The sequence below is a fragment of the Hemicordylus capensis genome, chromosome 2 (genome assembly GCF_027244095.1).
Source record: "Hemicordylus capensis ecotype Gifberg chromosome 2, rHemCap1.1.pri, whole genome shotgun sequence".
Classification (NCBI taxonomy): Eukaryota; Metazoa; Chordata; class Lepidosauria; order Squamata; family Cordylidae; genus Hemicordylus; species Hemicordylus capensis.
The window spans coordinates 213,529,507-213,587,470 of NC_069658.1; the positions used below are offsets into that span (position 1 = coordinate 213,529,507).

Genomic DNA, 57,964 nt, shown 5'->3' on the forward strand with positions numbered 1-57,964 from the left:
ACACCTACCATCCAATGTGGCCGAACTTGAACAGTTCTGTATGGAGGAGTGGGCAAATATTGCTCCGTCTAGATGTGCAAGGTTGATAGAGAAGTATCCCAACAGACTCAAGGCTGTTATTAAAGCAAAAGGTGGTTCAACAAAATATCGACATTGTGATTGACAAGTGATCCTTTTTCAATCTCAGTAATTCTTGTTTTTTATTTCTGACACTTTTTCTGGACTGTAATTGTGATGTTTTTCAGTTGGATGTTATAGGTTGCATTGGATAAGTACAGCTGGTGAAGGGAATTTTCTTTGTGTTTTCATTTCAGGATGTAAGGGAACCAGAATTTAAGGTCTATCAAAGGGGGTGATTCTTTCCTATACCCACTGTAATGATAGTGACATTTTTTTGAACTATTGAAGCTATCTTCATTGCTTTTCTCTCGCTCAACACTGTGCTAGGAAAAACTCAGAAACGCTGTACCTATGTCTGTAGTCGGAGTCCGAAACCAGGTGGAGTTCAAGGACAGAAGCAGTGAAGCCAGTCAACAATCACTTTGAGGAGATACTTCAAGTTCTTCAGGACATGATAGACAATGAAGACGAGACCCTTGAAACAAGTAGTAATGCAAGGCAGCTGTGCAACTGTTTGTTGAGTTATGATGTTCTAACTCTATTAGGATTTTGGAACAAAATCCTCACTCGAAATTTATTCATTTATTCAATTTCTATACTGCCCTTCCAAAAATGGCTCAGGGTGGTTTACACAGAGAAATAATAAATAAAAAAGATGGATCCTTGTTCCCAAAGGGCTCACAAACTAAAAAGAAACATAAGATATAACAGTCATCTGGAGGTACTGTGCTGGAGGTGGATAGAGCCAGTTACTCTCCCCCTGCTAAATAAAAGAGAATCACCACGTTAAAGGGTGCCTCTTTGCTAAGTTTTAGAAATCCAAAATGGGCGCCATGGGTATGAACCAGCAAGGAAAGATAGGGGCACAAACAACCCACTAACACAGTGACCAGAAACTTTAGTAGAAACTTTATGCATTTATATCATATTTTCTAAATCCAATATATTCATTTGATGAATTAAGATTAATTAAGACTCAATAGTCATAGAAAATACAATAATATGCAATATCCACAATGTATAACACAAAGCATTTACAAAAAATAACAGTCTCCATCTGAATGATGAAATGTCCTTCCCCATGAACAGCTCTATGTCAGCAATCTGACCACCCGGAAGGGAAATCTAGGAAGATAGTTCACAAAAACAAACTGGGTTGCAGAAGCGAAACACGGCTCGGAAATATTTCTCTCTCTCTGGCTCAGGCTGAAAGCTGTCGACATGAGGGATGACATACATTGTCTTCCAGCAGCTAACTGAAAGCTGTAGACATGCTTTATAGTCCAAGCTGATAACCCTCAGCTGGCAGGGATTCAAGGCTTATCACCCCTCTGCAAGAGGCACTTACTTCTCCTGATAGTTTCCAGATGTGCTCTTCGCCTTGTTACACACCTTTGCTGTGGAGTCAGTGGGGGTTGCCTGCACAACTCATCTTCTAGTCTGTCCGTCGCTGTCTCTGCTGCCTGAGACTACTGTGCCTGCTCTGACTGCTGTGCCTGCTCTGAAACATCAGCCGGACCTGCCTCAGCCGTCTCTTGGGAACCAACAGCTGGGCTCTGCCCCTCAGGCATCCCTGCATCAGCTGAAGGGCTGTCAGCTTCCCCTTCCTCCTCGCTATCTGAGAGCGAGGGCGTGACACTCTAGCTGAGGAAAAACAGCTGGAAAGATAAAACATAATCTTCAACTGTGGAGGAGTAGTTGAACCAGCATGAGTCTATGTTAATTGTTTGATATCACTGGATGGAGAAGTAGATGAAAAATGGAAACTTAGTTCTTTAATTGTTGGTTGTAACAAAACCTCTGGATGAAAGTGATGTTTCGTTGGAACTTCTTCAGACAAACCATGAGTCTTTTTAAATGTTTCTAAACAACAATACATATTATAGTCATAATACAGAATCTCCACAAAACACCATATAATAATTAGGAAAATTGGTAAACCAACCTGATAATGATTCTAGAGTACACACTGGCAGCTTCTCATTTTTGTTGTGAGAAACTCTGGCTTTCTTATGTATTTAAATGTTATCTTATCAAAGTACCCACAGCTGTCTAACAGAGTAATAGCTTCAATTAACTCACAGTAGCCTGTGGTATAAGTATCTCAACACTTCAGAGCTGACTATCTCTATCACATAATTAAATAATTGCTAAAAAGTTTCAACAGTGTTCTTTTTATGCTTTTCTAACTAGTTCCATACATTCTAATCCTGAAAAATGGGGAATCTTATAGACAGTGGGAAAACTCAATCTAACTGGAATTCCAAAAGGAATTTAATCAATTATGTATGGATATTTCACTTTAAACACCAAATTGGAGTTCATTATGGTTTTATTCAATCCTATCTATAAAAAGGTACCTCAAGAGCGAATATGCTGAGCGATTATCTAAAGACGTCCAAAACATTATAGAATCATCCTTAAAGAAGATGTTATTCACAAAAAGCGGGAGTATTCCAGATGGGAATTTAAGCCTTTTGGATGAAGTGTATGAAACAAATGAATAAAAAATGCTTCTTTCTGTAGTAAAACTTTTTTTGTACCAGAAACCATGTATTTATTATATTGCATTTTATAAATGATGAAAAATCTAATCTCCTCTGGCTTATGATGCATGTCAAGAAAGTGAGAAACCAGGAGGGCTCGAAGGATCTGATTAGCAATGCGAGAGTGGTGTTCTCTCACATCTTTCTGCCATACCTATATACTACTTATTGCAAGGGCAAATGATGACATAAACAACTCCTTTAGTTTTACAATTAGCAAAAAAATTGAGATCCCTGGTTTGCTTATTGTAAGGATTAGTAACAGATCTAGTGCTGACTGCCAAAGGGCAGATGGAGCATGTGCCACATGGAAAGAAACCTTTCACTCCCGCTTGTAAAATTGGTTTAGGCATAATATCAGAGTGGACAACCAAGTCTTTAATAGTGGTCTCTCTCAAGGATGGGATGTCAAATCTGAAAGACATCAGAGATGGAAGAAATGAATGGCTGGTGAGAAATCAAGAGGCACTGGGTTAACAGCTAAGGAGGAAATGGAAAGAGTCATGAAGGAAACACTTGACCGTCTTCACAGAGAACTGGACGAAAGGTTCACTCGTCTGCATGACACTGATTCCAGGTTTGGGTTCCTTCTCGATATCAAGGGACAGTGTTACGGTGCCGACAGAGAGAACGTAAAGAAGAATTGTGAAATTTTTGCAAATTGTACAGCTCTGATGTTGATGTGGAGCTATAAGAAGAAATTTTGGACTGCAGAATGTTGCTATCAATGTGGATCAATATGAGAGTATCAAGACTGGAAGAGCTCCTTGAATGTATAGTTCAGTATGGCGATGAGAGCATCTTCCCCAACCTCCGCATTGCTATTCAGATCATGCTGACCATTGCAGTTTCCATTGACAGCTGTGAGAGATCATTCAGCAAGTTAAAACGGATACTTTCATATCTGAGAACCTCCATGGGTCAAGGCAGATTCTGTGATGTTGCTCTGCTGAGCGTAGAGCGAGAGGAAACTGACTAAACTGACTTTGATAACATCATAGACCAATTTATTATTATGTATTATTATTATTTATTACATTTATAAACCGCCCCATCCAGAGGCTCTGGGCGGTGTACAACAATTTTTTTTAAAAGACATAAAACCGACAATTAGCACAATGCTAAAAACAATATAAAAACAATTTTTAAATGATTATTTAAAACCAATTAAAAAACTTTTTAAAACAACAACACTTTACAAGCCTTAGAAGGCCAGGCCAAATAAATAGGTTTTTAGGGCTCTCTTAAAGGCCAACAGCGAGCTTAAACTGCGGATATCTGCCGGGAGTGCATTCCACAGAGCAGGAGCAGCTACAGAAAAGGCCTGGTTCTGAGTTGCCACCAGACGTACTGGTGGCAACTGGAGACGGACCTCTCCAGATGACCTCAGTGAGCAATGGGGATCATACCAAAGAAGGCGGTCTGTAAGGTAACCCGGACCCAAGCCGTTCAGAGCTTTAAAGGTAATAGCCGGCACTTTGTATTTCGCCCCGAAACATATCGGCAGCCAGTGCAGCTGTTTTAATACAGGCATAATATGGTCTCTCCGGGTTACCCCAGAGACCAATATGGCTGCTGCATTTTGAACTAACGGAAGTTTCCAAACGACGTACAAAGGCAGCCCCACGTGGAGCGCATTGCAGTCGTCGAGCCTGGAGGTTACCAGCTGATGCACCACTGTTTTGAGATCGTTCTCATCAAGGAATGGACGCAGCTGTCAAATCAGCCAAAGCTGATCAAAAGCGCTCCTGGCCATAGCCAATTTGCGTCAGTGAAAGCAAGGAAGGTCTAGTTTAATTTTCAGGCATGCCATAATTTGTTAATTAAAGGATTAACGAGCTTGACTTTTATCTTTTGTAATTGTTGGTAATTTTGGTATTGTATTGTAATTTTGGTATTTTTGAAGTAATATGGTAAAATACAAGTTTTCTGAAAAATGCGTGTCAGATGTTTGGGTGGGGGGTGTGGGGGGCAAGCAAATTCAGTGCTTGCCCCAGGCGCCATTTTCCCTACTTGTGCCCCTGGCTACCACTCCAGTTTCAGAGTACAGAATTTAGTTGTTGCAGCGCATGGAACACGCATGGAAATCACTGAAGAGTCTAAACTTAATAGGTTTATTAGTGAAATACATTTGGGATAGGAAAGGCCTAGTTTTGTCTAACCCCAAACCCCAATTGGTTTGAGACGTGCTTTAGGTCTCCTTTCAAAATTTTGCTCCCAAGAGTCCATTGAGATAAATTATGGAAAAACTAAAGTCCTAGTCTTTGCAAAACGACCTAGGCAATATTGTTGGTCCATCAATGGTCATAGGATTGCACAGGTCAACTCCTTCAAATATCTAGGAGTGGTTTTTCATTCATCAGGCTCACTCAATGCCCACCTCAAATCCACATTGTTGATGGCACAGTTAACTGCTTCTTATATTCCCGCTGCAGTCAAACTATTTGTATCTAAAGTCCACTCTCAAGTGCTGTACAGAGCCCAAATAGGACCTGTCAGCAACTTTACGACTTAAGAAGCCCTGCAGTCTAAATTTCTGAGATCTATATTGTTAGTCCCCCGATGCGTGCCCAATGTTGCGCTAAGACGAGAGGTGGGTATGATTAGATTGGAAACTTGTTATTGGAGGAATATCATATTATTCTGGTTAAAATTTGTCTTCTCTTGTGTAGGATTGGCCTCCCTTATTAAGATTGATTGTTTCCGATTTAAGTGGAAGACCCAAATTGTTGACAAATTGGCTCACCATGGTTTCTCTCAGGACGAGATTATAAAATTGGGATATGATCAAGCCAGGATTGGGATCAAACAACGTATTATGGACATGGAACTGCAGGAAGAAGTCGCTTCCTTGCCTAAGAATATCTTTCTGGGGGATCAAATGTTTAACACTAAAGCAGCTAGCTATTTAAGTCTAATTACCGTTCCCAAATTTAGACGTGCTTTGACGCTCGCCCGTTTTAATGCGCTTCCATCTGCTGTTATGGAGGGAAGATTTAAAGGTACCCCTTTTTCTGCTCGACTTTGCCCTTGCGGGTCTGGTCAAGTGGAGACAACTGTGCATGCCATTTTATACTGTAACTTCTATAGGGACACCCGCTAAAGATTAGTGTCCCCTTTGTTGCAACGTTTTCCTGGGCATTTGGATGACTTCTATTTGAAGTATTTACTGTCCAGTCTCGATGACAACCTAATCAGCAAAATGGCAAGGTACTGTTCTATCATTTGCACCATCCGCTTAGGTTTTTAATAATGTTCTGCTTTCTTTTCTCTGTGATTCCTGTTTTATGATTGTAATGGAGGGTGCTCTGCTCAGTAAGGTTTTCAGTAAGATCTATCTGGAGATCACCACAACTGCCTTAATTTTAACCTGTCAGTATTGTGTTATAATCTGTCTGTTTTATTATGTTGAGTTTTTTTGTAAGTATGTATGTTTTAACTATGTACTGGTCTATGACCGCAATAAAGGACTGACTGACTGACTGAGTCTGTCTAACAGCTACATTATGGATAGGTAAACTAATTAGGTTTATTAGTGAAATATATTTGGGATAGTCTTATCCATGAATCGGGAACATTTACCTGGCGCGTGAGACACTCAATTACTCACACACCAAGGGAGATCGGAATAAACCTCTATTTGCCTCTATAGAGATAAATGAAGTGCAACTCTCAGGAATAGATTCCCAAAAAGGAGAGCAGCCGCAAAATGGAGGCTGACAAAGCATTTATACAAAAAAGCTACAAGTTTCACACCATCAACGAATCAAAGGCAAGGAAGCAGTCTGGTGATACATCACACTAACCAGCATTCCAGTCAGGAGTTCCTAGAAGCCAAATTTAGGCTGATAGGTAGTGTATTGAAGTCGAGGACCCCCAAGGTCGCATTCTCTGAAATGCTACCTGTTCCACACGCAGGTACAGTGAGACAGGCAGAGCTGAGGGCTTTCAATGTGTGGATGAGATGTTGGTGCCGGGAGGAGGGGTTTAGATTTGTTAGGCACTGGGATACATTGTGGGGCAAGCAAGGCCTGTACAAAAGGGACAGGCTGCACTTGAACCAAGATGGAACCAGACCGCTGGCGCTTAAAATCAAAATGTTTGTAGAGCAGCTTTTAAAATGATGCCTAGGGAAAGCCAATAGGAGCTGGGCAGTACCCGGTGAGGCAAAAGCCACCCTTTAAAGTGTGAGGGTGCAAAGGATTCAGATAAAACTGAATGCGACAGAGCAGAACCACATAAAGAGCAGACAGGAGCCTGTGCCAGCTGGTCAAAGAGTCAAAAGAAAGATAGCATACATCAGGTGAGAGATTCAGCATATAGGTGCTGATATACCAATACCAGAAGCCTCCGAGCCAAGATGGGTGAGCTGGAGTTCTTGGTTGCTAACGCAGAAATAGATATAGTGGGCATAACAGAAACATGGTGGAACAGTGAGAACCAGTGGGACACAGTCATCCCTGGGTATAAACTCTATAGAAAGGACAGGGAGGGGCACCTTGGAGGAGGAATAGCACTGTATGTTAAAGAAGGGATAGAATCTAGAAAACCTAGGTGGACTGGAGTCCTCCACAGCAACCCTGTGGGTGACTATACAAGGCCTGAAAGGGAACAGGTTGCTGGGGATGTGCTATCGCCCTCCAGATCAAAATGCTGACAGTGACTGGGACTTGCAGCAGGGAATCAGGGAGGCGTCAAGGAGAGGCAGGGCTGTAATAATGGGTGACATCAATTACCCACACATGGACTGGGTAAATTCACAGTCAAGTCATGACAAAGAGGTCAAATTTCTAGATACACTAAATGACTGTGCCCTAGAACAGTTGGTCATGGAACCGACCAGAGAGAAGGCGACCTTGGACCTAATTCTGAGTGACACCCAGGACCTGGTGCGTGACGTCAGTGTCATCAACCCTTTAGGGAACAGTGACCACAGTGCCATCACATTCACCATACATGCAGGGAGAGAATCACCAAGGATGTCTAACACGGACATTTTGAATTTCGGAACAGGAAACTTCTCCAAAATGAGGAGTACAGTGAAAAGAAAGCTGAAAGGGAAATCCAGGAGAGTCACTTTGCTCCAGAGTGCATGGAGTTTACTCAAAACCACAATACTAGAAGCCCAGTTAGATTGTATACCCAAAAGGAGGAAAGGTAGCACTAAGTCCAGGAGGATGCCAGCATGGCTAACGGGTACCGCCAAGGAAGCCATAAAAGGAAAGAAGACTTCCTTCCGAAATTGGAGGGCCTGTCCAAATGAAGAGAATGGAAAAGAACTCTTGCAAAAGAAATGCAAGGTGACAAAGAGGTAAAAAGAGAGTTTGAGGAACATTTAGCCAAAAGTATCAAGGGGAATAACAAAAACTTCTTTAAATACATCAGAAGCAGGAAACCTGCCAGGGAGGCGGTTGGACCCTTAGACAATGGGGGAGTGAAAGGGATTATTAAGGAGGATATGGAGGTTGCAGAGAAGCTAAATGAGTTATTTGTGTCTGTCTTCATGGCAGAGGATACTGAGCATACGGGGATGGAGGCTAAAGAACTGTCAGATAGAAGTGACAAGAGATGATGTTCTAAACTGTCTGGAAAAACTGAAAACTAACAAATCACCAGGGCCAGATGGCGTCCATCCAAGAGTCCTCAAAGAACTCAAATGTGAAATTGCCGACCTCCATGCAAAAATATATAACTTATCCCTGCAATCAGGCTCTGTACCGGAGGACTGGAGAATAGCAAATGTAACACCAATTTTCAAAAAGGGGATCCAGGGGCGATCCAGGAAATTACAGGCCGGTTAGCTTAATGTCCATTCCAGGCAAATTGATGGAAAGCATCCTCAAAGATAAAATTGTAAAGCACACAGAACAGGCCCTGCTGGAAGTGAACCAGCATGGCTTCCGCAAAGGTAAATCTTGCCTCATGAACCTTTTGGAGTTCTTTGAGAGTGTCAACAAGTATGTGGATCAAGGTGATCCAGTTGACATAGTATAACTGGACTTCCAAAAAGTTTTTGACAAAGTTCCTCATCAAAGACTGCTGAGAAAATTTAGCAGTCATGGGATAAGGGGACAAGTACATGTGTGGATTGCAAACTGGTTGAAAGACAGCAAACAGAGGGTAGGTATAAATGGAGAGTTTTCAGAATGAAGGGAAGTAAGAAATGGGGTCCCCCAGGGATCTGTACTGGGACCGGTGCTTTTTAATTTATTCATAAATGATCTTGAAGCAGGGGTAAGCAGCGATGTGGCCAAATTTGCAGATGATACCAAACTCTTTCGGGTAGTGAAATCCAAAACGGATGGTGAGAAGCTCCAAAAGGATCTCTCCAAACTGGGTGAAGGGGAATCAATTCCCATGAAACTGGTTGCCAGGAAACCTAGGACCAACAAACAGAAGTACTTTTTCACACAACACATAATCCACTTGTGGAATTCTCTGCCACAAGATGTGGTGACAGCCAACAACCTGGATGGCTTTAAGAGGGATTTGGATAACTTCATGGAGGAGAGGTCTATCAACGGCTACTTGTTGGAGGACTATAGGCCATCTCCTGCCTCCAAGGCAGGATGCCTCTGAGTACCAGTTGCAGGAGAGTCACAGCAGGAGAGAGGGCACGCCCTCAACTCCTGCCTGTGGCTTCCAGCAGCATCTGGTGGGCCACTGTGCGAAACAGGATGCTGGACTAGATGGGCCTTGGGCCTGATCCAGCAGGGCTGTTCTTATGTTCTTACACATGCATACACACACACACACACACACACACACACACAACACCACACATGTGGCACATATGTGCCAGTCGCCTTCCCAAGGAAATGCAGCACATCCATGTGCTGGGCATGCCTCCATAGAGCTAAGCAGTGAAAGCTCTCTTTAGCAAATGCTCTGCCACCTCAGCACACCTCACTACAGGTTGCTGCCTCCCAAGAAATTCAGGGATGGGTTGTTGTTGTTGTTGTCCAAACAGCTTTTGCCTTAAAGGGAGATGGTTGTAATGGGAAATCCTAGGGGCCCCAAACAATCTGAAATTATCCAGCAGCTTACAATAGGCTTGGATCCAGCATCCTGATCAGAAAGAAGGTGGAAGTTGCAACTAGCCACAGAACAGCAAAACAGTGTGATATTCAGGGTTGTTGTTTTGTGGGTGTTTTTTTCAAAGCACCATATGTTAAAGGCAGGCACTTTCCAAGTTTGAAATTTCACAAACCTTATAATCAGATCACTTGACAAATATGCAGATAAAGATGGAGATCTGTACAGAGAATTAAACAGCATGTGAGTGAATATTTCCATTTTATTCCTTGCCTCTCCCACACACCCTTCAGTTTAGCCAGCTTACAAGGCATTAAATTAACATTGTCTTTTTAAGGGATGTTTTGTCCACTTGCTTTTGTGCCATTTATATCTGTTTTTTAAATGCATGGGTCCCTTGCCAAAAACTTTGCATTCTTCTGACTCCCTAGATCAAGGAAAAATCTTGACTTGGGTCTTGCAGATGCCATTTGAGAATGTGCAGTGAACATTTTTGTTTTCAGCATTTACTCTGCATGGGACTCAAGCAAAGCTTTCATGAGGGGAATTTTTATTTCTGAGTCTTCAAAGAGGAAAAAAGAATCACAAAAACAAAAGGATCTGATTTTTAAAGAATTAAACAGTCTTGAGGCTGCGCATAAAGAGGATCCTTTGAAAGATGTTTTGGCAAAATATAAGGGAACTTCGCAAGCAGATGGACCTTATAGAATCTAAAGAAATATATAGGAATATGATTTATAAAAAACAAAGATATTTTGAGAAAGGTAATAAACTGGACAAGTTATTAGCCTACCAGCTTAGAAAGGAACAGGAAAAGAGAACTATAACTTTGATATGGAATGGTGAAGAGTTTGTTTCCACTACCAATGAAATGATTGATCAATTTGTTGAATATTATTCTAAATTGTACAAAGAAGCGGGGGAGATCCTGAAAAAATTACACATTTTGGGGGGGTGGGGGGATATTCATACATTTTTATTTTCGGATGAGCAGAAGGATTGCTTGAACAAACCAATCTCTGAGGGAGAAATTAAATCTGCAATTAAAAGTCTTAAGAATAACACTCCAGGCTCAGATGGGCTGACTGCGATGTATTATAAGCAACTTCAAGAAATATTATCTGGTCCATTAAAGGAAGTAATGAATACGATACTAACTCAATATGTTTTACTGTCCACTTGGCATGAAGCATTCATTTCTTTAATTCATAAAGAAGGTAAAGACCCTACACAGCCGGAATCATACCGGCCTATATCTCTGCTGAACATGGATTACAATTACAACTACAATTTTGGCAGCAAGACTAAGAGATTTTCTCTCTGAAATAATTCATTCAGACCAGACGGGATTTATCCCCAAGTGATTTATGAAAGACAATGTTAGATTTGTGTTTAATGCAATAGACAATATAACTAGTACACAGACAAAAGCGGCAATGATCTTCTTAGATGCTGGAAAAGCCTTTGACAATTTGGATTGGCCTTTCCTGTTTTCTTAGAAAAAATGAACTGTGGCTCTAACTTTCTGTCTTGGATTCGAGCTATTTATCAGCAACAAGCGGCCAGGATAATAATAAATGGGTCTCTTTCTCAGAAATGTATTATCAAAAAAGGCACCAGGCTAGGATGTCCCCTTTCTCCATTGATTTTTATATTGGCTTTAGAACCCTTGGCAGCAAAAATTCAACAGGAACAAAAATCCATTTCTATGGAAAATCAAGAACATAAATTAAAACTTTATGCAGATGATGTGCTTTTCACTATTACACAGTTAGAAGATTCTTTTGACATATTGTTGATACATATTTCACAGTATGGATTAACAGTAACAAAACTCAGGTTATTACCTGGAACCTCCCTGATATGGAATTGGACTATTTTCATGCTCTTTCTGGATTCCATATTACTAAGAAACCAACTAAATACTTGGGAATTAATCTAACTAAGAATAATAAGGACTTATTTAAAAACAATTATTCCCAAACTTGGAAGCTTATTTGGGCAGATTTGGACAGATGGGAAAAGTTAAATCTGTCTTGGCTTGGAAAAATATCTTTGATAAAAATGAATATATTACTGAGGATGAGTTTTCTCTTTCAGATGAGTCTGATAAAGATTGAAGATAAGACAGTGAAATTGTGGCAGAGTCAGATAAATGTGTTTATTTGGAACCATAAAAAGTCTAGAATTAAATTTAAGGTTATGCAAGATTTAAAAGAGAGAGGTGGCTCAGCTGTTCCTAACCTGAAGCTTTATTATTATGCCAGCTGTCTGACTTGGATCTCTAATTGGATTAAATTCCCTTATGGTTGTTTTAGCGGTATGGAAAGTCTTGGTCTCTCCGTAGTTTTACATAATCTTTTATGGACTACTTGAAAAAGAAAGGATCCGGAGATACACTGTATCTTTTTCCCCCAAATTCGATTTTTATTGATTTTAACAACAATAATATTGTCATTCATTACAATATACACAAAAGTGGACTTCCCACACACCTCTCTTCGTGAATCATTGGCTATAGAGTTTACCCTTGCTATAATAATAATTCAAAACATAAATTTAAACCCTTACAAACACAGTTAATCTACCCAACCTGCAGTTTTTTACTAAATTTCAAACCCTCTTGTAAAGTCCATAGTAGGGAAATTATCCTTTAGATACAACAAGAATGGTTTCCAATCTTCTTTGAAGCCTTCCAAATTTTGATCTCTTATCAGTGTTGTAAGTTTTGCCATCTCCGCATATTCCAAAATTTTTATCAGCCAATCCTCTTTTGAAAGCAGTTCATTACTCTTCCATTTCTGTGCATATATAATTCTGGCCGCCGTAGAAGCGTACATAAAAAATGTTAAGTTAGTTGTAGAAATTACACCTTGTGTTATCCCCAGCAGGAAGGATTCTGGCTTCTTAGGAAATGTCATTTTAAATATTTTCTTTAACTCATTATATATCATATCCCAGTAGGTTTTAGCCTTCCCACAGGTCCACCACATATGAAAAAAAGTACCTTCAGAGTGTCCACACTTCCAACATTTGTTTGAAACATTTTTATACATTAATGCCAATTTTTTTGGTGTCAGATACCATCTATACATCATTTTATAATAATTTTCTTTTAAAGCATAACATGCAGTAAATTTTAAATCAGTTTTCCATAATTTTTCCCAGGTTGCCATTTCTATATTATGACCCACATCTTGAGCCCACTTTATCATGGTCATTTTAACCACTTCCTCTCTTGTCTCTTCCAAAAGTAGAAGTTTATACATTTTAGAAACTAATTTTTCATCATTTTCACATAATTCCTTCTCAAAGCTAGAAATCTGATCCTCAAATCCAACTTTAAAATCCTTCTTATATACAGTATTTCATTTAACTGATGATACTGAAACCAATCTCTAACCAAATTTTATATTTCAGTTAAACTTTTTAACTTACAGTCCTTTTCCTGGAAATATAACAAATCCCTATAAGTACCCCAATGCGTTTGCATATTTACTTCTTTACGTGATAAGGCTTCAATCGGAGATATCCATAATGGAGTTTTAGGTTCCAACCAATTTTTATATTTTAGCCACACCCTCATTAGACTCCTTCTTACATAATGGTTCAAATAGTCTTTATGTATTTTGGTTCTTTTCATACCACAGATATGAGTGCCATCCAAACCTTCTATCAAATCCTTCCAAGTCAAGTATTCTCGGGTTTCTTAATGTTATCCATTCTTTTAGCCACATCAAACAAACAGCCTCAAAATACAACCTTAAGTCCGGCAAGGCAAGACCACCTCTTTCCTTTGCATCTATTAAATTCTTAAAATTAATTCTTGGTCTTTTCCCTTGCCAAACAAACTTAGTTATATCCTTCTGCCATTGCTTAAAACAAGTTAAAGTGTTGATTATAGGGATAGTCTGAAAGAGAAATAACATTTTAGGCAAAACATTCATTTTCACCACTGAAATTCTTCCCATTAAAGACAAATTCAATTTAGACCATCTTTGTAAATCAATTTTCACTGTATTCCATATTTTAACATAATTATTTGTAAACAACAAAGAATTATTGTTAGTTAACCAGACCCTCAAGTATTTGATTTTCTTCTCCACTTTCAACTCACTTATTTCAGAGAATCTGTCCTTAGATTTCTGATCCATATTTTTAGTCAGAACCTTGGTTTTGGCCTTATTTATATAAAATCCAGCCAATTGGCCAAATTGTTGTATTTTATCCAAGAGTCTTCCAATCTTATCCATTGGATTTTCTAAAAAAAACACAACATCATCCGCGAAGACTCTCAACTTGTAATCTTGTTTCCCAATTTTGGGACCATGTAGTTTATCATCTTCTCTAATACTTCTACAAAGCACTTCTAGAACCAGAATAAAAAGCAGTGGGGAAAGTAGACATCCTTGTCTAGTCCCTTTTTGTATTTAACAGTTGTCTGATAATTCCCCATTTAAAATAATCTTAGCATATTGCTCCAAATAAATTGTCTTAATTGCCCTAATAAAGTTGTTGCCAACACCCATTACATCTAATAATCTCCACATAAATTGCCACGAAACATTATCAAAAGCTTTCTCTGCATCCAGAAAAATCATCGCCATCTGTTTATCATTATGTTTTTCATAATACTCCAATACATTCAGGACTGTTCTCACATTATCTCTCAATTGTCTCTTTGGCAAGAAGCCAGCTTGATCTTCATGAATAAAATGTCTTAATATAACTTTCATTCTTCTTGCCAGAATGGTAGCAAAAAGTTTGTAGTCATTATTTACAAGTGAGATTGGTCTATAATTTTTGACTAACGTTAAGTCTTGATCTGGTTTTGGGATTACTGCAATATTTGCATACTTCCACGAATCTGGCATAATCCCTTTTTGTAAAATATCATTCATAGTCCATTGAAAAGGCTGTAAAAATTTATCTTTAAATGACTTGTAGTACAAAGCTGACAATCCATCAGGTCCTGGGGCCTTGTTGGACTTACTTTGATTTATTGCTTCTGTTATTTCCATGATTGTTATCGGAGCATTCATAATTTCTATTTGTTCCTTAGAGAGTTTTGGAATATTTTTGGTCCTAAGAAACTGCTCAATTTTTGGTCTTCAACTATTTTACCTTTGTATAATTCTGAATAATATTTATAAAATTCAACTTTTATTTCTTTTCCATAATAAGAGAGCCCATTTTTTGTAAGTATTTTAGATATGTAATTCCCCCCCCCCTCAGATCTAATTTTCCAGGCTAACAACTTGCCTGGATTGTTTGCGAACTCAAATGTCCTTTGCTTAACATATTTCAAGTTCCGTTCAAGTTCGTTTGCTACTAACATAGAAAGTTGTTGTTGTAACATTTTGATAGCTTGAGTAACCATCTTCTTATCTTTGGTCCATAATAGTTCCCTTTCCTTTTTGGACATCTGCATCAATAATGTCTCTTTTTTCAATCCTCTTTGCTTTTTAAAGTATGCATTTTGCTGTATGAAAAAACCTCTCATAACCACTTTACTTGCGTCCCAGATTATTTTATTATCCATTCCTTGATTTAAATTCAATTCAAAATAATCCTTTAACTTCTTTTTGGCTTTCTCCACATCATCTGTTTTTTCCAGGAGGTATTCATTCAATCTCCAGCGAAATGAAGTCGTTCCTTTCTTCTTCCATGTAAAGCAAATTGGATTGTGATCTGAAAAAGTCCTAGGTAAAATGTCCATTCTTTTCATACATGGTGTAATAGCTTTAGATGTCCAAACCATATCTATCCTTGAATGTGATTGATATCTTTCAGAGAAATAAGTATATTCTTTTGCATTTGAATTTTTAATTCTCCACAAATCATAAAGATCCATGTGTTCTACTAAATCAAAGAATGCTTTAGGAAGTTTACCTTGTAAATTCCTATCTGATATATCAGATTTTCTGTCCAAAGATGTAGAAACAACACCATTGAAATCTCCCAATATAATCAAATTAACATTCGACAACTCAGCCATCTTTTGATCCAAATAATTATAGAATTCAACTTTCTTTTCATTAGGGGCATAAATTCCAATTATCACCATTTTAATTCCAGAAATTAAAATTTCCAATGCTAGTAACCTACCTTCTTCATCTTTAAAAATCAATTTGGGTTCAAATTGTTGTTTAACATAAAATACTACCCCTCTTTTTTTTTTTTTCTTATCTGAGGAAACAAATTCTTGTCCTAGATCCTTGTTGACCAGAAATTTTCTATCTTGCTTTCTAATATGTGTCTCCTGTAAGCACACAATGTCCAAATTTTGTTTCTTAAGGAAATGAAAGACTATTTCTTTTAACTTTTGAGTTTAACCCATTAATGTTCCAAGAAAGAATCCTGTGGTCTCGTAGTTTGTAATCCATCTGGTCTAGTTTGAGTTATGTGTTGAGGGAACTGGATGCTCAGGAGATAAGTCTTTTTTATATTTCCGCCAGAATTCTTGCACTTTAAGGAGCTCAGTGAATCTATTCTTCTTACCCTTATAGAAAAAAGAAACTCCCTCCGGCATTTCCCACCTGAAACGTATTCCATTAGCATTCAATGCATCCGTCAAAAATTTGTAATCCTTACGTTTTCTTAGAATTCTGGTTGGAATTTCTTTCAAAAATTTTATCTGCTGGATTTCAATCGTAAGAGCTGTAGCAAAATGAGCCTGAACAATTCGCTCAGTAATTGATTTTGAACTGAATTGCACCAAGCAGTCTTTAATTAATTTATTTCTTGTCGCAAAATCCGAATTTAAACAAAAAGCTATCTCAATCTGTGCCTCCATCTCTCCAGCTGTAATTCCCAAAAGTGATGCGAGCTCCTCCCCAAGTAATTTTTTGATGTCTTGGCCAGCTTTCTCTGGAATGCCTCTAAACCTTAAAAATCTATTTTTGTCTTAATTCCAACAATGCCATTTGATCTAATATTTTTTCTTTGTCATCTTTCAGTGATCCCACTTCCTTCTCCAACGTGTCAACCCTTGTTTTAAATTCTTTGTTGTCTTGTGCTAATTTCTTAACTGTTTCTTCAATCTTTAATGTTCTATCATTTAATGTCTGTGTATCTTGTTGAATTTGTTGTATATTTTGTTTCACTTGGAACATATCAGAGCTAACTTGTTGAATAGTAGTAGCATTTGTTTGGAGTATCTGCTTCATTTCTGACAGTACAAAAAAAGAGGAAACACGGATCAAAAGGACAAAACCAAATACTGAATAGTAAGGTAACCATGTAAGAATCTATTTACAAACATAGCATACATGAAATGAAGATAATCTACATCCATATAATGAAGCAACAAAGAATTGGACAAAATACACTGGAAATACACTGGACCCTTCCAGATGAAATATGTGAAACTGGATGAGAGTAATAATGTCCATAATGCTCATGAAAAAAGACAGAAGTCCTGTCAAACAAATAATACTGGTAGAATGTTCAAGCTGTAATTCCCAATGTGGCTTACAATTCTTCCAAAACTTGGATCCTAACCAGCTCCTTATGTAGATGTAGCTCCTGAATGGATATTCCTTGTCCAGAAGGTATATATCCTGGATATTCCTTGCCCAACAGGTATCCCAGGGTAATATGGACCTGTTTCCTCCTGCAAAAGCAGGACTTCCTCAGGAGAAAAGAGCTAAATATATAATAACACATATATCAATATAAAGTACTTCCAACAGGTTATATTAACTTAAGAGGTTAGATAAGTTATATAATGGTACTCACATTTGTTTTCTTCCAATAGTGATATTTCACCACCCAGTGGTTTCTGAATTCAGAAATCCTACTGGATACTAACTAGTACTGACTTTATAATGCTAGCAAAGCCATTATATATCTTACAGCGTCTACCAGGTGTTTTCCTTCCCCTTTAATCAGAAAGAAGATTGTGCTTCATTATCTAATTACAGCCAAGTAGCCAATTATTTTTAATGCATGTGTAAGAAGTGACTGATATATTGATATTTTTGAAATAAGCTATGAAACATTTAGTACCATTTGATTACTCTATTGTACAAATGTAACATGGAACCAAAGTACAATTCATTAAAAATGTATCAAAACTATAACAGTGTGATGAAATACATTCTGTTAACAAAGAGAGACCTAACTTATTTTTAAAGGAGAAATCCATCAGTCAAGTATGTAATTAAATCGAATCCCAGTAATCTCCAATCCACATATAAATCTCTAAAGAGGGGGAGAGTAGACAAAGATAAACGGTATGTTAATACCTATAAATAACTGGAAAAATCATTCATTTGATTAAGGCCCAAAGGTTCTAAGGTCTGAAGCTGATATATAAAAAATGCCTCCTTCTGTAAGAGGACAGTTTTAATATTGACATGGGAAAATTCTTTTGGTATATATTTATAGATAACAAAAAATTGAAGATCTTTAAAGGAATGTCCTGCCTACATAAAATGATCCACCATGGGGCATTCCAAATTTTTTTTCTAATGCGAGAGCGATGTTCTAAGATCTGAGATCGGACTGTTCTAGTTGACATACCTACATATCTCAAGGAACATGGTCACTGTATTATATATATAATATTCTTAGTAGAACAATTAGCAAAAAAGTTCAATTTATATATTTTTTCCATTATCATCCATATATTCAGTGGTTGGCAATGCCATGGGGCATGCCACACAGTGACCACATTTAAAAAAACCTTTTTGTTCCACGCCCTCCCTCCGAGTAGGATTATCTGCTCTGACCAAAAGATCTTTAAAGCTAGAACTCTTTCGAAAGGCTATTAATGGAAAATTGGTACAGCCTGGTAGGTCTGATAACAATCTCCAGTGTCGCCTAATGATATTCTTAATTTTATAGCTTAAAGAGGAATATTGTATCGACCATGTGATTTGAGATGGCTTCTTATCAATATGTGAAACTGTCCTTAATAAAGATGATCTATCACAGGTCTATGTCCTACATCTGGCCTTATGTATAACTTGAATGGGGTAACCCCTTTCCCTTAATTGAGAACTCAATTTCTCAGCTGCTGATTCAAAATCTCTAGAATATGAGGAATTTCTCTTGAGCCGCAAAAATTGGCTGTATGGTAAAGAATTTTTTAATTGGAAAGGATGAAACGAAGAATAATGGAGAAAAACGTTTCTATCTGTAGGTTTAGTGTATAATGTGAAAAAAACTCTATTAGATTCACTAATGTTCACCCTGGTATCAAGAAAGGGAATAGTTCTATGATGTACTTGACTAGAGAATTTAATAGTAGGGTGTATGGTATTTAGCCATTCATCAAATTTCTGAAAATTATCCACATTTCTGAAAATTAAAAAAAAATCATCCAAATATCTTTTTAAAAAGAAAATTTCCTCAAAAAATGGATTAAGAAGTGGATTTAATATGATGTTGTCCTCCAATTTAGACATGAACAAATTAGCTAGATTGGGGGCAATTTTATTTCCCATGGCTATACCCTTTATTTGTAAATAAAATTGGGATTTAAAACGAAAATAGCTATGTTCAAAAATAATATCCACAAATTCCATTAGAAAATAGGAAGGGGGATCCCGATCTAACCTATTATCCAGAACTTCTTGAATGACCAGACGTGCATCCTCTAAAGGTATGTTAGTATATAATGAATTCACATCCAAGGTGACAAGTACAGAGTTCTTAGGAATCAACATACCTTCTACTTTAGTGATAAAATCTCGAGTATCCTTAATATATGTTTGTATTTGGAGAACCGAAGGTTTCAAAAAGTATTCAATATATGACGATATGGGTTCAAAAACAGAGTTGTAGCCAGAAACTATAGGTCGGCCTGGTGGATCAAATAAATTTTTATGGCTCTTGGGGAGGGTATAAAAAATCGGAACTCTGGGATATTTATTGACCAAAAATTCTGCTAGTCTCTCAGAGATCACACCCATCATTAGGGCTTCCTGGACCACAATTTTAATAAGTTTTTGAACTTTTAAAGTGGGATCATAACCTATAGGGATATATGTATTCCGATCCGCTAATTGAGTATTTATTTCTAGATCATATTTTTCCCGATCCTGAATAACCAAAGCCCCACCTTTATCCGCAGATTTTATGACTATATTGTCATCATTAGACAAGACCCTGATAGTCTCCCATTCTTCCCTTGTTAAATTACCATGTTTAAATTTTGTGCATTTATATTTTTTTCCAATTTATGTAGATTTTTTTAACTTCATTCATAAAAACCGTGACAGCAGGGTGTTCAAGATAAGGAACAAAATGGGATTTGGGTCTGAATTTATCTAAATCAGATTCCTGGGTATCTCCATACATAACCCGTAATTTGATAAGTCTCTCCAGTTTAAATAAATCTACTTCTAATTTAAATTCGTCATGAAAAGACCATGGAACAAAAGATAGTCCTAAATTTAGGACCTTATTCTCCATTGGAGAAATTGCTCGACTACTAATGTTAACCACTATGTTTTCCTTCTGGTTTGTGGGCATGATCGTGGTTGAAAAAAGTTTTTTTCTCTAAATGAACGTTTGGAAGCCCGTTCCAAACGTGGTCTATTACCAACAGGGACCTCATTCTCAAAAAGAGCACTGGATGAGCCATCAGATTCTGAAAAACTTAAGGGTTCACTCCATCTAACAGATTTCCTAATAGGAGTCTTCCGATCAGCCCCAAAATAAACTTGATTGGACTCATAGTCTTTCCGGTCTCTTTCCCATTTACGTTCCTTAAACTCATTCAATTTATCCTGATATCTATGTAAGGAACGTTCTATATCCTGTATTTTTAAATCAAAATCACCACTAGGAATAGAGTCCTGTAACTTGGTCTCCAATTCAGTAATTGTATTTTGTGTTTCCTCATGCTCCTGAAAAGATTTTTTAATTATAAGGAGCATGAGATCAAAAGAACATTTATTTAATATAGAAGACCAGAAAACTTGCATCCGAGGAGAACATAGCAGGAGCCTTATTCATCCTTAAACCCCCTGGGATTCTAAAAGCTTCACAATATTCTTTTAATGTCGTGGCATGATGTTGTAACTTAACTTGTTTGCGTTTAAGGTTACTTAATTGGTTCCATTCATTATGCACAGAATTATGTGCTGTATGTACCGTGGTCCCAAAAGACTTGTTCAAAATACTAATCCTCTCCTCATCTGAAAACATGAAAGTATCTGCCTTAAAAGCATATCAGAGCTAACTTGTTGAATAGTAGTAGCGTTTGTTTGGAGTATCTGCTTCATTTCTGACAGTGTCTGATCCAAATCTGCAGGCATTTTGGTTTCCCCCACACCTGGACTTGGAAGGGAAAATTTCCTGGACTGTGAATATGTCTGACTCTGCTGTGGCTTTTTTTGCATTATCTCTCTTTTGGTTCCCCCCCCCTTTTTCCCCCTTCTCCTCCTCCCCCTTTCATAGTATAGAGGAAGGGTTAAAAAAAAATGAAACGCTTTCACAGCAGGGTTTAATGTCCTTGATCTTAAGAGAGAAAATGAAAGCCTGTGTGTTTCCCAAATATAAACAGTTCTGCACCACAGCTCTGGCAGTTAAATTTTCTCATGGTAGTGTGAAACGCCTCTTAATATAATTGGTTGACAAAGTGATAGACAACTTCAACAGCGAACAGCAAAACCCTCTTCCATAAGCTTTGCCCAACAGCAATGAAAAGAAAGAAAAAATAGTAATTCCCACTAAAAAGATCTTTTTCCTGGTATTAAAAATTTTTTAATCATCAGTTCAACTCTTGAGTTCCGATATTTAGCAAGAAGATTGAGTTCCCCTCCTTAATTGTAGTCAAAGAAAACTTACAACTGCGTCTTGACTTCTGTAGTATATTTCCCAGAAACGCAGGAAGAATTCCAGCAAGTTGTCATCAATCACTTGAAAGGTGAGCTTCTTGAACTTTAGATAATTAATTAAATCCAAACCGTAGAAATTGGCTGCCAACTAGCATCGGTCAGAAAGATTTCCGAGAGAGAAGTAAGCTTGATTGGACCCAGCCCCCACCGCCCGGTCTAAAACAGAAATTGCGTTCTCCAACGCAACTCTAAATTAGAGAGCTGGCTCTGAGGGAACAGTGGGTTATCATCAGAAACAGTCTTTTACACGTTTGGGATAAATATAAAAAAGGATAAGTCCAAGTTTATCTCCTTTGGCATCTATTTTGAACGTTTATTTTTATAAGGAAGAAATGTCCTACAGATATAAATTATGGAGAGAGAACTCATATACTTTACAGAGTTTAATTCGGGACAAGTCTAAGGTGAAGTCTTTCCACACAATATCAGAACAGGTTCCATGGTTCCAATATCTTCAGATTAGTTCGGTTGTGCAGAAAGAGCTACAAAGATAAGGGGGGAAACTCAGAGAATTAATTGATGTTGAAGATTTAATACATCAAAATATAGACCATATGCTAGGTAGGATATACAAGTTGTTATTGAAATATGAGACAGAAACTGAGCAGATTAAAGAATGTATGATAAAATGGATGCAGAATATTAACAGGACGGTAGATATCTCTGATTGGGAACATCAATGGAAGAAGAATGTTAAATTTACTTCAAGTAATTGAAAATTGGTATAAGATGTTCTTTAGGTAGTACATAACCCCACTGACTATTAACAAAATTGACAACCGTTTCCCAAAGGAATGTTGGAAATGTGACCAACAAGTGGGGACATTTTATCATTTGTGGTGGACTAGCAATAAAGCCCAGTTGTTTTGGATGCAAATTCATTCAAAAATGGAGCAAATTTTGGAAATTAAATTCCCCTTTCTGCCAGAACTTTTTCATATATATATATATATATATATATATATATATATATATCCCAAACTTTCATCTCTGGGCAGTTAACAATAGCATAATATGACTAGGCCCTATATTCCTACCAAGTTTAATGAGTTATCTCTATATATGATTACTGCCGCTAGGATTCTCTATGCTACTAACTGGCATATTTCGATTATCCCATCTTTAGATGATTGGTTTCTTAAACTATGGGACTATGCCTGTATTTTGAAATTGAATTAATAATAATAATAATAATAATAATAATAATAATAATAATAATAATAATTTCTAAAGTCACTGCTTATGTGAATAATACCTTTATAGAGTCATTTATGCTGGTTTGGGAACCTTTTATTAACTTTAATACTCGACAAGGTCATCATTTATCTTTGAGGTCAGGGTTTTATTTGTAGTTTGTTTGGTACATCTACTGTAATTATTCTTGAACTTCAGCCAGCGGAAAGAGTAAATTTATTTATTTCTTCTTTCTTTCTAATCTCTGATTTACTTTATAGTTTTTATTTTGTCTTATGTTTCAAGAGATGTAAGTATGTTTTGCTCTGCTTTTTATTAATGCAATAAACTTATTTTTTAAAAAATATTATTTTTAAAAATGGATTTTAAGCATCTCACCCAGATTGCTTAGCCCACCCGGATTCACCTGGATTTTGGCTTTCTTTTTTTTCTTTCTTTTTTTAAGGCTAAGGTCTAACCCTTGTAGAAGTGGAGTTATGGAGCAAGACATGCAGTCACTATTCTGCTCAACCACTGGACTTGGATTAAGAGAGGAAGAGCACAGGGGACTAGCTGGGAGGCTTTCACTTTCATAAGCACAGTAATCCCCTGAGGAATGTTGCCTTGTTTGTTATCAGCAGGGGATCACTATCAGGCAGTTGAGAGGATAGCTTGCTTTTGATGTGAATCACTACCTGCCTACCAGGCTGTGTATTGTAATGTTTAAGGGCTTTCTTGGCTTTGCATTCAATGTATGCCTACTTAGAAGTACGCTTCCAATCAAATCTTCTATTCAAATAAGTATGTACAGAATTGCAGCCTTAATTAAAAATCTGTGCTTTTTTGTTGTTGTTGTTGTTGTTGTTGTTCAATTGCTGCTGTTAATATGTCAAGGAAAATGGTCAGACAAGGATATTTTCCCCAACTATTGTTGGTAGACATCCAAAGCCAAATACAAGTCAACTGGAAGGTTGATTGCTAATTTGCATTTGCAAATTATTTGCAAACCAAGTTACATATCATGCAAATTAGGCACCCAGATTTGAAGAGTCAGAATATGGCAACCCTCGGTGGGAGGTCTATGGCTACTGTTGCTCAGGCAAATCCCAGGCTTTTTCCTACACACTGGTCCTCCCAGAAGCTCCTCCACACACAACCCCACACACAACCTTCCCCACTGACAGTGAGGTTTGATTTGAAACATCTCCTTCACTGAAGACAATGCACTGCCAACATACACAACAGACTTGCACCCGCATCAAAATGCCCGTACACACTGAGGAAAACGCATAGCCCCTGGTGGCGCAGTGGTAAAACTGCCGCCCTGTAACCAGAAGGTTGCAAGTTCGATCCTGACCAGGGGCTCAAGGTTGACTCAGCCTTCCATCCTTCCGAGGTCGGTAAAATGAGTACCCAGAATGTTGGGGGCAATATGCTAAAATCATTGTAAACCACTTAGAGAGCTCCGGCTATAGAGCGGTATATAAATGTAAGTGCTATTGCTATAGCGACATTGAGGGATAGTTCTCAAAACCTGTCTCACTAGCAAAGGTGGTCCCTTGACTAAGCTGAAATAGAGCCCGTACACCCCAATGGAAATGAAGAGTGATAAGGAAAATACAGAAGCAAAAGTAGGATACGGAAACAAAATACACAGGCAAGATTGAGTGAAAACAAACAGTCACTTTCACCAGTGGCACATTTGCAAAATACAAGAACAAAAGAAAATAGGCTTGCTTCAGTGAAACATGGGGAAACCAAAAAAATCACTTGCTTCAATGTTTCAGTAAAGACTGTTCATTAATAAAGACTTCATTAACAAAAATAAATAAGCAAAGCAGCAAAACAAAAATGGACAGTAATAAGCCTCTAATTTTTCCTCTAATTTTTTTTCCATCTCTGTGCGGAATGAGTTTTGTTCGGGGCGGCAGTATCAAGGCAGTGTGTGCGCACCATGTGCATTCAGAGTGAGGCCTTCCTAATTCAACCGGAGCAGGATCCAAAATTAACTGAGCAGACATCAGAAAACTTGTGAGCGTGCGCACATGCGCATGCCTTAGAGGGAACAGTCGTAATAAGGCAAAAAGGGAAGACCTGGGCACTTTCCAGATTAGATCTTGCAACGGGGTCACATTGGATCTCGAAAGTGTGCTTCCACACTTCCTGTGTTGTGACACCGCAGTCCCTACACAGACATCAGGGTGCAATTCACATTTCCAATGGCCTGTTTCGAATTTAATCACTGTGATATAGAGCTAGCACATCGTATATCCAGCGTAAGAAAGTTGCTCTTTTTTCAGTTTCCGCGAGACTGCTCCCCCGGCTGTTTGCGTTTTCAGTGCAACTTGCCTGAACGGAGGCATTTTGCTACTGTTGAGCAGCTAGTCTGGAAAGCACCTGCAAAAGAACTGTTCTTCTCAGAAAAAAGGCACCCACCAGTGGTCCAGAACTGACCTGCATTTAAAGTGCCCTTTCTACAAATTTGTGCCCCATCAGTCAAGAGACACTCACTCAATCATGTTGCTGTGCTTACCTAGTATGCATGCCTTTCCAAAGCTCACTTGTTTACACAAAAGACCATAGGCCAGAATACAGAGGATAAATTCCTTATCGCATGTTGTGAAATTTACAGAGCATGCAAAATACACAATATACACTGTTTAGAACTCACAGCACACCAAGCATAGCACATGAAATGCTGTTAACTTGCTCATATTTAGAAAACGGATTTGCAATTACTGTTTCCTTCTTGTTTTCCTCACTCACTTTTCAACTTTTTCACACAACGCATAACCTCTGGAATTCTCTGCCACAAGGTGGCTTTAAGAGGGGTTTAGATAGATTCATGGAGAATAGGTCTACTAATTTAAATTCATGGAGGACTAGCTACTAGTCTTGTGGCTATAGGCCACCTCCAGCCTTGGAGGCAAGATGCCTCTCAATCCCAGTTGCAGGGGAGCAACAGCAGGAGAAAGGACATGCACGCACCTCTTGCCTGTGGGCTCCCCAGAGGCATCTGGTGGGCCACTGTGTGAAACAGGATTCTGGACTAGATAGGCCTTCCTGGGCCTGATCCAGCAGGGCTGTTCTTATGTTCTTTACTCCAGTTGTAATGACATTGTTGATCTTCCCACATCAGTACGTATGTTTACAAATGGCCATCACCGATGGCACAGTTGCGCGGCTTTCACATATTTCACAGGATTGCAAAAATACCAAATTACAGCACACCAATTTCATCAGCCGCCCTTGTTTAGCCCGTCCTCTCTGCAGGTATCTCGCCATGCGCCCACTCTTCACTGAGAGGTCAAGTGATAGAGGTTAGTTGGGCTGCAACGGACTCCCCTGGGGGGCAGGCCAATAAACTGGACCGTGCTGCGGAGTTGCTGATGCGGGGTTGCTGGCTGCCGCGGTTTTGTGGGGGCTGCTTCTGGCCGCGGAACTGTGGACCAGAATGGCAGATGTGTGGGGTGGGGTTTGGGAGTGATTGTGGGGAGGGGCTCGGAGCTTTGGGACTCCTTGTTCTGGAGAGAGCACTATCCAAGAGTTCAGTTTCCATGCCCGCAGGGGCGCATGGCTCAGGCTCCGGAAGAGCCCCAAACGAACTCCCCACGCCCATGCCCGGGTTTCGGAGAGCCCCAAGCAAGCTCTCAGTTGGTGCAAAAGGTCGATGCACTGGAAGTCCATCTCCAACAGGACCAGTGCATTCATGCCCTTGACCCATCCACCTAAAGACCCAGAGGTGCATCTAGGTAATTTTGGAGCCTGGACCTAAAGGCCTTTGGAGCCCCCCTGCTGCTGCAACTTAAGCATCGTTTTTAACATGTAAGTTCTTGAGGGCACAAACCGCACCACCCAGGACAGACTAAAGAGGATTGGGGGGCTCCCAGGGGATGTGGAGGCCCTGGACCTCGGCCCCAAAGTCCAGGGGTTAGAGCGCCTCTGTAAGACCCACACATCTGGAGGAAGGAGAACTCAACCTTTGCAGGGACCAGAAGGCGCTGGAGCATCAGCTCCTTGACTTATAGGCGAGAAACACCTGGAAGGAAACTCTGCCCTTCCAGAGGTGCTCTTACCCCTGGACTTTGGGGCCAAAGCCCTGGGTCTCCACAGCCCCTAGGTGTGGTCACCCGGCCAAGCAAGATGATGCATAATTTGTGAGGGGGAGAGGGGGCCTCCACAGGCTTTTAGGTCCAGGCTCCCAAATTCTCTAGGTGCACCTCTGGGCCCTCTGCTGGCAGTAGAGCAGTGTCTGTCTTTCGTGAGTTTCGGTTTTCGGTGCTCTGATGTGCCTTTACTTTGAAATGGTGCAAAGTTTTGCAAGCGAAGGGAGGCTCTCTCTCTCTCTCTCTCTCTCCAGCACTGAGGAAGTAGGGGAGGGCCTGGAAGAAGAGCAGCCGCCAGCTCGGACTGCCAAGGGGACAGGCAGGAGTTTCCCTTCCCCTGCTGAGCTGCCTCGAGGAGGCGTGATCAAGGGCCTCGGATTCAGGATTTTTGTGATCAAGGGGCCTCCTGGGAGCCCCACATGATGGTCAGAGACGTTTCCTACCAGCCTCTCCCGACCACTGAAAGCATGGACTGTCTGGAGAAGAGAGGCAGATGCAGGCTGGGCAAGCCAGTCATCCAGTGTGCGGTGATGGGGGTTGTTCTGGCCGTGCTATGCCTCACTTTCTTGGGCTTCTACCTGCATTGGAAACGGGGCGTCCAGTTGGGGGCATGCCAGCTGCAGGCGCAGACGACGGCCCTGGAAGCCTCCTTCAGAAAGGACAGGGCAGAGTTGGAGGCAGCAGAGGCCCGGGCCAAGGAGGAGGGAGCCCGGCTGCGGGCTGAGCTGGGGGCCACCAACCGAAGCCTTGGCCAAGCCCAGCAGGGCTGGGATACCTGCCGGAAGGAGCTGGTAAGATGCTCTGGACCCCCTTTAAAGAACAGGCTTGGACTTCCAAGGCGGCGGCTTGGGGCAAACCTTCCTCTGCCAATTGGGCCAAGGGGCGCCTTTTTGGGGGGTGGGGGGCTCTCTTCGGGTTTAGCCCAGCAAAAGCGTCTAGCTGGAGTGTTTTGTGTTCAGACTGTAAGCCCTTTGGGGCAGGGAGCCATCTTCAGGCCCCTCTTGCATTTTGGAACCAGCCCTGCTAACTGGCTCAAGAGCCCCCTTTTCTAAGGTGGGGGGACTCTTCTGTTTGGGGGGGGAGAGCAGTTGTCCCTCTTCAGCCCAGCAGGGCATCCCCTCCATGGCTGTTTGTGGGGTCCCCCTTGTGTTTCCTTTTGGAGATTGTAAGCCCTTGGGGGACAAGGAACCATTTCCTCATCCCTTTAAACTGCTTTGAGAACTCTTTTCCCTGTTCTTGAGAAGTGGCATCTACTTATTTTAGCATCCACGGGGTTCCCCCCCACCCACCTCCCTTAGAACGCACATTTTGGGAATTCTTGGCCGTATTCAAATATTGCAGTGTTTACACGTCTGCATGAGTAGCAAATGCGGTCCATTTATCTCCGGGGAGCCCAAGGCACCGTGGGTGGCTTCCTTCCCCCTCCCAGCTCTCTTACCTGCACGGCAACCCTGTGAGAGAGCTTGGGCAGAGAGAGACTGCAATTAACACAAATCCACCCAGCGAGATTCATGGCCAAGTGGGGATTTGGGTCTGGCTGTTTTCTATGCTAGTCGGACTTTCGCTTTAACCACTGCACCATGCTGCCTCTCCTAGTGGGACAGGACCTGGGGTGAGAAGCGTGCTGAAATGTTCCTTCCGGGGAGAACGCGTGCAGAGCATAGTCACTGTGGCTGAGTGGGGAGGTCAACTGGGGTCTCCTAGTCCGACACTCGAAGCAGACCGACAGGCCAAGGAGGCGAGATCCCTGGATCGGATGGGACGATTCTGGAGACCCGAGGGGTTGTGGGGGGCAAGGCTTTAGCTGGCATCATTATTGTCCAGAGAAATGGTGTCTTTGGCACAGCTGCCTCTCCCTTTTTGTTTTCCATCTCCCTCCAGAACACCTTGCAAAAAAACATCAAGTCCCAGAGGGAAGAAAGTGATTCCGAGAACCGCAGACTCCGTGGTGAGACAACTCTGCTGCCAAGCTGAATCGCTGTGTGTGTGGGGATGTTGCTGCCTTCTGGAGTCCTCCCCTGCTTGACCTCCACTCCAGTAATGCCCAGTTAGCTATTGGAGCCACTGCATTCTGTGGCAGTGAGTTCCACAAGTTAACAATGCAAGTGCAATGCACTTTTAAAAACCCAATTTCTTTTGCTATCACAAGTCTCTTATTAACTCTCCAAAGCAAACTTCCTCTTACGCCTCTCTAAAAGGTTTTATGCTGCCTTTTTAAAAAAAAGGCATCTGAGGTAGTGTCCTGCACAAGGTAAAATAAAAACTATAAACAAAATCCAGATTAAAGCATTTGCAAACACATTGACAACATTCCACTAGGGGCGGGTGGGACACAGTTTCGTTTCCCTGCAAATCCACTGGCACAGTTTCATTTCTCTGCAAATCCTGAGCAATTGGCTGCAGCCACACAAATTGCTCATCCTGACCTTTTGCATGCCTGGGCTTGCATTTAACCCCAAAAGCATCCAATCCTGTACTGCCTTCTGTGGAAGGCTGCTCATTTTTGTTTATGCTGCAGTTCTCACAGCAGTGAAGCAACTTGCCTAGAGAGCAGGAGGCTGTGGGTTCAAATCCCCGCTGGTGTGTTTCCCAGACTATGGGAAACACCTATATCGGGCAGCAGCAATATAGGAAGATGCTGAAAGGCATAATCTCATATTGTGCTGGAGACGGCAATGGTAAACCCCTCCTGTATTCTGCTAAGAAACCACAGGGCTCTGTGGGCGCTAAGAGTTGACACTGACTCAACGGCACAACCTTTCCTTTCTTTTCCTTTTGCAGTACGTCCTTGCTCTGGCTACCTGTGGAGTTACTTTTTACAAACTCTGCTTCCCTAAAAAGATTATTGTCAAGCAACATGCTGGCTGCATGTGTACCAACAACACACAGTTATGTGGCAGGGAGTTCCACAAGTCAGCATCTAAAAGCAATTTCCTTTATATGTCCCGAATCGCTTATTGACTCCCCAAAGCCAGTTTCCTCTTATACCTTTATTAAAGGTTTTATGCTACATATTTGTCTTTTTTTTAAAAAAGGCATCTGAAGTGGTTCCTGCACAGCTTAAAATTAAACATTTTTGTTTTAATTATTAACTGATTTTAATGGTGTTTTAATTTAAACCTCCCTGAGCCTTTTAGAAGGGCAGTATAAAAGTTGTTTATTATTATTATTATTATTATTATTATTATTATTATTATTATTATTAAAATATAAACCTTATCCAGATTAAAACATTTGCAAACACACTGACAAAGCTCCATTTCATTGGGGCGGGAATCCTCACCACTAACATGGTTTCCTTTCTCTGCAAATCATGAGCTATTGGCTAGAGCTCATCCTGACCTTTTGCATGCTTGGGCTTGTGTTTAACCCTGTTCAAGGCTGCCCAGTTCCCTTTTATGTTGTAGTTCTCTTGTAGTACTCCCTTGCTTTGTTTTCCTGTTGTGTTAAGCTTTACAAAATCTGCTTCTGCTTACAGAAATCGCTGTAAAGCAATTGAGCCCAAAGGCCTCAGGATGAGAGAGGCCATGTGAGAGGGCTGGTGGGGCCATTTTAGATTTTTGCAGTTGATGCTTGTGTGAGTGGTTGGGTTTGTCTGGGCTCTGTAGGGCCTGAACAGTCCTCGCCCCAGATGAACTAATCACTAAAAATAGTCCAGATTCATTGTTTCTGTTCTTCTCCCAGTCCAGTCTCACCATGTTGAGGCTTTTTCCAGTCTGTTGTTTGCAGTCACGGGTTCCAGTCCCAGAAGAGGGCTGCTGCTGCTGTATGCTGCCCTTCTCCAGGTCTCATTACACATGATTCTGGAAACAAGTTTGCAGCTTGTACAGAGGGCAGAATTTGCACCCTAGCAGAGGAGGCAAATGAAGGGCAATTGTCCAGGTAAAATGCTTGATCCGGTATCCGACTGGCGTTTGGCTTCCTATTTTAGAAGAAATCCAACACCTCCAGCAGAAAGTTTCCACCCAATCACAGCAGTTGGAAGCTGCCCAGCAGAACGCTTACACCCAATCGCAGCAGTTGGAAGCTGCCCAGCAGAGCGTTTACGCCAAATCGCAGCAGTTGGAAGCTGTCCAGCGGAAGTTACAGCAGGAATGGTGAGATTAAATAGGACACATGTTCCTCTCTCTTGCAGGTTTGAGTCAAAGGGTTTCTCTAGCCCAGCATCTTGCTTCCAACAGTGACAGCCACATGCCACTGAGAAGCCCACAAGTGGGACTCAAAGCCAGGGGCGTATCTAGGGTAGGGCAGGCAGGGCACGTGCCCCGGGTGCCTCTTGAAGGGAGGGCACCATTTTTTAAAATTTAAAAAAAAATTAAATGGCCGCCGAAAACAAAATGGCCTCCACACATGCTCAAATGGTCTCTGTGAGGCCCTAGGCCATGCCAGGCCTTGCAAAGGCCATTTGAGCATGCACAGCGGCCATTTTGTTTTCAGCAGCCATTTTTTAAAACAAATTTTATTTTCAAAAATGGCCACTGCACATGTTCAAAAGGTCCATGAGAGGCCCTAGAGGCCAGCGGAGGGAGGGGGAACCTTTGCAGACCCCCCCCCATGGCCTTTAGGAAGCCCCCCGAAGGGGCTACAGGTAAAAAACTTTTTTAAAAAATTTTAATATAATATAAGTCACTGTACACATATTTAGTTTGGCACTATGTACAGAGAATCAGGGCTTGTGAATACTGAGCTGAAGCTTATGAGCTAGGATTGTATTCATTTGCTCTTACTTTGCTTCTTGTGATAAGTGAGTTAAATGTGATGTCTTAATAATATGGCTATTAATGGTGAGTTTGTCTTTGAATCAGTGTGAAATCCTTAGAATTAAGGCCCACTGGGAGTTTCTTGCTCTCTTTCTCTCATTTTAACTGTCTTTCTGAAAGACTAGAATATATTCCAAGCAGTGACACAGTTTACTCTGCATATCCTTTAATTATTTTCAGAGTATCTGGGAAAAGTCAAATTCTCCATTTATCTTTGAAACTTATGTAATGGTGATGCTACAATGCATAGTAAAGAATTAGGCAGGCACTTCTGTTTAATTTTCCAAGTACATCTCCACATAGTATTTGGGTATTTCATGAGCCCCAGCATACTGAAATTTGTAGTTCTCCAGCATTTTTTGGTCTGGCTACGTCCACTGCTAAATAGTTTTTGAAATATTAAAAGATTAATGAGCTTGACGTGTATTTTTGAGCTGATATTATGGTAAAGTTATCTGAAAGATGGATGTCAGGTGTTTGGATAGGAGGCGCAATTTCAGTGCTTGCCTTATGCGCTATTTTCCCTAGATACGCCTCTGCTTAAAGCTGATGGCCACTCCCCGTTTCTCCCAGCATCAGGTGCCCAGAGTAGACTGCCTTGACATCTGGAGGCTTCATTCTTAACTGACAGCCACTAATCAACGGGCCCAGTGTTCCCTCTAAGGCGTGAGCATGTGCGCGCGCTCACAAATATTTTGATGTCCACTCAGTGAATTTTAGATCCCGCTCAAGGATCCCACTCTGAATGCATTTGCGCGCACACTGCCTTGATATTGCCACCCAGAACAAAATTCATTCCGCACACAGATGAAAAGAATTAGAGAGAACACTGAACGGGCCTTCTATAAACATCAATCTCCTCCCCAATCCGTCTTCGCTAGTGGCATCTTGTCGTAAATTGCATCAAAGAACGCAGAGCCCTGCTGGATCGGACCAAGCTGGGTCTAGCATCCTGTTTCCAACAGGGGACAGCTCTCCAGAACTCCACAACAGGCTGTGGCTCTAGCAGTGACCCCTCTCCCAAAGCGACAGACCCCTCCATAACTCGCTGGGGATTCCTCTGTTCCTCCAAAAAGGAGCGTAACAGAGGCGGCCCGTTCACGCTATTGCAGCATCTCCGCCTGCTCCTAACGAACCCTCTCTCTCGTTCCCCAGGCAGCGAAACAGGGACCTGCGGGAGCAGCTATATAACGCACAAGCAAGGAGTGGGTCCATATTCCATGATCTGAGCCAAGCCCTTGTCCTACTGGTTCTGGCAGGGCTCCTCCTTCTCCGTCTTTGACTCCATCACCACCTTGTGGCCATCAAGGGAAAGGCCCCTCTCTAGCCTTTTTGAACACGGCAGGTATCTAGTAACGAGCCAACCTTACGGGCTAGCTTGCTGCAGTAATGTTTGTATTTTCCTTAAATAGTTTGCATCCTGGTCTGTGACACGTGGACAGACTGCTGCAGTGCCTGACTTATTTCCCAAGAGTTGCACCTGACGCGCTTTCTGTTTTTTTGTGGGATCTTTTTTAAAGGCAACTGTCTTATAGACATTTTCAACAAAGGTAAAATGAGCAGCTCAGTCTAGAAAGATGTCCGTTTCTTGTGAAAGATCCAGCACAACCGTAGGAAACATTTCCAGGTGAATTACTATTTCAGGGTATTTATGTGCACATAGGAACACAGGAAGCTGCCTCCTACTGAGTCAGACCCTTGGTCCATCTAGCTCAGTACTGTCTACACAGACTGGCAGCGGCTTCTCCAAGGTTACGGGCAGGAGTCTCTCTCGGCCCGATATGATGACAGATATCTTGGGAGATGCCAGGGAAAGAACTTCTGCGTGCAAGCAGGTGGGGGCTCTACCCAGAGCAGCCCCATGCCCTGAGGGGAATATCTGATGGTGCTCACACATGTCGTCTCCCATTCAAATGCAAGCCAGGGCAGACCCTGCTTAGCCAAGGGGGCAATTCATGCTTGCTACCACAAGACCAGCTCTCCTCCTTACACACATACCTTTCACTACATGCATCTTTCCAAAAAGAGTTATAGGCCAAGAGTGGCTTCTGAGAGAGTCTCGGCTTTCTGAGGGCCCTCACTGATCTATCCGAGACTGACAAGAGGAACAGAGCTTATGTTTCTGACTGGTGGCCGGGATGGGGTGGGTTAATTCCGTCTTGCTCCCCTCCCTGCCTAAGGCCTCTCTCCAGATGGAACTGACTCTCTGCCTTTGGGCATCAAGGGCAAAGGAGCAAGAGGGTGGGGTGGGGAGAACCGTCCCTCGGCCACCAGGGTCTGGTGGGGGTGGGTGCCAAGACACCACCTTGCCCCCAGCCAGGGCACCCCCCTTGCCCCCTCCCACACTTAGCCGGCTAACGCAGTGCTCGCCAATGGCTGAGTTGGGATGGCGCAGGGTGGGGTGCCTACCCAGGCAGAATTTGAACAAAACACTGAGTGGGAAGGACAGGAGAGGCTCTGGGCAGGCCCTTTCCTGAACAATAGCCACTCTCCCCGCATCCGGCATCAAGGGGAGTGGCTAATAGGCTTTTAATTGCTACTGTTTTGATTGTTCGTAATGTTGTTTTAGAATATTGTGGGGGTTTTTTAATTAAGTTGTTGTGTTTTAAATTTCTTGTTTTTGTTTTTAAACTAATGTTTTACTGTTGTTTTTATCTTCTTGTAAACCGTCCAGAGACATAAGTTTGGGGTGGTATAATATATGTTAAATAAGTAAACTTTGCCTGATAACTTGGCAAAGAGGCACCTTTGAACATGGTGATTCTTTTTATTTAGCAGGGGGAGAGCAACTGGCCCTATCCACCCCCAGCACAGCACCCCTCCAGTGACTGTTGCTGGTGTCTATCTTATGTTTCTTTTTAGACTGTGAGCCCTCTGGGGACAGGGATCCATCTTTATTTATTGATTATTTCTCTGTGTAAACCACCCTGAGCCATTTTTGGGAGGCTGGTATAGAAATGGAATAAATAATAAATCCATAAATAAAATAATACCACGGAAGTTGTGTGGCCAATGCTGGAGAAGGGGACAGTCAGCCTCTGCAGAGTTTCCCCAGTCCGGGGTTTGTTGACTCGCTGCCTGGGACCTCCTTTCCCTGCCTCTGTACAAGTGCATTCCTTGAACTTACAAGTATTGTTCCAGAGATTTCATCTGCCAAGTTTGGGACAGGTTGCCCCAAGGGGACCCTCTTCAAGACATCCGGACACAGCCCAACGGCTTCTGAAACTCATGGTAGCAAGCAACACTTCCAGTAGGCAGGCCAAAGGGAGCAGCCCAGGCAGGCAGGCAGGCCTGGACCCCCCAGTTGGGACAGCCCGGCACAGAAAAGCAGCCCAAAGGACTCTTGTCTGAAGATGGGTCTGTCTTGTTCTAGCATCCCCAGCTCTCTTTTGGATGCACTTTGGAGTGTTGCCTTCTCCCTGGGTTCCAGGGCCAGTCTTTTGCTGCTGTCTGACGAGCTCTCTTTTCCTCCATGCTTTTGATCAGCAGTGTGTGGTCAAACTGTGTGATGCATTTGACAGCAAAGTTTAAAAAAAATTACTCCGTCAACTCTTCATTCTCTCTGCAACTACAGGTGAAACTCGGAAAATTAGAATATCGTGCAAAAGTCCATTAATTTCAGTAATGCAAATTAAAAGGTGAAACTGATATATGAGACAGACACATTACATGCAAAGCGAGATAAGTCAAGCCTTAATCCTCTATAATAAAACCCTTGGTGTCCGTCCGTGGACGGACACCAAGCGTGTGTCCGTGCCTCCCTGGCCTGTTCTGGGCATGCGCAGAGCGCATGCCCAGAACAGAGCAAGGGAGACACGACCACCGGCACCCAGTGGCCATCTTGGGCGGCCAGAAGCGGCCTCCCCGAAGAAGCCGGGTGAGCGGCGCCGGGGGACACTGGCCGCCGCCGCCTTGGCCAGAGGACACGCCGCGGCGACAAGGCAGCGGCCCTGGGCAGCGGAGGGCCCGGCCAGAGCCGCGGGCGGCGGCGGTGGGTCCGCCGGAGCCCTGGGTGGCCAGCCCGGCCGGAGACACGGGCCGCGGTGGGTGGCAGGAGGGGGAATGGCGGCGGGGGTCGAGACCAGCCCAGGGAGACGGAGGCCGGGACCGGGGGCCGAGCGGAGGCCGAAGAAAACTAAAAGTGAAAATGCTGCCGCCGCCGCTGCCGCCAAAGTCCCACCCTCCCTCCCTCCCAACTTCCGAAACCACCTTACCCCGGCCTGTGACAGTTGAGCAAAGAAAGAACTAAATTGAAGAGGGAGAGAGGAGCTCGCAAGCAGTGCTCCTCCCTCTGCAAAGGCTCTGCCCGAACTGGCACTTGGGGCGGAAAGGACGCAAGAGGCGTCCTTTCCGCCCCAAGCGCCAGTTCGGAAAGAGGCTTTGCAGAGGGAGGAGTACTGCTTGCGAGCTCCTCTCTCCCTCTTCAATTTAGTTCTTTCTTTTCTCAACTGACACGGGCCGGGGTAAGGTGGTTTCGGAAGTTGGGAGGGAGGGAGGGTGGGACTTCGGCGGCAACGGCGGCGTCAGTATTTTTTTTTTTAAAAAAAACAGTAAAGGGGAGAGGAAAAGGTTAGCGCCCGTTATTATAACGGGCTTCAAAATACTAGTTTGTTATAATTGTGATGATCATGGCGTACAGCTCATGAAAACCCCAAATCCACAATCCCAGAAAATTAGAATATTACATGGAACCAAGAAGACAAGGATTGAAGAATAGAACAATATCGGACCTCTGAAAAGTATAAGCATGCATATGTATTCAGTACTTGGTTTGGGCCCCTTTTGCAGCAATTACTGCCTCAATGTGGCGTGGCATGGATGCTATCAGCCTGTGGCACTGATGAGGTATTATGGAAGACCAGGATGCTTCATTAGTGGCCTTCAGCTCTTCTGCATTGTTTGGTCTCATGTCTCTCATCCTTCTCTTGGCAATGCCCCATAGATTCTCTATGGGGTCAGGTCAGGCGAGTTTGCTGGCCAATCAAGCACAGTACACTGTATACTTTTCAGAGGTCCGATATTGTTCTACTCTTCAATCCTTGTCTTCTTGGTTCCATGTAATATTCTAATTTTCTGGGATTGTGGATTTGGGGTTTTCATGAGCTGTACGCCATGATCATCACAATTATAACAAATTAAGGCTTGACTTATATCGCTTTGCATGTAATGCGTCTGTCTCATATATCAGTTTCACCTTTTAATTTGCATTACTGAAATTAATGGACTTTTGCACGATATTCTAATTTTCCGAGTTTCACCTGTATGACTCTATTTTAGCTGATTTGATGCTTTCTGTGCAGCTCCTTATGAGTGGCCTCTGGCGCTTGTTTTTCCCAAGGAGAGGCAGGATATAAATTCCTGGAAAGGAAAGCATGATTTATTTATTTTTAAGCAAGTTCTGTATTTCCTCATCTGGGGAGAAATCTCTGGGCCGAGTGTCATAGGAACTCGAGTTCTAGTTGCTTGCTGCTCACACACCCTTGAAGGCTAATCTAAAGCGAAAAATAAAAATAGGCATTCTGCAAAAGCATCCAAGGGAGGGAAGCACAGGGAAACCCCCCTCAAAAAAACATGTTAAGGAGGAACACTTTAGGGTGAAAGTGCTGCAGGTGAGTAACAGGAAGTGGATTTGCTAATCCACACCAGAAACCGACACCAAATCTCACAAGAAGTTGTTCTAGTAAGAACTAACCTGCCTATTTTCCTTTCACTATCTCTCCAACTGGACTAAATCTGGTTCATTTGAAGGTCCACAAGTTAGATCTCTTGCACTTCAAAGGTTTATGTGTCCATGTTGAATCAGGGTGGATGATGGCATCACAAACTACACCACTGAGGTGGCCCTGTATGTCACTCACTACAACGGTACCAAGTTCAGTTCAAATCGGTTAGACAGTCCTCAAGTTCGCCCACTTGTGCCTCAAAAGTTTGTGTCCGCCATTTTGAAACGGGGTGGATGACATCATCACAAACTACACCTTTGAGGTGTCGCTATGTGTCCCTATGACTGTAGCTGATTTGGTTCATATTAGTCCAGGCGTTGTGAAGTTGTGGGGTGCTAGTGGTCTCATAAGCCTACTGGAAAGTGGACTAATAAAGGTGTACACATAAGTAATTTCCCGCCCAATATTCTTGGAATGAAAGTAGAAAGTCTAAAGTATGTGGAATGAAAAAACTCAGTTTCATACCCACTAAAAGCAAGGCTCCACGCCGCCAAAACAATCCAAATTTGCAACAGGAATAATATGAGGCTATAAGCAACAGGAATTGGATTATGAGAAAACCAAGCACCAAACAGGTTATGAGAGAGAGGGAGAATATACTGGAAAATCCTAGAATATTCCTGCAAGGGGAAACAGAGCCCCAGTCCTGGAAGTCAAGTCCCTGTTTACCATAGAGCTAGGCAAGAACGGGCCGTGGCCCAACAGATGGAGACGGCTAGAGTTGCCCCCCGAAATTCCAGGTTTCACCTGGATTTTCAGCATCTCACCCAGATTTCTTAGCCTACCCAGATTCACCGAGATTTCAACTTTCATTAAAAACAAACAAAAAAGCTAAGCTCTAGCCCTTGTAGAAGTGGAGTTATGGAGCAAAACGTGCAGTCACTCTTCTGCTCAAAAATTTATTTTCAAGCCAATTTACATAATATGCAAATTAGGCACCCGCACTGAGAAAGCCAGAATTTGGCAACTAGAGACGGGCCCCTGCTTTTCCTTCCTGCTCGTGCGGCCTCTGTTTGGGGTTTCTGAACTTCGCTCCCCTTTGTTCTGGACCACGGGCCCGTCCCATCCAACGGCTTCATCCGTTTCGACCCACAAGTGAACAGAACCCTTTTGCTATGGCTAAGAGGTCCCAGTATGAACTATGGGATGGTAGGAAAAGGATGAGCCAAGAAGGTTGTTTGCTTAGAGACGTTGTTGCCAGCACATCTCAGGATTGTTTTACTGCCTAGGGGGCCATTTGGCCTTTCTCTTTGAGATGCCTTTTGAGATGCTGATCTGTTGCAATCCGGGCTGACTTGCTGGAACTCTCACTGAATTGATGGTAACTAGATAACTCTCAACTCCCCCCTATCTTCTTTCTCCTCCTCTCTCCCTAAACTGTGCCTACTGACACTAAAGTAAACATGCCAGAGACAGGATAGAAAGCAGTTAAAGGAATGGATTTACACTTTGAGGTACAACAGGACAGTGTGGAAAAGGGCAGGACCCGTTCCCTGCTTTGATAAGGATTCAAAGGGTGAGGGGAGGTCCTGTCCGAAGGGAGGATTTATTGATTTAATATATTTTAATACCGCCCACTACCAAAGTCTCTAGCCTTTTTACAATAACACAGACAAAAATTAACACATTTAAAACATATCTAAAATTAACAGTTAAAACAATCAATAAAATTCAACTAAAACTTAAACGACCCCTGCTAACTGAGCAAAGTGGTACCTTGTTAAAGTGGCGATTCTCTTTATTTAGCAGGGGGAGAGCAACTGGACGTATCCATCCCCAGCACAGCATCCCTCCAGTGGCTGTTGCTGGTGTCTATCTTATGTTTCTTTTTTAAGATTGTGAGCTCCTTGGGGACAGGGAGCCATTTTTATTTATTTATGTATTTATTTGTCTCTGTCAACCGCTTTGGGGACTCTTGTTGCAAAGCGGTATATAGATATTTGTCGTATTCGTGAAAACTTCAACTAAAAAAGCTTGGCTGAAGAGATGTGTCTTCAGTTGTTTCCTAAAAGCCATCGGGGATGGAGCAGCTCTGATCTCAGCAGGAGGAAGTGCATTTCACAGTCCTGGGACATCTACAGAAAAGACATTCCTTTGAGTTGCCACCAGACAGGCCAGCAGCCCCACCAGAGGAACCTCCCGTGATAATCTTAATAGGCTGGTTTAAACTGATCGGGGACGGCGCCACCATTGTGTGAACGGGTTCAAAGAACCCGGGCCGCCAACGAAAAGGGCCGCTGAAGCCCACGGGGGGGGGGCATGGCTCAGGCTCCAGAAGAGCCCCGCCCAAACTCCCTCCGCCCACACTCTGGAGAGGACCGGGGAGCGCTTGCTCAGGGCTCTTCTGGAGCCCAAGTCATGCCTCGGTGCGTGTGACGTCACACACATGGGGCAGAACTAGAGGGGCCGTCAAGTGGGGCCAGACACAGGCTGCCGTTCCGCTGGCTTCGCACCTGACGCTGACCGATGAGACTGGGGTCCTGGAAGGATGGATCTGTCCCACGACAGCAGGTGGAGAACAGAGCTGGTCTTGTGGTAGCAAGCATGAATTGTCCCCTTAGCTAAGCAGGGTCTGCCCTGGTTGCATATGGATGGGAGACTAGACATCTGAGCACTGGAAGAGATTCCCCTGAGGGGATGGAGCCGCTCTGGGAAGAGCATCTAGGCTGCAAGTTCCTTCCCTGGCGGCATCTCAAAGACAGGGCTGAGAGGGATTCCTGCCTGCAACCTTGGAGAAGCCGCTGCCAGTCTGTGTAGACAATACTGAGCGAGATGGACCAATGGCCTGACTCAGTATATGGCAGCTTCCTATGTGATGAAAATGGACTGAAACCATAACTTGGTCAGAAAGAAGGGAAAACTGTAGGACTGCCTGCCAAGCATTCTGGGTCGGGCCCCCATGGAGCCTCTGGACCCACAGGAAATCCTCCCACTCTGCTCTGCCAAGCCCTGAGCCTCTTCGAATCACCTACTCAGGCATATCCTACGACTACGAACATCTTCAACCCAAGTTCTCAAAGTGGTTCACATGGAAAAATAAATAAATACTACATCAATAAGATGCCCCCTCCCACATCACCAAAGGGCTCACAACCCATCTAAAAAGAAACAGAAGGCAGGTACCAGAAACAGCCACTGGAGGGATGTCGTGCTGGGGTTGGATAGGGCCAGTTGCTCTCCTCCTGCTAAATAGAAGAGAATCGCCCCTTTAAAAGGAGTCACTTTGCTCACTTAGCAGCATCTCCCTGGCCTGGCTGACTCTGTTAATGGACCTTCAGCGAACCTGCTGCCGATCCCTTCCCTTTTTCCTCCTCCCCCTTCCTGTCCAGCAAATGTCTTGCCAGCTAGCTGGCTGGTTGATCTCCATTGCCTTTATACACCCTTCCCTTTCTTTTACGTAAAAGCTTTAAAGCTGTGTGTTCTTTGCGTTTCCCTCCAGAACACAAATAAGGAGGACTGCACTAAGCCAAGCAAGACTGCGTGCCAGACCCCTAGTGCGTGCGCGTGTGTTGGGCGTGCTGCAGAGCATGTGCAGACGGCCCTGGGAGGCCCGGGGCTTCCTTCAGACTCCGCCATTGGCGGCTTCTCCAAGCAGCCGGCTCTGATTGGGCACGCGGGCCAGCCGTCCTGATTGGCGGAGAGGAATGCTGGCTCCGGGCCGTCTACTGCTATCTCACTCCTCCTCCGCCGTCCTGGCTGCATCCGATGAGCAGGAATCGAAACTTAGCCGGTGCTGCTGCTGCTGCCGCCGCCGCCTCCCCCCAGTTCATAGTCTCTGCTGCGGCGGAAAAGAGGCTGGACTCTTGCAGGGCAAAGCGGGGGGCTGGATCGCCCTCCCTCCCCTAGCAGTTTTCCTCCCTGGAGCTGCAGGCAGACAGACCGGTCCACTTCCAGCTCGGACGCTCTTGCTGCTGCATGGAAGGAAAGGTAGGATCCTGACCTAGGGGAGAAATCAGTGGCCGCCTGCCTGTGGCCGCCTTTCCTGGCACAGTTTTGGGGGGAAAGGGGACAGGCGGCTAGCCACCACGCTGCCCCCTGCCTCTCTCTATTCAAAGCTGGCTGTGGGCGGACCCCCACTCAGCCGCCCCCCAGCCCCCACAATTTCATTTGCATTTCTTCCTCCTTTCCCCCCTCACAACAGCCCTGCAAGGTAGAGCAAGCCGAGGGAGAATGACTGACCCCAGTTCTGCTTTGGGGCAAGTGGGAGTGAACCCAGACCAATCCCTGCTAACTGGGCAAAGAGGCACCTTTTAACGTGGTGGTTCTCTTTATTGAGCAGGGGGAGAGTAACTGGCCCTCTCCACCCCCAGCACAGCACCCCTCCAGTGACTGTGGCTGGTGTCTATCTGATGTTTATTTTTAGATCGTGAGCCCTTTGGGGACAGAGAGCCGTCTTATTTATTTGTTGTTTCTCTGTGTAAACTGCCCTGAGCCACTTTTGGAAGGGCGGTATAGAAATCGAATAAATAAAAACACCCACCCCCCATGAAGTCTAACTCCGTAATTATTTAGGGTTGCCAACGTGGACTCAAGTGATTCTTGAAGACTTCCGTCCCCGCCAAATGTCCACACTGATTGATTGATTAACTGCTGTCAAGTTGGTATCAACTCTTAGGCACCACATAGATAGATTCTCTCCAGGATGATCAGAATTATCAGAATCAAGATGATCAGAATCTGATGATTCTCTCCAGGATGACCCGAGAGAGATTCCTGCCTGCAACTGAAGGGTTCTGCATATTTGGTTAGCCTAACCTGTGGCATTGTGCTTCTGTCACCATGCTTGCATGAACCTTTAGAATAGTTTATTGCAGCAAAAGCAGGCTGTGGGGCTGAGCCTGAACTATGTAGGTCACAAGACAAGGTTGTCTGTACAAACCACAAGCTAACAGTTAGTTGCTGACGGGTGCAATTGCTTCAGCCTGAAAACCGCAAGGAAAGGAAGGGAAGGTCGGGGCCCTTGCGAAGGGACGAATCTATGGAATGTATATGATAATGTATAGGAAAACAGAGCAAGCTTGAAACAGCCAATAAAGTCACTTTGCTGGGGGGGGGGAAATAGCCTTATATGGGAAGGGGGAAACTGTTTGGACTTGTTTACTCAGGGGTATAAGAATGTCCATGGCCCCTCTGTCGGCGCTCCATGCTCTGCCTGCGTGCACAGAGTGACCCGCCCTGTTGCTTTGCTCAGCTGAATAAAGGAACTGAAAAGGATCTCCCTCTGGTCTCCTATTAATTGGCAAGTATCTTACGGGGGGGGGGGGCAGGAGCCCGCCTTACTGGGGAAAGGACCCCAATGCAACCTTGGAGAAGCCGCTGCCAGTCTGTGAAGACAATACTGAGCTAGATAGACCAATGGTCTGACTCAGTATATGGCAGTTTCCTATGTTCCTATGTCTGCAACTTGGCCTTTCAGGTCTCTCAGTGGTGCATTCATTGCTGTCCTAATCGAGTCCATCCACCTTGCTGCTGGCCATCCTCTTCTTCTCTTTCCTTCAACTTTCCCCAGCATGATGGACTTCTCGAGGGAGCTGGGTCTTCGCAGAATGTGTCCGAAGTATGATAGTTTGAGCCTGGTCATTTGTGCCTCAAGTGAAAATTCTGGATTGATTTGTTCTAGGATCCATTTGTTTGTTTTCCTGGCTGTCCGTGGTCTCCTCAAATGTCTTCTCCAGCACCAAAGTTAAAAAGCGCCAATGCTTTTTCTGTCTTGCTTCTTCAAAGTCCAGCTTTCGCATCCATAGAATAAATGTCCACACTACCAAGCCATTTAAATCTCCTGCTTCCAGGAGTGACGTGGAGACAGGTCCCGATTCCTAGAGACTGCAGGGCAGTTCTGGAGAGTTGGGGACCCTTTAACCACCACACCACTCTCTGGCAGCCTCGGAGGGGCAAAGATCCTTTCTTCCACTGGCAACGTTGTGTGTGCATTTTGTATTTCACTAAACCACTTTTGAAAGCAGTCTTGGAGATGTGAATGTGTGGAAAAGACTGGGGGAAAGAGAAGATGTCAAAATTAGGCTGGGGAAGAAGCGTCCCAGCTCATCATCCTGCAGAGCATGTCTGCGGTGGCTTCTCCGTGTTCTCCAGTGTGTGCCGGGTGCGATTTCATTTGCCTCTCTCCTGTTGTCAGAGATCTGCAGAAGATTTATGCTTGGTGAGTGGCATAAACATGCTAGTTTCGGTCTCCTTTTAAGGTAACGAAGTCCAGAAAAACAGACTCAAAGTCGGGGAAGGAGATGGACCCTCCAGAGTATGCCGCAGTGAAAGAAATGCAACCCCCCAGTCTGTGGTGGAAGAATTGGAAGGTCTGGATTGCAGTGGCCATGGTCGAATTTGCTGTCGTCCTCATCCTGACGGCTGGCTTGGCTCACTTCGCCAGCCATGAGGCAAGCGGATACGAGGCATCGGGACAAGCATCAAAGAGCTCCCCGGATAGCAGTTTGTTAACCGTGCTGGACCGCGTCAACAAAACTCTGCAAGAGGCCACAAAGCACCAAGAATCCTGCCAGAACCTCACGGTATGCAAGTGGGCGTGCCCTCTGCTCTTGCGTGGGGGGCGGGGGGGGGCTTCCCTTCCCAGAGGCATCTGGTGGGTCAATGCTGGGCTTGATCCGACAGGGCTGCTCTGATGTTCTTCTGGTATGCATGTTTGGGCCAGCAGTTTGTGACTGTTAAGGAGTGTTTTGGCTTTCAGCAGCTTTTTTCCAGATGTAGGGATGCCCCTTTATACTGAGTCCAGCATTGTTCAACCTGGCTCAGGACTGTCTACACTGACTGGCAGTTGGACTGACTCGGGCTGGAAACAGGTATACAGTTCTGGTCACCGTATTGCAAGGAGGACGTTGTAGAACTGGGAAAGGTGCAGAAGAGGGCAGCCTAGATGACCAGGGGCCTGGAGCACCTTTTATTTTTATTATTATTATTATTTTACATTTTATATCCCGCTCTTCCTCCCAGGAGCCCAGAGCGGTGTACTACATACTTGAGTTTCTCTTTCACAACAACCCTGTGAAGTAGGTTAGGCTGAGAGAGAAGTGACTGGCCCAGAGTCACCCAGCTAGTTTCATGGCCGAATGGGGATTTGAACTCGGGTCTCCCCAGTCCTAGTCCAGCACTCTAACCACTACACCACGCTGGCTCTCTTCCTTAGGAGGCAAGGCGACAGCATCTGGGGCTTTTTAGTTTTGTTCTATATATGAATATGAAGGATATTTATATACCGCTTTTCCACAAAAAGTTTCCAAAGCGGTTTATATATACAAGTGAATTTTAGCCCATTGAAAAACGGGCGCTAGTAATGGCTTCGGCCCCCGCCGCCTTGGACGCCACCGCCAAACCGCCCTCCCAGCTGCCCGATCCCGCCATTTCTACAGGAGAGAGGAACTCGCTAGCAGAGCTCCTCTCTCCTGTAGAAATGGTGGGATCGGGCAGCTGGGAGGGCGGTTCGGCGGCAGCGTCCGCGGCGGCATTTTTTAGGGCCAATTTGGCCCTTAGTAATATGGGGGGAGGGATGGGAATGGTGGGATCAGGCCCCAAGGTTTCCCCCCCACCCGGCTTTATCGGCGGCGGCTCCGCCGCCACCTCGGCCAGCTTCCCTGGCGCCTCTTCCCCCGGCACCTCTCTCCTTTGTTTGCGGCGGCCACTTCTGGGCCGCCGTTTCCCACGCCGGTTTTTTTTTTTTCCCCCGCGGCGGCCACTTCTGGCCCCGCCGCTGCCTTACCCGCACTCCCGCCGCCAGTTGCCCCGCCGCGGCCACCGCCACCTCTGGCCGTGGCCTCACCCGCACTCTCCTCCCGGCGTGGGCGGCGGCCACTTCTCCTTCTCCTGGCCCCAACATGGCCGCCGGGTGCTGGCATTTGCGGCTGCCTTGCTCTGTTCTGGGCATGCGCTTCGCGCATGCCCAGAACAGGCCAGGCACGAACGCACGCTTGGTGTCCGTCCACGGACGGACACCAAGCGTTTTATTAGAGAGGATAAATAGATATGTATGGCTGAATAATGGGGGGAAACCAATGAGTAATGACAACAGAATGCAGAAATGTACAAATAACTGAGACTCGTAGCGTTTATGTAAGGTTTTGAACACAAGTCTCAGTTATTTTTATATTTCTGCATTCTCTTAACTGTGTCATTACACATTGGGGTTTTTTGCATTGTTCAGACATCCATCTGTTTCAGCATGCTGATAACTCTGTTATCACCCATTGGGTATCCTTAAATTGTATGCTCATTTTTTAACTTATGTATATATTCTGTTACCATTGATATGGTTTATGGTACCATTGATATAGCCACCTAATGGCTCAGCGGGGAAATGACCTGGTTATCAAACCAGAGGTTGCCAGTTCGAATCCCCGCTGGTATGTTTCCCAGACTTTAGGAAACAGCTATATCAGGCAGCAGAGATATAGGAAGATGCTGAAAGGCATCATCTCATACTGCACGGGAGGAGGCAATGGTCAACCCCTCCTGTATTCTACTGAAAGACAACCACAAGGCTCTGTGGTCACCAGGAATCGACACCAACTCAACGGCACACTTTACCTTACCATTGATATGATATGGTATTCTATATCTTTGCATAATAATCCCCAACTTTTTATTCTGGGCACAGCTTGTCCCAGTTTTTCTCTTTCTTTCGTTATCTTTTAAGGGAAACACTGTTATCCACCAGGCACCCAAACAAGCAGAATGCCACATCCAAAGAAGCATTAATGCAGGTTGCCTTCAGTTTTTCTCAAACTTTACAAGAAAGGATGGTTGGAAGTTCTGGAGGCAGCAAAGAGAAACCACAAAGAAATGAAAATTTTTGGGAGGTTCACAAACAAAATAATAATGCAAAAAGGTAGAACCAGATCTTTTAATCAGATCTGTATTTTAATATTCTAGCTGGTATTTTAATTGTGTAATATTTGTAGTCTTGGTCTAACTTTTATGTGAACAGCCCTGAGATTGTTTTAATGAAAGGTGGTATAGAAATTTAACAATAAATAAATAAAACCCCAAGTAAAAACTCTTGATTTAAAATACAAAAATAGCTTAGATCATAAGATGCCTCAATTTAATATTTAGCATAATATCGCTTCATTAATATCGAAATACTGATCCCAACTACTAAAAGTGTTAGAGGTTGTTGATTTTTACCCCCAATAGGTAAAACAGCAGAGCACTAAGGAATGAGCACACACTCCAGTTACAGAGTAGGTAGCAGAGGATGGTTTGGATATTGCAGCTGTTTAGAGAAAACACATGGAGATCCTTGTATGACTAAACACTAAATATTTATTGGTTAAATACACTTAGATAGGAAAGACCTATCTCTAATCTAAAGGACTACATAGTGGATAGGTAAGGAGAGAGAGAGAGATGTTTCCATCTGCTCTCTAGGAGGAAAGGAAGGATTGTGACTCAGCACAGGAAGTGCTGCAGAGTCAGTTCAGGGGTCATAGAATAGGGACAGATAGGGAGACCCTTACTCACTGTCTCTACTCCCAATGCCCCTAGTGGTCATTAGGACAGTGGGTGCAAAAGGTCGATGCACTGGAAGTTCATCTCCAACAAAAAGTCCTATCAAATGTTCACACATGGAAAACATACATGAAAAACATACATAAATAAAGTCTCTAAAAAAAGGTCCAGTGATTATATTTTGGGGGTGTGCCCTGCTCCATGCAATCAAAATCCACAAATGGACTTTACTCCAATTCCATAGTCATGTCTAAAACTTCCATTAGAAAATACCAGTGAATGCTAGGAGGAGTTTCCAATGACATTTTATAATGGGACAAAATCCATATGAAAAAAATAGCTGTTCTGAATGAAGCGATGAATCCAGTAGTTCTTAGCACCCCAAAATGGAACCCCACGCCTCACTTTGTGGATGTCTCCATTTTGGGATGCAAGAACGACACATGGTCTATACACAACTGCATGGAAGAACTTTCTCAATGACTCCACTGGGGAAGGCTGTGCAGCCGAAATGCGTCTGGCGTAGTTCTAGTTTCGGCGTAGTTCTACGTCAGAAAGATTTGCACAACTTCTCAAATGTGTGACTTAGCAGCAGCCACTAGGTGGCACCACCAGCTCCATCCTTTTGGAGCATGGATGATGGAAATATAATTTTCTAGCGTAAACTCAACAAGGTCTTTGCAAAGCGTGGGATTAAAAATTGCTTGTAGCGCAGTTAATATTTAAGCAATGCCAAGGACACACCAGTCTAATTTTTGAGCATTGCTCCTGGACACCCTCATGGTTGCCAAAGGATGTGAAAATCCAGGGTGGGGGACAGGCTGCTATTCTGTCCCTCCATAGGCTAATGAACATAAGAACAGCCCTGCTGGATCAGGCCCACGGCCCATCTAGTCCAGCATCCTGTTTCACACAGTGGCCCACCAGATGCTGCTGGAAGCCACAGACAGGAGTTGAGGGCATGCCCTCTCTCCTGCTGTTACTCCCCTGCAACTGGTTCTCAGAGGCACCCTGCCTTTGAGGCTGGAAGTGGCCCACAGCCCTCCGACTAGTAGCCATTGATAGACCTCTCCTCCATGAAGTCATCCAAACCCCTCTTAAAGCCATCCAGGTGGTTGGCTGTCACCACATCCTGTGGCAGAGAGTTCCACAAGTGGATCACAATAATGGGAACACAAACAAAAGGTTGAAGGCGCCAAGTCGAAAGAGGCGAATGTTCTGTAAGGGCAAAAGGCCAGGGTGCAAACCTTTTCATTCTAAACTGGATTTCTTTTGCTGGTGTGGTAAGAATTCTGAGTTGGTGTGCTGCAAGAACAGGCAGGTCCTCAGTTTGAATCTCGCCACTTCTCCGAACTCTCAAGGTGGCCCTAGATGGGGCACTCCCTCTGCCTCAGTCTTCTCTATCCGCAATATGGGCACAGCAATACCAGCTGTACAAGGTAATTGTTGGTAAGGTTTGCAACAAAAAAAGAAAAGTGGGCCCCAGTCCCCAGAAGCTTCGGCCACAATCGGCTTCTGCAATAGTCTCTTCCTTGTGTTTGCTGCAACAGACTAACAGAGGTGCTAGTCCTCAGGGATGTGAGTGTATTTGACAGTGGGCTCTAATCCATGGAAGGGTCTGCCAGAGGAATCTGGTCAGTCTGTCAAGTGTTGTGGGTTGACTAAAGGGGTCTCCTTTTTCTCTTTGTCTCGGCACAGCGGAGCCTGGAAGCGAACACCTCCAGCCTGAGCGTTGCGGTGGCACAGCTGAATGAGCGCTTGCGCCAGAAGGAAATGGAAAGCCACCTCTTGCAAGGTGAAAGCACGTTGCATGTTTCTACCCTGAATACTGGGGGAATGTTTCCTTTCTGGGTGGATGCTGGGTGAAAGGGAGGAGAGCTGGCTGTGTGGTCGCAAGCATGAATTGGCCCCTTTGCTAAGCAGAGTCTGTCCTGGTTTGCATGTGAATGGGGGACTACATGTCTGAGCACTGGAAGACCTTCCTCTTCGGGGCAGGGCTGCTCTGGGAAGAATACCTGCCTGCTTGCATGCCGAAGATTCCAAGTTCCCTCCCTGGCAGTGTACCGCAAGAGCTGGTCTTGTGGTCGCAGGCATGACTTGTCCCCTTAGCTAAGCAGGGTCATAGGAACATAGGAAACTGCCATATACTGAGTTAGACCATTGGTCTATCTAGCTCAGTATTGTCTTCACAGACTGGCAGCGACTTCTCCAAGGTTGCAGGCAGGAATCTCTCTCAGCCCTATCTTGGAGAAGCCAGGGAGGGAACTTGAAACCTTCTGCTCTTCCCAGAGCAGCTCCATCCCCTAAGGGGAATATCTTGCATTGCTCACACGTCAAGTCTCCCATTCATATGCAACCAGGGCAGACCCTGCTTAGCTATGGGGACAAGTCATGCTTGCTACCACAAGACCAGCTCTCCTCTCCTGGGTCCCACCGGTTGCATATGAATGGGAGACTAGAATTGTGAGCACTCTGAGATATTCCCCTCAGGGGATGGAGCCGCTCTGGGAAGAGCATTTATATTCCAAGTTCCCTCCCTGACAATATACCGCAAGAGCTGGTCTTGTGGTCGCAGGCATGACTTGTCCCCTTAGCTAAGCAGGGTCCACCCTGGTTGCATATGAATGGGAGACTAGAAGTGTGATCACAGCCCCTAGAATCATGGCTCATATCTTCTGTGTCCATTTCTAGCCATCCTTTCAGGTTGTCCATCCATCCCTTCTTCCTCTGGATCTTTTTCCTGCTAACTTTCTCTAGCGTTAGTTGTGGTATTTGATATTTTACTTCTCTGAGGATATGCCCACAATATTCCAGTTTACGTCTCTTGATTGTCTGTATCTGGAATACAAGGAACTAAAACCCCATTCAGTAGGCTGGCTGGATCAAGGAATTAATCACCACATCTACCTCCCCAATCTCTGGGCTTGGTCTTGTGGTAACAAGCATGACTTGTCCCCTTAGCTAAGCAGGGTCTGCCCTGGTTGCATATGAATGGGAGACTAGAAGTGTGAGCACCGTAAGATGTTCCCCTCAGAGGATGCTCTTACCTCTGGAAAGAGCAAAAGGTTCCAAGTTCCCTCCCTGGCAGCATCTCCAAGATAGGTCTGAGAGAGATTCCTGCCTGCAACCTTGGAAAAGCTGCTGCCAGTCTGTGAAGGCAATACTGAGCTAGATAGACCAATGGTCTGACTCAGTATATGGCAGCTTCCTATGTTCCTATGATTCATGGCTTAGGTGAATTGACTAATTAAGCTGCGGGATACGGAGTGGGGACAGTGGATGTATTGGTGTGTTAACGGCCAGGGGCGTAACAAGGCTGGAGTGGGCCCAGAGACAAAGTTTTAAAATGGGCCCCTCGCTGATACACACACACTAAACACAATATATAGTCATGTGGCTTGCCTCTGGGGGGCCCCTCGAGGCGTGGGGGGCCCCAGGCAGCCGCCTCCCCTTGCCTAATAGTAGTTACGCCCCTGTTAACGGCTCCTCTTCCTCTTTCCCTTTTGACAGAAAGAGTTGCAATCCTGGGAAACTGGACAGAAGAACTCAAGAATCTGAAGTAAGCAGATGCTACCTGCCGCTTGGGGAGAGGGCCCAGCGAGGGTCCTCCTCTCTCTGCCTTCAGGGTGCCCCCCCCACCCCGGGAGGGCTCAACATGGAGTTCCCCAATCAGACCCCAACTTCCCAAACGGCTGTTATCTGGGTTGCAACCAGTGTTCCCTGTAACAGGAATTCCCAGACGTTGTTGACTACAACTCCCAGCATCCCTGGCTGCAATAGCCTTTGGCTGGGATTGTGGGCGTTGTAGTCAACAACATCTGGGAATCCTTGTTACAGGGAACAGTGGTTGCAACCCAAATGTCTCCAAAGCGAAATTCGAGGCTGTCAGGTTTCTTCCAAAGGAAAAGAAAAGAAAAGAAATTCCGAAGAAGATTCAGGGTACGTCCCAAGAATAATCCCCGGAGAATTTTCTGGGATGGTTTCATCCCATACGTAGCCCTGCAGAGGGGAAGCAACTCTGTCAATCCAAACCTTTCTGGGCATTCCGCATTTTTGTATCAGCGGAAAACCCCAGGGTCCCCAATAAGAACATCAGAACAGCCCTGCTGGATCAGGCCCAAGGAAGCCCATCTAGTCCAGCATCCCGTTTCACCCAGTGGCCCACCCGATGCCTCTGAGAAGCCCACAGGCAAGAGGGGAGGGCGTGCCCTCCCTCCTGCTGCTGTTCCCCTGCAACTGGTACTCAGAGGCCTCTTGCCTCTGAGGCTGGAGGTGGCCCATAGCCCTCAAGACTAGTAGCCACCGATAGGTCTGTCCTCCATGAATTCATCTAAACCTCTTTTAAAGCCATCCAAGCTGTTGCCCATCCACTGCTCAGCCATATATCCACCTTTAATGAAGATAAATTTATTCCTGTTAACTTCAAGGGTCCTAGCAGGTCTGGCTGTGGGGATGAGCTCTGCACCCCACCTCCCAAGTGCCATCATCTCCTATAGCAGAGGACCCTCAGGGTTTGTGAGGGGCTGGCATGCTTACTGGCAAGTGTCAGAAGAGGGATCTTTTATTGCAGTAACCGTCGTGGTTTCCCATAATGCCTTGGTTGCTGCATAATTCCAGGGCATTATAGCGGGGAAGCAGCCATTAGGAGCCAGCGTGGTGTAGTGGTTAGAGTGCTGGACTAGGAGCGGGGAGACCCGGGTTCAAATCCCCATTCAGCCATGAAGTCCCCATTCAGCCATGAAATTAGCTGGGTGACCCTGGGCCAGTCACTTCTCTCTCAGCCTAACCTACTTCACAGGGTTGTTGTGAAAAAGAAACTCAAGTATGTAGTACACCGCTCTGGGCTCCTTGGAGGAAGAGCAGGATATAAATGTAATAATAATAATTATTATTATTACTTCTTGTTTACACAGTCAGACAGGTGTTATTGACTGGTTTGTTTTATCCAGACATTGAGTCCTTCCCAAGGACCTGGGATGCCAGAATTTTATTGTCAATTGTTATAGATATCGTCGTAGAATATAGGCTGTTCCCAGTAAAGCTGCTTTTTGTAATTGGCTGATGGTGATTTCTGTGACCCCTATGGTGTTGAGGTGCTCTTCAAGGTCTTTTGGAACTGCACCCAGGGCGCCAATTACCACTGGGATTATTTGGGTCTTCTTCTGCCACAGCCTTTCAATTTCAATTTGTAGATTTTTCTATTTCTTTTTCTTCTATTCTGCTATCCCCTGGTTGTTGTTAGTAGTAGTAGTAGTAGTAGTAGCTCCTATGGTTTGGTGGTGGTAGATGCTCCCAAGCGCTAAACAAAAAAACAAGCATTAGGGCTTCTCATGCAGGCCCTCCTGGGTTCAGTCCCTAGCAGCATCTCCAGGCAGGCCTGGGAAGGACCCCTGCCTGAAACTGTGGAGAGCTGCTGCCCGTCAGTGCAGGCAGTGCTGAACTTGCTGGACCAAGGATGGACTCAGTCGGAGGCAACTTTGTATAACTGCACAGGTATCTCCCCCGCCCTGCCCCCCGCAGTTAAATGCCTCCTTAGTGAATGTTAATTAAGTGCTCTTAACTAGTGGGTCCCATGCTGGACAGCCGGAGATCTAGATGAAAAGTCACATCCTGGAGTCCCAAACATGGCAGATATAGCTTGGCCGTTATAGTATGTGTTCCCCGCTGAATGACTTCTCTTTCTCTCTCCACACTGTAGCAACAAGCAGAAAGAGATCATTGCACACTTTCAGCAGCAGCAGAAGAGATTGTCCAGTGGCAGTGGCCTCCTCCATCTTCATGGTAGCCATGCCTCCCTCCTGCTGCTGACCCTTGCCGGGGTCCTTTGTGTCTGAGAAGCAGCGGCCCATGAACTGATTTCCAACACCGCTCAAGTCATATCCTCCCCGAATATGGGACTGAAACTGCCTTGGTCACTCGCGTGGATGACCTACGCCGGGAACTAGACAGGGGGAGTGTGTCCCTGTTGTTGTTGTTGTTTGTTCAATTTCAATACTGTCCTTCCCAAAATGGCTCAGGGCGGTTTACACAGAGAAATTACAAACAAATAAGATGTATCCCTGTCCCCAAGGGGCTCACATTCTAAAAAGAAACATAAGATAGACACCAGCAACAGTCACTGGAGGTACTGTTCTAGGGGTGGGTAGGGCCAGTTACTCTCCCCCTGCTAAATAAAGAGAATCACCACATTAAAAAGGTGCCCCTCTGCCCAGTTAGCAGGGGTCTGTTGATTCTGCTGGACCTCTCCGCGACGTTCAATACCATTGACCATGGTATCCTTCTGGACCACCTCAGGTATGGGAATTGGAGGTGCTGCATTGCAGTAGTTCTGGTCCTTTCTTGGGGGGAGGGCCCAGAAGGTGGTGCTGGGGGACTACTGCTCAGCCCTGTGGCCATTGGCCTGTGGGGTCCCACAGGGATCGGTCTTGTCCCCCATGCTGTTTAACATCTACATGAAGCCGCTGGGAGAGGTCATCCGGGGACTTGGACTGAGTTGTCAGCAATATGCGGATGACACTCAGCTCTATCTCTCCTTGTCCCCTGATCCTAGGGAGGCGGTGGATGTCCTGAATCGGGGGCTGGAGGCCGTGATGGGTTGGATGTGGGCTAATAAACTGAGACTGAATCCGGACAAGACGGAGGTGCTGTTGGTCAGTAGGAGAGCCAATCGGGATGAGGAGATTTTACCAGTTCTGGATGGGGTTGCACTCCCCTTGTAGGAGCAAGTACGCAGCTTGGGGGTATTACTGGACCCAGCTCTGCTTTTGGAAGCTCAGGTGGAGGCAGTGGCCAGGGGTGCCTTTGCATGGCTTCAGCTAGTGCACCAGCTGCATCCCTTTCTCGAGAAGGCAGATCTGGCCATGGTTACCCATGCCTTAGTCACATCATGGCTAGATTACTGTAATGCGCTCTACGTGGGGCTGCCCTTGAAGAATATCCGGAAACTGCAGCTAGTGCAAAATGTGGCACCTAGGGTTTTATCTGGAGCTGCCCGGTGGGATCATATCACACCCATTTTGAAAGAGCTGCACTGGCTACCGGTTTCCGGGTCGCTTGACGAGGTCATCTGAGGGGGCTCTGCTCCGGGTGCCGACAATGAGGGAGGCTCGGCTGTCGTGCACACGGGACAGGGCCTTCTCTGTTGCTGCCCCCAGACTCTGGAATGCTCTCCCGATGGGCTATTCACTCCTCAGTCTCCATCACAGTTTTTAGAAAGCATTTTAAATCTTGGCTTTTTACCCAGGCTTTTATATGATTGTCTCTACTGCTGCTTCTTTGGGTTTTGTACAGTTTTTATGCTTGTATTTTAAATCTTTTGAGTCAGATTTGTTTTATGTTCTAGCTTAATTTTTTTTAATTGTGTCATTTTTATAGTTTTGTTTTTAATGTTTGTGTAAACCACCTTGGGATTGTTTTAATGAATGGTAGTAGACACATTTAACAATAAAATAAATAAAGTTACCAACTCAGATAGCATGAAAAGCCTTGGCAAAATGTGTGAGGTGGTTGGTTGATGCGTCCCCGCTTCCTTCCCCTGTGTGACTGTCAGAAATCCAACAGGTGCAGTTCTTCGCAGTTTGGAGAGGCTTGGATCAGAAAAGATCCAAGATTGGTGGTGACCTCAGTGTTGTGGTTCAGAAGGGAGAGATTTGGCCCCTCTTCTTCTTCTTTTTAAAAATCTCAATTTATTCCAAAATTAGCTGGTCATGGACTACTCGGGTAGCATTTGGCTAACTTAATAATCCTTGAAAAACACGCTTACGTTGGGCAAACAATGGAAAGAGCATTGGTGATGCTCTTGGGGTCCTCCAGAGTCATGTGCATGACCCTCTCGCCCTGGCCATGCCGTAAGGGATCTGTCCAGGTAGTGCTAATATTTCCCCATGGCTAAGACCGGTTCCTGTCTCTTAATCTGTGCCCATGGTTGTGGGTTCTGCAGAGATCTTTCTGAACATGGGACACTATAGGAGTTCCATAGGTTGCCAAGTACTCCTGTGAAGAATAAATGGCAAGCAGCTTGTGTGAGATGGAGACCAAATGGAGAAGCCAAGAGAGGTGGCTGAGCGCTGACGTCTGGCTTGCTGGGCGCTGATGTAACCTGTTGCTGAGTTGTCAGAGTGTGTTACTGTTTTCCACTCCGTCCGATGTTCATTTTGTATATTTGTAAATAAAGCAAATATTTTAGACACCTCATACGCCTCTAGTGATCTCTCCTCCAAAGGAAGGCAGGAACTAGGTAGCACTGCCCTCGGAACTCCTTGCCACTTGAAGCAGAGAGCATGCATAACAATATTGAGGCTGTCCAGTGGACTCCCTTCAGCTTCTGTTACCTGATCCAGGTAAATGTGGGCTCTGCCTACTGGGCACGTTCCAGATTAGCCGCTCAGCAGTGGCAAAATGCTTCCGTTCAGGCGAATCGCATTCAAAACGTAAATAGCAAACCGCCCAGCAGAGCAGTCTCCACCCCCCGCCCTAAAAAACAACCTTTTTATGCCAGACAGACAATGTTTTATCAATAAATTGCAGCAATTAAATCCAAAGCAAGGCGTCAGAAATGTGAACGGAACCCTGCTGTCAGCTTAAGGACTGCGGTGTCAAAACACAGGAAGTGTGGAAGCACACTTCAGAGATATGCCATGACCCCATTGCAGGGTCTAGTCTGGAAAGCGCCCAGGAGAGAAGCTGGTTTATGTTAGAGATTTGGAGGGGAAATAATTTGTCTGCCCCACCCGCAACAGAAGTGGACAAGTAAGGTGAGCACTGCTAACTAACATTGTCTGGAGACTGACCTGGAGTTGAAGTTCTACATAGTTTATTATGAGGCTCCATGTCAGCCTCATCGGGAGAAGGCATAATCTCCCTAAATGCCTGCTTGGAGGCAGTAATGGGCTGGATGAGGGATTTTAAAAAACCAGACAATCCAGATAAGATGGAGGTACTCATTGTGTGGGGTCGGAATTCGAGATGATTTTGATCTTCGTCTTCTCGATGGGGTCACACTTCCCCAGAAGGAAGAGGTACACAGTCTAGGGGTGCTTCTGGATCCAAGTCTCTCCCTGGTGTCCCAGGTTGAGGCGGTGGCCAGATGCCCCTGGCTGGTGCTAAGTCAATGCCATCAAGAGCTGCATCTTGGGTTGCCCTTTAAAGTGCTCGCCTGGGTGCTTTCCAGATTAGACCCTGCAATGGGGTCACGGTGGATCTCGGAAGTGTGCTTCCATCCTTCCTGTGTTGTGACACTGCAGTCCCTACATGGACAGCAGGCTGCCGTTCACATTGCCAATGCCTTGTCTTGAATTTAATCGCTGCGATATAGAGCTAGAACATCGTATATCCAGCGTAAGGACGTTGCTGCTTTTTTGGCTGGTTAGTTTCCGCGAGACGGCTCCCCCTGCCTGTTTACGTTTCGAATACGACGTGCCTGAATGGAGGCATTTTGCTGCTGTTGAGCAGCAAGTCTGGAAAGCGCCCTGCAGGTTGTGAAGAGAATAGAATCACTAGGTGCAGCAGGAAAGCTTTAAAAGGCCAGGTCCCTGCCCTGCTGCGCTTACCATCTACAACTGGCCAGAGGGGTGCAAAAGGAAGAGACAGAAGGGAGGGTTTGATAGGGAGCAGGGCAAGTATATTTCGGAGTCCCTTGGGGATCCGTCCTTCTTGGCCAATCTGTCTGCTTGTGGCAGAGAGTGACTCAAACAACTCTATTATGGTCCCTTTCCCTGTGGCCTGCGGTCAGCCACAAATGATGGGCTGAGTCTCTTGTAGAGAAGCCCACACAGAGCAATTATAGCCAACAGAGCACAAGCAAGCCTCTCGCTTCTCAGTCAGCATGGGCAGCAGCTTGTCAGGCAGAGGTGCCAGCCGCCGGGGACCTATGGAACCCTCTGCTACCAGAGCCACCCTGAAGGTCCTGGGCTGGTGTGCTGTCTTGCTGCTCCTGGTGGCCGCCGTGACCATCTCGGTGGCGGTGATGGTGTGGCACTCGGAAGCGGCCCGCCAGCTGAAGGCCTGCCGTGAACGGATCGCGAACGAGACGGCAGGCCTGGTGGACAGGGTGGCCGAGCTGGAGGAGGAAAGGGCCCAGCAGGTGAAGCAGCTGGAAAGGCTGGCGCAGAGGGAGAAGGAGCTCCAGAGGCAGCTGAGCCAAGCCAAGGACAGCCGGAAGAGGCTCAACACCACCCTGGCGGGCTGTTGGGAGAACGTGGTATGATTCGGGGCTGGGGGGGGCGGTGGCATGTTTCTCTCTAGCTCACTAACTCTCTAAGGAAAGGAGAGTCCTGCTGGGTCATCTAACCCAACTAGGGTCCATCTAGCCCAGCATCCTGTTTCCAACGGGGGGCAGCCAGCTGTCCTCTGGGGAGCCCCCAAGCAGGGCAGGAAGGCGACATCCCTCTCCAGCTGTGGCACCCCAGCATCGGAGGTAGACTGCCTCTGAAAGGGGAGGTTCTATTTCTGGCTGTTACAGCCGGCAGCCTCGTTAGCAGTCCCACCTCCTGTACGTCGGTCGGGTGGTTTTTGGAAAGCCATTTTGGCCAGTGTGGAGATCATTGCATGAATCCGTTATGAGACTGCAATGACCTTGCTGGATGAGTCCCACAGTACATCCATTCCAGCCCTTCTTTTGCTCCCAGGTTCTTCCAGGAAGCCCTCAGGCAAGCCATGAAGGCTACACTTTCTCCTTGTTTGTCCCCCAGGATCTGGACTTCTGAAAGGTGCTGTTTTGGAACATGGAGGCTCCTCTGAAGCTCTTGGGACTCCCAGCTTTTGAAAACCTCTCTTAGTCTTTCTCCCGGAATTTGCCTAGTTCTTTTTTTAAAGCCATCCAAGCGGCCAGAAATTAACTCTGCTTTGTGCAAAGATGGATTTTATTTCTAAGACCCGCCAAGTGGGCCAAGAGGCCCCTTTTAAAGTGGGGGCTCTCTTCTGTTTAGCAGGGGGAGAGCGACTGTCCCTCTTCAGCCCCACAAAATGTCCTTCCCAGTGGCTGTTGCCGAGATTTCCCTTGGGTTTCTTTTTAGACTGTAAATCCTTTGGGGCAGAGAACCATTTCTTCATTCTTTTTGGCTATGTAAACTGTTTTGAAAGATTTAAATATATGATTATTATTATTATTATTATTATTATTATTATTAATTTTATTATTGAAATGCAATGTATAAAGCCTCTAAATAACACGTTTGTCTC

The 57,964-nt window shown here is 44.4% G+C and overlaps 2 protein-coding genes and 1 long non-coding RNA gene across 3 annotated transcripts; all 3 read left to right on the forward strand.

The window, feature by feature from the left end:
• The first annotated feature begins 21,330 nt into the window (after positions 1 to 21,330).
• Positions 21,331 to 23,577, forward strand: LOC128341936 (uncharacterized). The gene is made up of 2 exons (XR_008314683.1): positions 21,331 to 21,582; positions 23,193 to 23,577. It is a non-coding gene; the product is annotated as an uncharacterized LOC128341936 (long non-coding RNA).
• Positions 23,578 to 26,918: 3,341 nt separating this feature from the next.
• On the forward strand, positions 26,919 to 34,592 carry LOC128341935 (uncharacterized). The gene is made up of 4 exons (XM_053288609.1): positions 26,919 to 27,623; positions 28,714 to 28,780; positions 30,764 to 30,929; positions 32,748 to 34,592. The coding sequence occupies exons 1-4, from the start codon at positions 27,252 to 27,254 to the stop codon at positions 32,872 to 32,874; spliced, it is 732 nt and encodes a 243-aa protein (XP_053144584.1). The 5' UTR covers positions 26,919 to 27,251; the 3' UTR covers positions 32,875 to 34,592.
• A 6,374-nt stretch (positions 34,593 to 40,966) lies between these two features.
• On the forward strand, positions 40,967 to 54,977 carry LOC128348061 (uncharacterized). The gene is made up of 5 exons (XM_053303581.1): positions 40,967 to 41,242; positions 43,513 to 43,836; positions 48,485 to 48,581; positions 50,297 to 50,345; positions 52,485 to 54,977. The coding sequence occupies exons 1-5, from the start codon at positions 41,231 to 41,233 to the stop codon at positions 52,618 to 52,620; spliced, it is 618 nt and encodes a 205-aa protein (XP_053159556.1). The 5' UTR covers positions 40,967 to 41,230; the 3' UTR covers positions 52,621 to 54,977.
• The last annotated feature ends 2,987 nt before the right edge of the window (positions 54,978 to 57,964 follow it).

Bases quoted from the DNA above. Each gene is read 5' to 3' on its own strand.
- LOC128341935 (XM_053288609.1), top strand. From the start codon at position 27,252: ATGATGGTCAGAGACGTTTCCTACCAGCCTCTCCCGACCACTGAAAGC. The intron at 27,624-28,713 runs GTAAGATGCTCT...ATCTCCCTCCAG, and splicing joins ATACCTGCCGGAAGGAGCTG to AACACCTTGCAAAAAAACAT. The intron at 28,781-30,763 runs GTGAGACAACTC...TTCCTATTTTAG, and splicing joins CGAGAACCGCAGACTCCGTG to AAGAAATCCAACACCTCCAG.
- LOC128348061 (XM_053303581.1), top strand. The intron at 43,837-48,484 runs GTATGCAAGTGG...GTCTCGGCACAG, and splicing joins AATCCTGCCAGAACCTCACG to CGGAGCCTGGAAGCGAACAC. The intron at 50,346-52,484 runs GTAAGCAGATGC...TCCACACTGTAG, and splicing joins GAAGAACTCAAGAATCTGAA to CAACAAGCAGAAAGAGATCA.